The sequence below is a fragment of the Vipera ursinii genome (genome assembly GCF_947247035.1).
Source record: "Vipera ursinii genome assembly, chromosome: 2".
In the NCBI taxonomy this organism is placed as follows: domain Eukaryota; kingdom Metazoa; phylum Chordata; class Lepidosauria; order Squamata; family Viperidae; genus Vipera; species Vipera ursinii.
In genome coordinates this window covers 226,486,694-226,558,782 of record NC_139513.1, presented here as the reverse complement: position 1 = coordinate 226,558,782, position 72,089 = coordinate 226,486,694, and the positions used below count along the sequence as shown (strand labels likewise).

At 40.8% G+C, this 72,089-nt stretch overlaps 2 protein-coding genes across 4 annotated transcripts; one reads left to right on the top strand and one right to left on the bottom strand.

The window, feature by feature from the left end:
* Positions 1–19,616: 19,616 nt before the first annotated feature.
* On the bottom strand, positions 19,617–54,548 carry LOC310635572 (uncharacterized protein C9orf85). The gene is made up of 4 exons (XM_083354646.1): positions 54,314–54,548; positions 31,521–31,627; positions 26,539–26,652; positions 19,617–19,991 (listed from the first exon to the last, which is right to left on the bottom strand). Exons 1-4 carry the CDS (start codon positions 54,413–54,415, stop codon positions 19,847–19,849), a joined length of 468 nt encoding a protein of 155 aa, XP_083210772.1. The 5' UTR covers positions 54,416–54,548; the 3' UTR covers positions 19,617–19,846.
* Positions 54,549–54,723: 175 nt separating this feature from the next.
* Positions 54,724–69,824, top strand: ABHD17B (abhydrolase domain containing 17B, depalmitoylase). Of its 3 annotated transcripts, XM_083354640.1 has the most exons (5): positions 54,724–55,046; positions 55,841–55,989; positions 61,203–61,677; positions 64,596–64,775; positions 66,285–69,824. In XM_083354640.1, the coding sequence occupies exons 3-5, from the start codon at positions 61,211–61,213 to the stop codon at positions 66,502–66,504; spliced, it is 867 nt and encodes a 288-aa protein (XP_083210766.1). In that variant the 5' UTR covers positions 54,724–55,046; positions 55,841–55,989; positions 61,203–61,210; the 3' UTR covers positions 66,505–69,824. The 3 variants fall into 3 exon arrangements, with proteins under 3 accessions (XP_083210766.1, XP_083210765.1, XP_083210764.1); XM_083354639.1 differs by lacking the exon at positions 55,841–55,989 and having other exon boundaries at positions 54,725–55,046; XM_083354638.1 differs by lacking the exons at positions 54,724–55,046; positions 55,841–55,989 and adding an exon at positions 57,789–60,929.
* The last annotated feature ends 2,265 nt before the right edge of the window (positions 69,825–72,089 follow it).

The following is a 72,089-nucleotide window of genomic DNA, read 5'->3' as shown; positions in this document are numbered from 1 at the left end:
TGATATGCCTGGCCATATAACTATCTAAATGGTGCAGAACTTCCTAAAGTCTAGTAATTACGTTCCTCCACTTGTGCTCCCATACACAGGACATCTTCAAGCTATGGTCCAATATTTGAGATTCCAGAAAATGTAATCTCCATGAATGATTGGGCTATTCCAGGGGCTGTAAAGATTTCAAACTGAAGATGCTTTGCTTGGAATAGCCCACAATGGGTTATTTGCAGCAACAGTAGTTTGCTGCAGTAGCCTCAGTCACTTGCTGATACATCTGGATTTGACCAGGTTCTGCCCATTCCCCAAGAACAGCATTTGATGATTGCAGATTGGATATGGATTCTGATTAAGTACATTATTTACTGTACATTTATAACACAAAGCCTGCTCCTTTTTCATTAGTTTTTAATACTGGAACAATGGGTGTAGTAGCTCAATAAGTGTGTATAACAGGTCCATAGGTTCCTTATTCAATCAATTTTTCCACGTAAGGCAAAGGGTCTATTTGGGGCTATGAATAAAATTGGGGCAAAGGACATATCCAAATTGAATGACATTGGTTTTCTCTTATAATTTCTCAGAAAACTTATAGGAAATCTACTAATTATTTTCGTTACGGCCACCAGGTGATTGTGTGCACCCCTCAGATACTGAAGCATATTGGTAAGAACCAGTTCCTTCCTAAAATTATTTTTCTTTTCTTCTCTGGAATGATGAAAAGAAAATAAACCTCAGAATCACTCTCCCTCCCGTCACCTGAAACAAGGCTAGTTGGATGGCTATCCTCAGATGCAATAGCAATGGAGAAATACAACCATTTTGCCACCCTTAACAGCTACAAGAAAGGCCAGGGGGTAAATTTATCCCAACACTGAAGTTTTGGACAGTTATTAGCGGAGGTCTGGGGTTTACAATGAAGCATTCCAACATAGGCTTTTGTCTGTGACTGATGGGTGCTATAGCTCAAGAAAAGCCATTTACTTTGCTTGAGGGAAAGAGCATTAAATTTACTTTGGAAAGAGCCACACTGCACATGTACATTGCAGCTTCTAGCAAGATCAACCTTCTTTACATTGCAATCACAGAAAAATCACAATGGTCTCGACAGTTGGTAATCTAGTGCCAGAAAGCTATGTTGGTTTGGATAGGTAAATACCCTAAATTAATAAAAAATATTTTGTTTAACTGGCAACGTGGCCTGGTGATAACTAGAAAGCTGCTGGAATATCTGGTGGAATTCATGTGCAGAGGAACTTTCACCCAGTTTAAGCTTGTGCATGTTGTATCCCTATTTGAACCCTGAAGACATGCAATTATATTTCATATGCTCATCGCTACATGACTGTATTGTAATCCATTTCACATGGGACAGCCTTTGAAAAGTACCAGAATTCACAATAGATGAAAATTGTATCATCTAGACCAGCAGGTGCAAACAATTATTGCTAGCTTAAACACCTATTTTTCATGTTCTTCATTAGTTAGCGATAGGTTTCTAAATTCAGTTCAAAATGACCTGTAAATTTTTAATAGACAATCTGCGACCTACTGGATTAAACTTTCCTTGAGATATTTCCTTACAAAGCAAAGAAACAGAATGACCACTGGTGAGCAAAAAAGCAGTATGAGCAGGGGTGACTTCCAACTCTCTGCCTGTTTGGCCACATCTGATCACCCACTGGAGGGCTAAGGTGAGACTAATATATTGAACCTCAAGGCAGTGGTGTGGCAGCAAATTTCAATCCCACTGGAGTCATGGGTCCCAGATTTGGGGCACATTCTGTATGTTAGCCCATTTGAACTATGTTGGTTCAGAAACTGTTGCCCTATGATGCATTGTTTTGCCCTGTTAAAGATTACAGACAGAAAAGTTTCAGTAGAATATAGATATGGCTTCATTCCAAGTTCCTCAGCATTTGTAGATGGTATGCAAGATGGCCTTGAAGGAAGATCCGTTACCTAGGCAACAAAGAGATAAATGTGAATTAAGCTCATACCAAGATAGATATATAAAAAAACACCTAAGCAGGCACCCCCTTAATTCACATGAAGGCAAATGGAGGAGCAGCATATCCAGACTTGCAAGATTCTGTTAGTATTGGCCATTCCAGTAAAAGTAGTTTGAGGCTTACATGATATCTGTTTCTTGATCTGGTCTACCTTGTAAGTCTGTGAGTGGGGTTCCTATTAAACAGTCTTTAAACATTGTGTACCTGTAAAGGAAAGGCTTAGGATCAGGCCTGCATCAGATCAGGTGATATTAGACTGAAGGCCATCATTCTCTGTACTGGCCACCAATTTTGGAACCCCCTTTGGAACTATGCTTTGCAGTGACCTGCTAGTATTTCACAAGGCAGTAAGAATTATATTGTTTAATTGTAGATGATTTTAATGTAAATATACAATACTTATATCAATTGATGCATTTTCAGTTATATAAAATTTAACTTTATATCTTTACCAAATGCACAGAAACATACAATATAAGGTATAGGTAGTCCTTGACTTATGACCATAACTAAGCCTGGATTCCACTTGGGTATTGAGATGGGAGGCATATGCATTTACCAAACAAACAAATAAATAAAAATAATAGTTGTGATTCACTGCAGTTTTAAATCAAGGCATCATGTGACTAGACCCAATTATTCAGCACTTTTTGTGGATGTTAAGCAAATGTCATGGTCATTATGTGAACGGCACAGTTGCTAGGCAAATCCATTCTATCCAATGGGCAATTTTTTGTTGGAAACTGGAAGTAAATGCCGGAAACCAGGAAAAAAACATTGAAAATAATGGTAATATTTATCACAGGACATTGCAAGCAGCCCTAAAAATGAACCGATTGTTAAGCGATCATGTGACTGTGGGGGTGGGAGATGTGGTCATTGTAATTTCAAAATTGAGTCATAAGTAGCTTTTGGTGAGGTCCATCATAACTTCAAACAGTCACTACGCAATCAGTTGTAAGTCAAAGACACATGTAAGCTGTATGGAGTAGTGAGATAGATGATAGATAGATAGATAGATAGATAGATAGATAGATAGATAGATAGATAGATAGATAGATAGATAGATAGATAGACAGACAGACAGACAGACAGACAGACAGACAGACAGACAGACAGACAGATAGATAGATAGATAGATAGATAGATAGATAGATAATGCACACAATCTGTCCCACACATTACAATTAAGGCAAAATGAAATAAGAAAAACAAGTAAAAATATCTGAACAAATTTCAAGAATCCTCTTTGTCCTTTGCTGAAAAATATTAATTTATCTGATAAAAACAGTAAACACATTGTTGAAAATATTATGTATGTTTATGTCAACTCTGATGATTACATAGGAAAATGCTGTCCATCCCAATCTGTCTATAGTCTATAGTGATAATTAGTAATTATTTCAAGGACAATTCACTGATTGCATCAATCTTAAGCACCATGTTCTCTTTCCTTCTACTTCACTCAGTCTTGTCAACCATAGTCATTTTTAGTCCATCATTCATTTCCCAAAGTATATTAATTTTTGTCTACTGATTATCATCCTGAGAGATCATTTGGGACCAGATGGATTAATTGGTTTTTCTTGCATTTTTCTTGACGCTTATGGTAGTCTTAATAACTACCATCATTTGAAACATCGGTTTTATAACTTTACCTTACAACATTTTTATAGTTCCAGGTTCCTCCAGTTGTTTAACTTTTGTACTGGCAGTACTAATAATATAGTAGCATGAACTTGGTAGTTTGACATAGAATTGTTCAGTCTCTTCAGTATCTACTATAATACTGTAACGGCATTCATTTGTACAGTATTGAAGTATATGAGATATCCAGTAACTCTAATAAATGTGATCTGTCATTTACTGAATTATAGTCAAACACATAGTTAACCATGACCTTTTTTGTATCATTGCTACTCTATTTCTTTCTGTAGTTTCTTGCGTTGAATACTATATCACAATAATCCAGTTTAAAATGGCTTATTTCAATCCCCTAATTTTATTATTTCTAAAGCATCCAGCCCAGTATGCTTCATGTTCATTTTCATGGTTTCAGTTTTCCTTTATTCAGACTGTTTATATTCCATGTTTCAATAGTAAACATCCTTGTAAGAAAACAACCCTTGATTTAATGCTGGCACCATCAGACTTCCATGAGTAAGCATACTTCCCTGAAACATTGATCTGGCTATGTCATCATTTCCACATGTACCAATTAAACAGTTGAGACATTTCCTCAGGAAAAGTGGTGGGATTCAGAAGTGGTTGGCTGTTGCCTTCTTTTAAGTTCAATTTCAACTTTGGGGGGGGGGGGAGAGGATTAATTTCCCTTGTGACTTCCATGCCAAACCTGTGCTCAAATTGTGTATTACCTGTAGCTTCAGCCTTCTTCTTTTGATCTTATGACAGGTGCCCTATCAATCAATCTTTTATTTTGGTCATAAACCAGTCCCTATGAAGGAATTTGTGTTCCTGCAAGCACTGCCTACCTCAAAGGGTTGATGCAGGCTCATCAAGGGTGGATGATTCTAGAAAATGAATAGTTTGTATTTATAAGAAACTATTAGTCATGGGAAGGTACACCATGGCTCAGTGGGTTAGGACGCTGAGCTTGTCGATCAGAAGGTCGGCAGTTTGGCGGGTCAAATCCCAAGTGCCGCATAAGAGAGTGAGCGCCTGTTACTCGTCCCAGCTTCTGCCAACCTAGCAGTTCGAAAGCATGTAAAAATGCAAGTAGAAAAATAGGGACCGCTACGGTGGGAAGGTAACAGCGTTCTGTGCACCTTTGGTGTCTAGTCATGCCGGCCACATGACCACGGAGACGTCCTCGGACAAGCGCTGGCTCTTCAGCTTTGAAACGGAGATGAGCACCGGCCCCTAGAGTTGGAAATGACTAGCACGCATGTGTGGGGGAAACTTTACCTTTATTAGTCATGGAGTTTGTCTTCAGTAATCTCATGAGGTTTCCTTTTCCTGCTGTTGGATTTTTTGATCTGGAAACATTAATTCCTGTTCTTTGACCACAACCACTTCTGGTTTTCTCTTTCCTCTTTTGTAAAACTGCACATTAAATCTTACTTTAATAACTGTGTTCTTTTGTAAATTTGCCTTAATGAAACTGGATGGGACTCATGGCTATGCTGCATCCTAACTTAGTATCCTGGTCTAGGATTCATACTGGTCAAGGGAAGCTAGAAGATAAGACATAAAATAGACCTGGGCATTTTATGGCTGCCGGGCCACATCTGGCCCTATCCAGCCTATGTGAGGAAAATCAGAAATTAGAAATCAAATGTAAATAAGCATATGCCATGCACACAATACAACCACATTCCATTTTGAACACAATTGCTTTTTTTCCAGTTTATGTATGCATGCCTATGCACCTTCACAGCACTTTTGGTTCAACCCTCCACAATAGCCCTAGTTTCTCATGTGGTCCTGTGGGATAATTGCTAATCTCTGACAGGCATATTGTCCTATGTACACCTGTTGGACAAATAATCCAATATAGGTACTCCTTGACTTGTATCCACAACTGAGACCAGAATTTCCATTGCTAAGAAAGGCAATTGAGTCACCCCTACTTTTACAACATTTTTTCCTATGGTTTTTAAGCAAATTACTGCTTAAGTGAATCATTCAATTATTAAACAAATCTAGCTTCCCCCATTGACTTTGCTTGTCAGAAGCCAGATGGGAAAGTAGCAAATGGCAAGCACAAGACCTTGGGACCTACAACTCTCATAAATACATGCCAGTTGCTCAAATTTTGATCATGTGATTGTGGGAGTGCTGCAACAGTTAAGTGTGAGGATGTGCTGTCCCATTTGTACACATACACACAACAGTGATTTAGTGGGTTTATTAATATTCCTCAGCAATTCCCTTCACCAAAAATCCAGAACTGTCCCAATTAAGTACAGCCAAAAGCAGACCAATGCTAGACCACAAAGCAATGGCCAATGAGTCCACAAAGCACTTGAAAATTTCCCAAACAAGACAAATCCACTAGGCAAAATTACATCCACAACACAAAAGGATTCAAGAGGCAAGAAAATTCCAGAGTTCACAAGGCACGGTGTCAATGTAAAGCAGGGGTGCCAAACTACGGATCCATGGGCCAGATGCACCATGCCAAAACCACGCCCACCTCATTGCCGGCAATGGGAAAGAAGTCGCAATATGTCACAACACGTCACATGACGTGAGTTTGATACCCCTGATCTAAAGCAAGGCAGGAATCACAACAACCAGGAAACACACAGCTAGGAAATGAACATGTTCCCAGCATCGTCTCTATCTGTCTGCTTTGCTAAATAGCCAGCTTCTCTTGCAGCCCATCAAGAGGGACAGGCAGCCTGCTCATGACTAGTTGAGCTGACCTTCACTACTCCTGCCTTTTTCTGCTCTATGTGTTCTCGGATCAGGTGCAGAAGGCAGTTCCTCCTCCTCCTCACTAATCAGCTGCAGCGTGTGCTTTTCCACCTGAAGCCTCAGGGTTGTCCTGCTGCAGCTGTGCTTCAGTCAAATCACTCTCAGCTGGCTGCTTGGAGCCATTGATCAACTTCCATCCTGACATGCCTGGGACTGGTTCATCCTGCTTGGAAGTGACATCTGGAGAGGTAGCTGGGGAAGTGTCTGGGGGAGTCACTACAAAGGACCAGTCTCCCAGACATATATATGTAAGGGACACAACCATGTTCATTTCTGTTTGTGAATATGTCTATAATCAAAATATGAAGAATTTCTTTCAGCTTAGAATGACAAAATAAAACATATTGTGAAAAACAACAAGTCTGTTTCTTATATCTCGCTTATACCATTCATTTGTATGAAATAGGACGACTGTAAATAGGGGCATGTTTGTCAGATATTACATAGTCTATACATATTTGCTTACGGCGGGGGGGGGAGGGAGGTGAAGTATCCATGTTAGTGAGGACAAATATAGTGCTTCACCATTTAGGAATTATGCCAGTTTTTACAAAATAATACACAGTTCAAAGGAATTGTAACTATCCAAGAAAGTAACCAAAATCTTGAGATTAATGAATTTTTAAGTCTTCAGAATAAGCTTTCTTACCTTTGAGTGACATCTAGTGTCCTAAATGAAATTCTGCACAATATATACAGCATTGATTAAGAAAAAGATAGGGCGGGATAAAACATTAATTACATAGAGACAGCGGGACAGGAAACCGTGTAATGTGAATGTTGGATCAGGATAATGGGTAGATTAAACCTGTGAAAAACAAAAAAAGTTTTCTCTAGAAACTTTTTTATTTTAATATTAATAAATGTATATGCAGCCCATCTCATTTTGAAGTGACTCCAGACATTGTATAAAGAAATGGATATTTATACAGCAGTTAATCTTTTCACATTCAAGAAATACATGTCTAGTTTTCCCAATCCTTAATTATTTATCAGCTATGCATAAGGAAAAAGTACTTATTTTATATATGCTTTTACCAAACTTTTTTATTTTGCTCAGTAATAAATTGCTCATTTTCCACTTGAAGGAAGCAGTTTAGGGAACAAATGAGATGAGAGCCACAGAGGTCACAACCCAGTATCATTTGAACACCCACAATTAATTAGGGATTTATCAGAGGTTGATTAAACATCTCCCTCCAGCTCCAATTAGCATGGCCCAAATGAGGGCTCCTGGGCATTCTAGTTCAGAAACATTTGGAGGAGGATGCCTGGTTCATCCAGTGCAGATTAATCAAACTAGCCCTGGATTGGATTAGTTTGTGGCAAAAAGAGACTGAGTGGGCCAAGCCATGGTTTATTTGACTATTACTTAAATAATAATAATGAGTATGAGAAGGAGAATGAGTATCTAATATTGCATGTATTGACAGCAACGAGAATAGCATTTGCCCAATACTGGAAAAATGAAAACCTACCAACTGAGGAGATTTTAATCAAGAAAATTTTAGAGTGTGCAGAAATGGACAGATTAACCTTAGAGATTAAAGAGAAAGAGGATTCAATTCATTTTAAAACATGGGATAAATTTTACCAACGGTTAGGAAAACGAACTAGTGAGAAATGAATGTGATATGTTATTTTGAATATATATTAGTAAGGAGAATGATATGTATTGACTAATTGATACCGTATATGAGTATCATTTAGCATATATATTATAGCTATTTACTGTTATATTAATTAGCGTTAATTGAACATATGTACCCAGACGATAAGTCTGTTTGCTAAAGCTTGAAAATGTGATTGGGGGGACAACCCCAATGTTGTTCCCAACTCCGTTCCTACCCCAATCCCAATCCTAACTCCAGTGCTTTTTTTGTAAAAGAAAAAGTTGCCAGAACTCACATATGTCATACAACCTGCCTTGCCTACCCTACAAGGGTAGGGTAGAGCCTTGGTGGAGCAGTGGGCTAATGCCTCCTTAAGTAACACCAGCTGCCTGCAATTAGTGCAGGTTCATGTCCCACCAGGCTCAAGGTTGACTCAGCCTTCCATCCTTCCGAGGTAGGTAAAATGAGGACCCAGATTGTTGGGGGCAATAAGCTGACTTTGTAATAATGCTGCTGGGGGGGGGGGGCGAAAGCCCTAATAAGCAGGCATATACATAGTATGAAGGCTATTGCTAAGCACATTGATTTGTGCTTTAGATTGTAAGCCTCCCTGAGTCTTCGGAGAAGGGCAGGATATAAATGGGATTTTAAAAAAAAGTTCCATCCAAAAAAGGTGCCAAACTCCGTTCTGAGCGTTCCATGAGAAAAAAAGCCCTGCCTAACCCCATCCCAAATCCTGATCCTTACCCTGGTTATATCCTCTTCCTAACCCTATAAAATTCAATAAAAACTTTTATAAAAAAAACAATAAGAGAGATAAATAGACTTTCTTGATATGATGAGATAAAGATGGTTGCAGCAAGCAGCATTTCTTCAAAGGATGGTTTCTTTCTCAGTGCATGTCACAGGAACACAAGTTGCAAGGGAAAAATATATTTCCATCCATCTGCAATTTGTTTAAAGAGCAAAATAAAGGAAGACAATTGATGGAGAGAGGGTGACTGAATGAGACCCCATTTGTAGGATGCATCTAGCTAATTGATGAGCTGCTATTGCCTCTCTCCAAATTATTTGGCTTCTCCTAATACTGAGACTCTGAAAAATACTTTTTCTCTCTCTGGTGTAGAAACACACTTGCCTGATACAAAAAAAAATCAGACTCTGTGCAATAACCTACTTGCAGCATTTGCTATGTTATTCTTAACTTTGTCAGAGTAAGCACATACTAAAAGTAGCTGCTAGGGCTTATTATAACACTGTATAACCCATATAAATGCCATGCAAGAGATTGGTTACTGAGTGGAAACTCCTTAAAAACACGAGTTCAGTACTAAATGCTTGCTAGAACTGGCACAGCATGGAACCAAGCAAATTTGCTTGACTTCTGACAAGTTCAATTACAAATGCTTCAGCAATGAATATTACATTACTTATATGATATTCAATAGTACATCACCCATAATAAAATCACCCTGTCCTTTGCAGAGTACAGAAGCCAATATGATATAAAAAACGGGGCAAGGTAGAAAGAGAAAGCTGGCATAACACATCCCATTATATTATAAAGGAAGCAGATTTAGTGGAAATTCACAATATATTCCCCCTTCTCTAAACAGTACTAGAAGGAATGTAATTATTTAGCAACAATTGTCCAAGTGCATATATATACAAATATATAGCACATGTGCAGAAACATTAATAGTGCTAAGATTTATACATTTGTTCTTGTTTTTTCTAAAATGTAACTATTGGATAAAAATATTTTTCCTAAGAGATCAGGAAAAGTGATCAAGTGAGAAATAATTGAGGTTCAATATCTATTTTAAATAAAGGCATCAATAAATATCTCAAAGGTGCTTTTTTCTTCAAAATCCTTCCATCATCACTATCCTATCAGAACCTGTCAATTCCCTCCCCAACATCCAATCTCAACTGTCAGTACCCTATCCTTCCATCCCCCCACCATCAGAACTGATGAAGCTTCAGTTCACCAAATTATTCAAAATATCAGCAAAAAGAAGAAATGGTGATATCGATGCTATCAGTCAAGCCCCTTTAAACAATTTTGTACAATATTAATAATTTCCCAGAGCAGGAATTTCTATAAACTTGCCCTGTCAAAGAGAAACTGTTTACAATCTCTGTCCCCCCCTTAATTTCACAACAATGGGAAACTATAAGAAATCATCCTGGGAGCTAAATAGCTGACACATCAGAACTGGATGGAGCACATGGTCAGCCAAACCATGTAGGGCTTTAAGGGTGTTACCAATTGAAGTTGGTCAAAGACATTTCTGGCCATAGCCTCCACATCTATTCATCCAGCAGTCACTGTGAGTTCAGAAAGATCCTCAATTCATAAATTTGATTCTTCAGAGGAAGTGCTATCCTATCAAGAGAACCTATGGAGCCACGAGGAATGAACAAACAATTCTATCTTGTCGTGTTTCACCCTCAGCCTTTTCCATCTTATCACAGCCTCCAAATGCTGGGTCAAAATATTGACAGAATCACCTGAGCAGCCTAGGCTCAGTCAGGCCCTGGTCACCTCCAGAATAGATTACTGTAATGCCTACTATATTGGGCTGCCCTTGAAGAGCATCTAGAAGCTTCAGCTAATGCAGAATGTGATTGTGCAGACAGTTATGTGTGCCTCTAGAATGGTACATATTTTACCTCTTTTGGGGGGGGCTGTGGTTTGTTCTCCACTCGTTTTAATATAATCCCTGAACGTTTCATTACCGAACTAGATAACAACATCATCAGGATTTTCTTGTCCTACTCTCTTTAGCTCATAAGTGTCTTGTGTGCCAGTGTGATCAGTTGTTTGGAGCTATATTTGAATTCCAAGCAGGTGATTGGCAACAATCAGCTGCTCTGAATTCAAATACACCTCCAAACAACTGACCATACTGGCACAGAAGACGCTTATGAGCTAAAGAGAGTAGGACAAGAAAATCCTGATGATGATGTTACCTAGTTTGGTAACGAAACATTCAGGGATTATATTAAAACAAGCTTGGAGAACAAACCACAGCCAAAATCTAAAACCCAAGCTACAAATATTTCCTATTATTTCATTATACCTCTGTTCCACAAGCTACATTGGTTGCCAGTTTGCTACTGGGTGCAATTCAAAATGCTTGTTTTAATCTTTAAATCCCTTCATGACTTGGGACCAGGGTATTTGAGGGACCATCTATTCCTAGTTACATCTACCCATCCCATTAGATCCAGCAGAAGAAGTACAGCCTTCGTCTTGTCTATTAAGGAATTCCTTCTGGTGGGACCCAGCAGATGCACTGTTTTTGCTTAGCCCCCACCCTCTGGAACCCCAATCCCTTCACCCTTCCCTCCCCCCAAGTTAACTTAATCTCTCTTAGCCTTCTGGAAGTTTTTGAAAAAATAGTTCTTCCATCAACCTTGAGGGGTCCCTGGCAAGCTGCAGAGGGGTTAAGTGACGCTGAATGAAGGCCGTCCTCCTGCTGTCTTGGTTGGTTTTTTATGTTCTCATTCCTTTATGTTTTTATTTTTGTTAGTTACTGTATGTCTGGTGGCTTTTTAATATCATGATTTTGTTATTTTGCTTATAAGCAGCCCAAAGTGACTTTTTGTGAAATGGGCTGCTATATAAATTTGCCAAATAAATAAAAATAAATGCATAACATCAGTCTATGGTTAATATGCTAAATCAGCTTTTTCAATGTTTCAAGTAGATTTTAAAGATTATGGGAGAGAAGATCAAGTCTTGTGACACTTCACAAAGAAATGGCTGTTGGACAACCACTTATTTCCCACAATTTGCCAACTGAATAAAGCTGTCAACGCAATGTCTCTCACTCCCAATCCTTGCAGATGATTCATGGTTAACATGGGCAATGATAACATGGTTAAGGATATTAAGGCAGCTAAGAAGCCCAATACTATGTTCAATTATATTAGAACTAGTTTTTCCCCCACCTAAACCTGTATCCTAACCAGAAAAATTCCAAATAATCCACTTCCTCTAGATGCTCTGTACCTAATCTGAGACTAATTTCAATAGGGTTTCCCTGAAAAGAAGATTAGAGACAGGGCGATAGTTATATGTAGGTAGTATGCAATAGTCTCAGAATTAAAGGATTTTTTGTGGACCAAAATCTGACTAAGAGGCTTGAAGGTTGATTAAAAGACCTAAATGTAGGCATACTTGCCTTCTAGCTGTAAACACATACACAGGCAGAAACCATTAAGTAGAGAAGGAGGAGATTTATGAGCATTTCTAGAGTTGTTTTTGTACAGTGTGTATCAAGGAGCAGCCCAGAAGTGAAAGCTCAGAAAGAAGTTTCATGAGAAAGGGAATGAAACAGAAGAGACTGTGGGGGGAAAAACTTTCATTTAAAATTGTCTCTGTAATACTGAACATTTAGTTTGTTAAACTGAGGCTGTTGCATATAGTAGAGCAGGCGTGTGCAACCTTGGGAATTTCCAGTCTTGTGGACTTCAAATCCCAGAATTCTCCAGCCTTTATTTTTCACTTGTCCTACAGTTAAACTGAAAAAAAGAGAATTTCATCATCTCTTGGGTAGATATGAATGACAATTCTGTCATCCTGTATTTTCTAATCAAGCCACTTTTTATTTCAAATACAACTATCTGTTGCTGGCCACTGATAGCTGACACTCTTTATCCAAGACAGCTGTATTATGATCATTTATTTTAAATGGGACAATCTGATACTGAATTAATCAGTATTATTTTAACACTGCTGCTTATTATTAAGAGAAAACTCCTTAAGAAGGGCTCCTGCTGTATTCAAATCTCCAACAGCAGCTTCTTGTTCTTTTAAATCAGGGGTGTCAAGCTGCCAGCTCACGGGCCAGTTGCATCATACGGAGGCCACGCCCACCCCAGCTCCAGCAATGCGGAAAAGTAGCAATATGCCGTGACATGTCATGTGACACGGTGAGTTTGACACCTGTGTCTTAAATGATGTGTGCATCTATGTGATGAGGTTCAGCATCTCATAATTTATGAAATAATTATGTTCCACATATTGTGACTGGCCTTCCCATTGGAGATACAAAATATGAGGTTAAAAGTTACCTAAGGTCAATATAAACAGGTGGTTATGTTCAATTGTTTCTAAGTTGAGTTGTGTACCCATTTGCTGCTTAAAATGGATCTCAGAAAAGTTTTTGAAAAACTGGAAGGAAGAGCTGGAAACCATTCAGTTAAGGAGGAGCAACCTCTGCAAACAGAGCCACAACATGGTCTCCATCTCTGGGCATGATTATAGATAGTCCTCACTTACTGCCTGCCTTGTTTAATGACCAAAGTTACAACAGTTGAAAAAAAGAATAGCTTTGCAACCAATCCTTGCATTTATGACCACCTCAGGGTTTCTGTGGTCACATGATCAACATTCAGGCACTTTGCAACTGGAGGATATTTACAGTCATTATTGCATCCCATAGTCATGTGATCACCATTTGTGCATTTCACAACAAGCTTCTAACAAACAGAGTCAATGGAGAAATTGGCAGTAAAATTGCAAGTCGTAGTCTCAAGTTTCACTTAACATCTAAAGCAATTCACTTAATGACAGAAGCAAAATGTTGTAAGTCCAGTATGATCAGATGGTTTTCTTGCTTAGTCGCAGAGTTGACAGTCCCAGTTGTGGTTGGCAAGTGAGGACTAGCCATTTGAAGAAAGGTTAAGCACATCAATGTAAACATAAAAAATGGGGGCTATGATAATGCAGTTGGAATGAGCTGAATTGAACAATTTCCGCAGTTTCCCTCTTAATGACTGTAAACAAGGCTGCTTGAACAGTTTGAACTGGGCTTATGTTATGTCACATGAGGCTTCTACAGTCAGCAATGGTGGAAATAAGAAAGAACTTTTAATTGTAAGTTTGTGCCAGACATTGGTGATAACAAAAATGTCACACTGCAGGAAGACGTAAAATAGTTATTCTTTCCCTCCCAATTCCTGTTTTGTCCTGCTTGGTGTGCCATCTGCTTGCTCTGCTTTGCCATCTGAACTGTTAAGTTTAGTCACTCTTTTTGCAGCAAAAGCTGCCTTTTATTTCTCAGATATTGCTTGCTCTGTGACATATTTTTCTGACCTTGTCAGGATTTCCTTTCACCTTTAGTGTGTTAGACCATGTCTTTAGCCATTTTTTCCAGCAGTATGACTACTTGTTAGGAGGAAGTTCGTCAAATGTATACGAGCCTCCAGAGTAAACATCACTGCATAGAACAGTAGACTTTAATTTCTCAACTTCTTGTCAACATTTCTAGTTAGATGTGCTTGTTCTCTGTTAATACCTCCTATAAAGATGGTGAAGAGATATGTTTCCACCCTTGTTTTCAATGTCTACAGAAGCCCAAGGAAGATTTCTTTCAGAAATAGTTGACCTTATTCTTTAAGGGCAGTTTTCAGATATCCCCTTTTTATTTAACCAGATATTCAAGCAATAAACTGCTAGGATAGTATTATTTAAAAAAGTAATTCTGAAACAATTGAAAAAAGAAGTTTAACTGGATTATGCCACAGCTACTGTTACTCTCATTCAACATTGCTTTGCATTTTGGAATATTTTTAGCTGTAGCTCTAATTTTTGCGCAGTTGAACATTGGAATTAACAAATATTATAATTTCATGGATAGGGTCTGTATGATGCTTTGCAAGAGGCTGGTACAAAACTCTCCTTAGACCTTGAAGGCTAAAACTATTGCCATTAACACTCCTTTTAAGATGCTTGAGTAGGTGGGTGCTGCTTGAGTCTCGCCACTTCTGAAGGCTGACTGAAAATGATCCAGAAAAAGAATCAGGCTTCAGGCCAAGATTTGGCCCAGAAAATGTCTCAGTCAGTGTAATGGATATCCTAAGCCACGAGAAGAGGAGCAATTCTCTTGGTGGTATCTGGTACCAGCAGCTAAATTATATCCTGAGTAGGCTGGCAAGCTCAGAATGAGTGCACTTTGTAATGCTCCAAGGATTGTTGATTTCACAGCTCATTCTCTTTGGGGTGGGGAATGTCTGCTAGTTTCTGTTAGTTTCATAGCATTTATCTCATTCCCATGATGATAACATCCAGTTCTATTTTTCTCACATGAAAAAGAACTGGAGCACTGGAAATGCTTTACTCTTGCCTGCCATTAGTAATGAGCTAGGGACTAGATAAGTTTAATCAGCCAAACCTTAGTGAATCCAGGGAAGACAAAGACTGTTAAGAGATCCATATATATCTGTCTTATGTTGGTTAGGTTTGTTCTCTTTGGGGTAAAGGTGGTTAAAATCTAGCCTTGCCTCTGGAGATCCAAATCTGTATGTCTCTGTATTAAGTAGCTTATCCTGGTGTGCCAGCTGTAGCAATACCACAGAAATCCCAATAGCATACTCCCATACTAAGCTAGAAAAAGGACGCGGTGGCTCAGTGGGTTAGGACGCTGAGCTTGTCGATCAGAAGGTCGGCAGTTTGGCGGGTCGAATCCTGAGTGCCGCGTAACAGTGAGTGCCTGTTACTCGTCCCAGCTTCTGCCCACCTAGCGTTCGAAAGCACGTAAAAATGCAAGTAGAAAAATAGGAACCACTATGGTGGGAAGGTAACAGCGTTCCGTGCGCTTTTGGCGTCTAGTGATGCCAGCCACATGACCATGGAGACGTCCTCGGACAAGCGCTGGCTCTTCGGCGAGTCGGAAACGACTAGCATACATGTGCGGGGGAACCTTTACCTTTATACTAAGCTAGACAGATACATAAGGCTACAACTTAACATGGTTTAAACATTTAGGTTAGTTATAATATAGCCATGATTAAATTAAACATGATTAAGAAACAAAACTTGCCATTACAGTATTTTCTATTTACCTATTACTAATATTTCTATGCTGCTTCATCTTGCAGACTCTGAGTGGCATTCAGTCATTACAAAAAGGTTTTTACCCTCCTTTTAAAATTGCAACCACATAAACAGAAGCAAGCAATAACCACCATCTACCAGCAAACCAGATCTTAGCAAAAAAACAAAACAAAACCAAATATCTTGTCATAACCCTGCAAAAATGCAGCAAGAGATAACCAATGTTTGAGAGTTATTTCTGGTCCTTGGCTCATTTCCAAGTACAAATCAAGTAGTGCTGCTACTTATCTGTAAAAGCAGGGATAAGAAGCTAAAAGCCAGGTATAATCTGTCCCTTCAGTAAGGTTTCTATTTAAAAGTCTCCTAGGAAGCAAAGAGATAACTGGGATGGTCTAAACATGGAAAACAAAACACTAACATGTATCTGTGCAGATGCTAAAGTGCTACACCTATAAAATACACTCGTGTTAGAATGAGAAACAAACGTTCCTTCAAATAATCACCTCTGCATTAATATCTGGTTGATAAATCTGCATGAAGCCGAGAACTTTGCAAGACAGAAGACTGGCAGAAAAATTGCCCCTTAAGTGAACTTGATCTGGATCCCTGGGTTCCTTCTATCCCCAAGACTGATAACAAAGATTTCTTCCCCAATTTATTTCTTCTGTTTCTTCTTATATCCAGCAAAAGCTACAACTATGATGTGTTGGAATGTCTCCATATGCCCCTTGGTATGCTGGTTTTCTATTCCATGAGGCTTATAGCAAGTGCAGTTAATGTGATAGCAAGTTGCGTCCCAAAGACATAATTTCGCCTTGTCTCCTTTTGTGCGGGATTGCACAAAAATGAGGATTGCAAGGGAGAAAGATCTTTCATCCACAGGACAATCTCCCTCAATTACTGGTCTGGCTGAAAATTCCAATCATTCAGGAAGGTTTGAGATTATGAGACAATTTCCATTTGCCTGGCTTCTGGCTCCAAGTTATATCGAGCCATTACCAAAATCAATTCCTTTGGCTCTGTAATGCTGGCTATGGAGTATAGAAGCAGCTGTATGCTGCTGCTTAAGGTTGTGTTTTATTTTTTATTTTTAAGAATTCCAAGCTACCCTGGAAATTATTTTAAGAGTAGAATATAAATATTTAATATATTGAGATCATGCAGCAGCAAAATGCAATTGATTTTGCTGCTGCATTTTAATAGTTGTGTCTCCAAAATGACTCAGGAGAAAGGAAGAAAAAAGGACTTTAGTTCCGACATGAACACAAGGAATGATACTCTACTAATTAGGACTTGGATAATATTTGTAAGAGTTAAGAAATGTTCACCCTTTCTCACTTTGGAAGGAGACAATCTGATAGAAAGATATAAGAATGCATGAGTCAAATCTTGACACATTCTATGGAGTGTGCTGCTCAGGTGGAAAAAGGTGATCATTTGTCAGTTCTTCTTTCTCCTCACAACTCTCAGGGGAAGAAAGTGTTTCTTCAGACATTTTATAGGATTTATTAATTTTTATTTATTCAATTTCTATAGCCACCCAATTCAACCAAGTGACTCTTCAGCTGAAAAATAGAGATCACAAAATAATCATAAACCTGGAAGGCACTTTGAAGGTCTTTTAGTCCAATCCTCTGCAGGAATTCAAATACCATCCTGAGCCGATGGCTGTCCTATCTTTTCTTGAAAACCTCCAGTGATGGGGTTTCCATTAGGGGGCAGGCTCTTTCAATGTTAAGATAACTCTCTCCGTTAGGAAATCCCTCCCTAGTTCATCTTTGGATCATCCTCTATATAGCTTTCATCTGTCATTTCTTATCTTAACCCTGAATGCTGTAAAAAAATACATCCGTAATCTTCCCTGTGACTGACATATCTTCATGGGAAGACTACAATCACGACTTTCCTCCTATAGTAGAACTCTAGACATAGAGACTCAAGGTTGACTCAGCCTTCCATCCTTCCGAGGTAGGTAAAATGAGGACCCAGATTGTTGGGGGCAATAAGCTGACTTTGTAAAAATGCCGCTTGGGGGGGGGGGAAAGCCCTAATAAGCAGGCATATACATAGAATGAAGGCTATTGCTAAGCACATTGGTTTGTGCTTAAATTGTAAGCCGCCCTGAGTCTTCGGAGAAGGGCGGGATATAAATGGGATTAAAATAAAATAAATAAATGCTTGGTATCCCAGCATAAAATTCATTCCCCGCTTCTTTTGTCAAATTAGGTTCGAGTGGAGATTGGCAGCAATCATGGTTCAATGGAAGGAATACACATTTTGGTCACGTGATTTTTTTTTTATATCCCAAAAGTTTTGTGAAGTTCTTGTTTACAGACACACTAAAACCTGAGAAAGCAAATGAAGAAACTGATTCACAAGCTGATCTGTAAATGCATTTGCATACCTATAAGAATGTTTTGTTTCAGGGAATCGCCCTGATCATCTTCAAGGCCATGTTCATTTATTAGAACAAGTATATAAATAAGCAGTATCAAAATATGAGTCTATCTTCCAGTTGTCTACTGTGGTGATGGGCAAGCAAGACACAAAACTGTCATCGTACATATTATATTTACATGCTAGGCAGTTATCATCATTGCTACTTTTAAACTCACATCACAATAATTACAATCTAAACTGCTCTTATAATACTATAATTTCTTTAATTTTCTCCAAAATTAGGAATGATAAAAAACATATTTCTCTGAGTAATGTTTTCTACCTTTATCAGTATGGCCACTATGTCTTAGTGGTTTACAAAGTTGGCATATAGCCCCCAATAATCTGGGGTCCTTATTTTAACTACCTAGAAGGCTAAAAGAATAGAAGGCTGAGTCTGTAGGCAGAGTTTGCCTGCATCACTACAGTCTAACGACTGTGGCACAAGGGCTCCTGGTGCACTTGCCACCGTGCAAAGGTTTTGCAGTAAAAAGGCTGGATTCTTTCACGTTCTGGATACAGGATTCACAGAATGGATCTGACTGGCCTCTGTTTATTGTATGTTTTATTCCATGGGTGTGTGTGTGTGTGTGTGTTACAGAATGCTCTCAAAACACTTTACAGCAGGGGTCCCCAACCCCCGGTCTGTGGACCAGTACCGGGCCACGGCATGCCACCAACCGATCTGCATAAACAAGCAAAACCCCATCCGCGAGATGCAGGCAGCACACAAAACCACACACCCTCTGGTCCAAAGAAAAACCTCTCTCCCCAGAACCGATCCCTGATGCCCAAAAGGTTGGGGACCTCTGCTTTACAGGACCAGTGGTATTAAAGCAAGGCTAAGGGAGAAACAATTTAAAGGCAGAACAGACAAGAAGAAAAGCAGACATAAAAAGAAGCTCCTCCAATGTTCAATTATGATTTCTTATAACAACTCAAGAGGAGAAACAATAGTACGGGTGGCCACTGAAAATGGTGAGGCCATTTTTCCCTTAGCCAAGGAGATGGACCAGCTCTGCTTTTCCTCTGTGAGAGGGGTTCTGGGCCATATCGATAGTGATTTTGTGATATCGTTACATATTTAAAGACAATAACTTGGCAGAGGAAGTACTGCACAGGCTGAAATATAAAAGGTGAAGCAACAATTGTTGAAGAAATAAAAATTGAAGTAGGGAGTTACTTGCCATATAAACAAAGGAATAAGGTAGCTGAAAGCACAGGAGTCGGGGAAAGAATGAGAAACAATGAATATATTCAAGTCAGATATAGAATACCATGCTTATTGCTATTTATTAAATGGAAAAAAAGTCATCCTACAAACAGAACGTTTAAGCAAATTTGATTCTTGAAGAAAATAAAACCATAAGTTTTGTGAAAACTGTTTCCAGATGCCATGAACTCCACACATAGCAAAAATAGCCAATAAATTATTTAAGAAGAAATGAAATGAAGCCTAAAAGCATTGTTCTGAAGAAATCATTTAGATCCCCATAGTTTCAGTTTAAGTTTTTAATCTGTATTGTGAGTAAATCCAGATCTTCATCTTCCAAGCCACTTAAGTTTGTTTCATCATCTTTCTCAAATACATCCTTTCTGTTCTGCTGCCTTTGATGCTCAGTATGCTGTAGATTGGTCTGAATTCTGTGAAAAAAAAAGAATCACAGTAATATTTGTCAGGCTTTATTACTCGTAGGAAAGAAAAAGGAACTTTATTCCCCCATGTGGCATAAATTTAATGTAATCTGTAATCTGGAGCATGGTGAGGCAGAGCAAAGCAATGTCTCATGTTGGCTAAGGAGACAAGCTGGTACAGGCATAACATTTTTTCTACCTATTGTGTTCATGTCCAATGCAACACTTCACCAATGACACAAGAGATACCATCTGCTTCTATCATGACACACTGCACACTGCCAAAATCTAAAATTGTTTAGTGTTCCACATTGCCAAAACCGTCCATAATTTTAGCTGTAGGCTATGGGTAGAAATACACCATGTATTTCCATGAATACCGTATTTTCCGGCATATAAGACGACTGGGCTTATAAGACGACCCCCTACATTTCCTGTTAAATTATAGGGTTTGGGCTATACTCACCGTATAAGACTACCCCTCTTCCAACGCACACCAAATAAAAATTTAAAAACATCAGATTTGATTTTAATATGGTAATTTTAATTCAAATGCTTATGACATGCAGGTGCTTAGTAGGAAAACTGTCACTTATAAACATAAGGCTGTTTGTCATCAAACATGTAAACATAAAACAGTGCAAGTGGATTAAACTATAATAATAATAATAATAATAATAATAACAATAACAACAACAATAATAATAATAATAATAATAATTTGGAGGGGACCTTGGAGGTCATCTAGTCCAACCCCCTGCTAAGGCAGGAAACCCTATACCAGGGGTCGGCAACCTCTGCTCTTTTATGACTCGTGGACTTCAACTCCCAGAATTCCTGAGCCAGCTATGCTGGCTCAGGAATTCTGGGAGTTGAAGTCCACGAGTCATAAAAGAGCCGAGGTTGCCGACCCCTGCCCTATACCATTTCAGACAAATGGCTGTCCAGTCTCTTCTTAAAAACTTCAAGTGTTGGAGCATTCACCACTTCTGGAGGCAGGTTGTTCCACTGGTTAATTGTTCTAACTGTCAGGAAGTTTCTCCTTAGTTCTAGGTTGCTTCTGTCCTTGACTAGTTTCCATCCATTGCTTCTTGTCCTGCTTTCAGGTGCTTTGGAGAATAGCTTGGCTCCCTCTGCTTTGTGGCAGCCCCTGAGATATTGGATCACTGCTATCATGTCACCCCTCACCCTTCTCTTCGTTAAACTACACATACCCAATTCCAGCAACCGTTCCCTATTTTCCTAATTCACTTTTTCACTTTTCCTAATTCACTCTAAAGCTTTCCCTGCGCAGAGCCTTAAGTAACACCAGCTGCCTGCAATTAGTGCAGGTTTGCATCCCACCAGGTTCAAGGTTGACTCAGCTTTCCATCCTTCCAAGGTAGGTAAAATGAGGACCCAGATTGTTGGGGGCAATAAGCTGACTTTGTAATAATGCTGCTTGGGGGGGGGAAAGCCCTAATAAACAGGCATATACACAGAATGAAGGCTATTGCTAAGCACATTGATTTGTGCTTTAAATTGTAAGCCACCCTGAGTCTTTGGAGAAGGGCAGGATATAAATGGGATTTTTTTTTAAAAAAAGACCAAATGGGAGATCCGCTCCAGGTTTTCCAGCCAGCCCACCCAGTTCCTGAGTCAAATGTGTCCTTAGAGCTAAGCCGCTGCTCTGGCTGCTGCCTTCCCTACCTGCCTTTCAAGTTGGGATATACTACAGCTGCTCTTCAACTTTAGAAGGAAAGACGCCCAGACCCCAGCCTGTAAAAAATCACAGACTGCAGCTTCTTCTCCAATTGGTCCCGCTTTCCCTGCGCAGACTAAATGGGAGATCCGCTCCAGGTTTTCCAGCCAGCCCTGTCCCTAAATTTTCAGCACCGGCGTATAAGACAACCCCTGACTTTTGAGAAGATTTTCATGGGTTAAAAAGTAGTCTTATACGCCGGAAACTACAGTATGTGTGTATCTCACCAACAGGACAGAAAATATTATTATTAAATACTATTTTAAGTGTTTAAATTCTAAATGATAAAATGCTGATTATTTAACTGTTTATAGAAACAACACTTAACAATTCTCATCCCAAACTGGAATGCGAACGATTTCAAGAATTATAGAGACACTGAAAGGGAGCTACAACAGATCTGGACAAGGAACCCCAGGAAAAGGAAAATCTCACAGGCCTGGGGGATAAAAAAAAAAGGGGGGGGACCCTGTTTGTACTCAGCTACTGACCTTTCTATTTGTTCCTCTTGAACATACAGTCTAGTTCATTAAAGTTGTTCTTAAATTAAGCTATCTAGAACTGGATACACTATTCCAAATTTGACCTAATGCTGAATGAATGGAATTATTACTCTTTTTTGTATAGATTTTATTAGTTTTTATAGGGTTAGGAATAAGGTGGGTTTGGGGTTGGGATTTGGGTTAGGATTATGGTTGGGGTTGGGGTTTTCCAAATAACATTCTCAATATTTAGCAAACTGCATAATGTCTGGGTTCATGTGTTTAACAAACAATAATAGATAATAGTTAATTATCATAAACAATATGTTAATTAATCACTCAATAGCCTTTTGGGATTGTTACTTTTGATAACCCATCAAACTTCCTTTGATTTTCTTTGTTGTTGTTGCTTTTTAGTAACTGTTGTTTCACAACGAGTTTACGGTCAATTAAGATACCCTGATCTTTTTCTACCATACCATTCCCAAGCCAGATCTCCTAATCTGATACTTAGGTCTATTTTTTCCTAACCTGAACACAAAACTTTAATTTACATACACACCTCTCTTCTTATTAATTTCAGTACAATATCCTAGCCTCTTAGAATTCTTTTGAATATTGATTCTGCCTCTGAATGAACCTTTATTGTCAAAGTACAACCATGTATACATTGAGATTGGCTGAGCCTCCCTTCGTGCCCCCTCCCCCAACTCACAGTGACAACAAACCCTCCATCTTCTTACACCATGTGAGTTAATTGCACAACACACCTTCCTCGCAAGTCAATCATACATAAAGTTTATAAAATTATTTCCCGTTCAGGAGCCTGACAGCCCATGGATAGAAGCTGTTCTTCAGCCTGTTGGTATGGCTGGCTATACTCCTACCCAATGGTAGGAGAGTAAAGAGATACCAACCAGGGTGTGAGTCGTCCCTGAGAATTTTCCTCACTCTTCCAAGGCAGCGAGCCCTGGCGATGTCATCCAGTGGTGTCAGGGGACAGCCCACAATGTCTTGTGCTGTGCTCACCACCCTCTGTAATACTTTCCTATCCGCAGCTGTCAGACCAGCATACCAAACCACAATACAGTACGAGAGGACGCTCTCTATAGTAGACTGGTAAAAGAGGGTCATTAGCCGTTGCTCTACCCTGTTCTTCCACAAGACCCTGAGGAAGTAGAGTCTCTGTTGGGCCTTTCTGGCCACCTGGGTTGTGTTAGCTTTCCAGGTAAGATCTTCACAGATAGATTCCCAGAAATTTAAAAAGGAAACTCTCTCCACACAGCCCCCCCCCCGATGTAAAGTGGGACAGGTTCCTCTTTTTTCCTCTGGAAGTCTAGCACCATCTCTTTCGTCTTGCCGATGTTCAGGTGCAAGTTGTTGTTGAAACACCATATGGATAGTTTTTATTTATTTTATTTATTTATTTAGTTACATTTATATACCGCCCTTTCCCTGAGGACTCAGGGCGGTTTACAGGGAATTAAAATCCAACATACAAAAGTTAAAACCGAATTAAAAAATATTAAATTGACCCTGTACACAATTAAAACCCCAATTAAAAATTTCTCCTCAGCCTGGGCCCGAGAGCTCAAAGAGCCAGGTCTTCAGGCCCCTGCGGAATGATCGGAGGTTGGGGGCAGTTCTCAGCTCCACCGGCAGCTGGTTCCAGAGGGCAGGCGCTCCCACTGAGAAGGCCCTATCCCTGGGTGTCACCCGCTGGCAATCTCTCACCGGCGGAACCCTGAGCAGACCCCCCCTGTGGGAGCGCACCCTCCTTCAAAGAAGCATTTGATGCCGGCAGCAGGTGTTCCCTCAAATAACCCGGACCCAGGCCATATAGGGCTTTATAGGTAATAACCAGCACCTTGAATTTCACCCGGAGGGCAACCGGAAGCCAATGCAGCTCGCGGAGTAGAGGTGTTACATGGGAGTATCGGGAGACCCCCATTACAACTCGCGCGGCCGCATTCTGCACCAGTTGAAGCCTCCGTGTGGTCTTCAAGGGCAGCCCCATGTAGAGAGCGTTACAGTAGTCCAAGCGGGAGGTCACAAGCGCATGAGTAACTGTGCATAGGGCGTCTCGGTCCAGATAGGGACGCAACTGGCGCACCAGGCGAACCTGTGCAAAAGCCCCCCTGGTCACGGCTCCTATATGGTCTTCAAAATTGAGCCGTGCATCCAGGAGGACGCCCAGGTTGCGAGCCCTATCAACGGGGGGTAACACCTCACCCCCCATCATTAAAGGTGGAATAACTTGGTTAACCCGAGATGCCGATATGCACAGCCACTCAGTCTTGGCGGGATTTAGACGAAGCCTGTTTCTCCCCATCCAGACCTGAACCGCCTCCAGGCACCGGGACATCACGGAGAGGGCATCACTGGGTTGGTTTGGGGTGGAAAGAAAAAGTTGGGTATCATCAGCGTACTGGTGATACCCCACCCCAAAACCACGAATGATCTCGCCCAGCGGCTTCATATAGATGTTGAACAGGAGGGGCGAGAGAACCGACCCCTGAGGAACTCCACAAATGAGAGACCTCGGGGCGGATCTCTGCCCTCCTGTCTACACCGACTGCGAGCGGCCCCGGAGGTAGGAGGAGAACCACCGTAGAACGGTGCCTCCCACTCCCAACCCCCTGAGACGCCGCAGCAGGATACCATGGTCGATGGTATTGAAAGCCGCTGAGAGATCTAAAAGGACCAGGACAGAGGAGCAACCCCTGTCCCTAGCCCTCCAGAGATCATTCACCAGTGCGACCAATGCCGTCTCCGTGCTGTGTCCGGGCCTGAAGCCCGATTGGTACGGGTCCAGATAATCAGTTTCCTCCAGGAACAGAGGGAGCTGGTGCGCCACCACACTCTCAACAACCTTCGCCAGAAAGCGAAGGTTGGAGACTGGACGATAGTTGTTTAAAACAGCCGGGTCCAAAGCAGGCTTCTTGAGAAGGGGTCTCACCACCGCCTCCTTCAAGGCGGCAGGAAAGACACCCTCCTTCAAAGAAGCAGTTATTACTGCATGGAACCAGCCTCGTGTTCCCTCCCGAGCCGCATAAGCTAGCCAGGAGGGGCACGGATCCAACAAACAGGTGGTGGTGCTCAGTCTCCCCATGATCCTGTCCACATCATCAGGGGAAACAGGGTCGAACTCAGTCCAGATAACATGCTCAAGACCGCCTGATTCCTCCACCTCAGACTCTGCCCAGTCAGAGTCCAAGCCGGTCCGGATCCGAGCAATTTTGTCCGCCAGATGATGACTAAACTCCTCGGCTCGTCCCTGCAAGGGATCCTCCCTCACCTCCTGGTTAAGGAGGGAGCGAGTCACCCTAAACAGGGCGGCCGGGCGATTATCTGCGGACGCGATAAGGGCGGCAAAGTAGTTAGACTTCGCCGTCCTTATCGCCGCAAGATAAGGCGATACCCACCCACCCCGTATGCTGTCTCATCCCCATTCTCTGGTATCAACTACCATTCTGAGCTTTGAGTTTTATGGAATCTCTTTATATTCACAGCTAGATCATATAGAATTGTGAGCATTATCTTGTAGATATAACATAACACAATATGCTGAACATCAGAAAGCGGAAGTAAAGGTTTCATGGCATTCTATGTTAAGCCTACTCCCATATGTTTATGTACAGCCATTCATGATTATATATGCTTAAAGTAGCATCCAAACAATATTTAGCCATCTTGTTTATAAGTCCATCATGTTTTCAGCATCAAATGTAAAACTGGTTGACATATTTTTTATGTATGTATGTACGGTATGCATGTATACAATATATTTTACCAAAATCCTAATTACAAATTTCAAATCAAAATATCATACACTCAACTTTCTCTCCTTTTGCACTTGCCTCTACTTCCACTCCAAGCAGAAGGGAAAATCCCAGGTGTAGGAATATATACCCAGTTTACAAAGGGTTTCTCTCCTTAGCTTGAACAAAAAAGGTATGCAACCCAGATCAAATGACTGTGGCAGTGTACAAAATTGTCACAACACAAATCCTTGCTTAACTGTAATAATTGGGACCAACATTTCCATGTGGTGATGTCATGTGATCAAATTGCTTAGCAATAGCAATCCCAGAAGTCCCTGTTTCCATAGCTGAGTGAGAATCATGGGTCATTAAGCAATGACCTTGTATGATGACTTGTGACTTCCTGCCACAGATGAAATGTCCTGGCTTCTAACCTAATGTCCCCTCTCACCTTGTCTGGTGACAAGATCTTGAATAGGCCATCTCTTAATGACCTTATAGGATAGACAGAATTATTATGTATCGTAAGGTGGAATTAAATAATTTTATGGAGTTACAGGAAATCTTACGGAATTGTGATGTCTTCCCTCTTTCCACACTTAGCACACAGCTCTAGTTCGCAGGCACATGACTTGCAGATAATATGGTAAGAATCCTTTACTGTCTTTTGCAGACATTTTATGCTATTAAGAGAAAAAGAATTAAAGTTGAATTAAAATATTTCATATGGCTACTTGACATAAACCATTATAAATTAGCAACCTGTGAAGTCATAAATAGATTTTAGAAATTTTGAAACGCAGGTAATGGAAGGCTAGGTTCTCTTAAGAAAATGAAGTTTGTAGTGCCTAATTTGTTATCAAGGGTAGCACCTGATCATACTTTATCATATACATGATGTTTGAAGTAGCCAGCAATAATCTTTAATCATATATTCAAACTGTTCATAAAAATATCTATCTACAATTAATCTTTATTAATTCTAAGTTTTTTTAAAAAAAATCACTAACAATTTGATATTAAAACACAGATACAAACAAAAGCAATGGCTAGGCCAGGGGTAGGCAACCTTGGCTCTTTTATGACTCGTGGTCTCAGGAGTTCTGGGAGTTGAAGTCCACGATTCATAAAAGAGCCAAGGTTGCCTACCCCTGGGCTAGGCCTTCAAATGAACTTATATCTATACATACATACAAAGGTTTCATTCAATCTTTTTTTTAAGTAGCCTTCATCATACACTGCAAAGTAATCCCTTAGAGCAGACATGTCAAACACAAGGCCCGCGGGCCACAAACGGCCCGCCATATGATTGAATCCGGCCCGCACAACTCTCCCAGAAATTACAAAGGTCCGGCCCCCACCACCTTGGCGCCGGCCCGGCTGAGCACCTGCTCAGTAGGAGGCAAGTGCTGGTGGAGCCCAGCAACATTTGCAGCTCATTAGCCCCTCAACAGCTCATTGGCCAGAGCCCAGGCAGCCTCCTCCCAGTTCCAAAAAAAAAGTGGGACTAAAAAAATTCAATCGATCAATTCAAACTGCTCACAAAAAAAAAAACAACTCTCAAAGTTCGAATTGATTGAATGAACTTCTTTGGTTTGTGGGACTGCCTACAAACTTCTTTGCTTCTTTGGACTGCACGTGGAGTCAACGGAGGAAGAAACAGGAGGAGTGGAAAGGTGAGTGGGACCTTTTTCTACTTGCTGTGTGGGTGGGGGCGGACTTGAGGAGGCCAGAGAAAGAGCCGCTCTGTTACCTCTGCTGGCATGCTTTGGCGTTTCATCTCCTCGTTTGGGCGCTGCGGAGGGTGAGCCGAGGCGCCCGGCCAGATCCTGCAGTGCCCCAGCCCAGACGCGCCCGCGGGAGCTGAGCCGCTTGTCTCCTCGTTCGGTCGCTGCAGAGGGCGAGCCGAGGCGCCCGGCCCGATCCTGCAGTGCACCAGCCCAGAGGCGCCCGCGGGAGCTGAGCCATTAATCTCCTCGTTCGGACGCTGCGGAGGGCGAGCCGAGGCGCCCGGCCCGATCCTGCAGCGCCCCGGCCCAGATGCGCCCGCGGGAGCTGAGCCGTTAATCTCCTCGTTCGGGCGCTGCGGAGGGCGAGCCGAGGCGCCCGGCCCGATCCTGCAGCGCCCCGGCCCAGATGCGCCCGCGGGAGCTGAGCCGTTAATCTCCTCGTTCGGGCGCTGCGGAGGGCGAGCCGAGGCGCCCGGCCCGATCCTGCAGCACCCCAGCCCAAAAGCGCCCGCGGGAGCTGAGCCGTTAATCTCCTCGTTCGGGCGCTGCGGAGGGCGAGCCGAGGCGCCCGGCCCTATCCTGCAGCGCCCCGGCCCAGACGCGCCCGCGGGAGCTGAGCCGTTAATCTCCTCGTTCGGGCGCTGCGGAGGGCGAGGAGCGGCTCCGCTGCTGGGGGCGCATCTCGGCCAGGCCTTGCAGGATCCAGGCCGGGCGCCTCGGCTCGCCCTCCGCAGCGCCCGAACGAGGAGACAAGCGGCTCAGCTCCCGCGGGCGCGTCTGGGCTGGGGCGCTGCAGGATCGGGCCGGGCGCCTCGGCTCGCCCTCCACAGCACCCGAACGAGATTAACGGCTCAGCTCCCACGGGCGCGTCTGGGCTGGGGCGCTGCAGGATCGGGCCGGGCGCCTCGGCTCGCCCTCTGCAGCACCCGAACGAGATTAACGGCTCAGCTCCCGCGGGCGCGTCTGGGCTGGGGCGCTGCAGGATCGGGCCGGGCACCTCGGCTCGCCCTCCGCAGCGCCCGAACGAGGAGACAAGCGGCTCAGCTCCCGCGGGCGCATCTGGGTTGGGGCGCTGCAGGATCAGGCCGGGTGCCTCGGCTCGCCCTCCGCAGTGCCCGAACGAGGAGATTAACGGCTCAGCTCTCGTGGGGGCATCTGGGCTGGGGCGCTGCAGGATCGGCCCGGGCGCCTTGGCTCGCCCTCCACAGCGCCCGAACGAGGAGACAAGCGGCTCAGCTCCCGCGGGCGCATCTGTGCTGAAGCTCCTCTGCCGGGCTTCTTTCGCATGCAATTCTGGGCCAGGTGCTTCTGAGGGCAAGCAGAGGTGCCTGGCCCGGATCCTGCAAGGCCCCGGCCGAGACACGTCCCCAGCAGCCTCAGGCAAAGTAGCTCGCATGCAAAACAAGCCCGGCAGAGGAGCTGGAGCAGCTCCGCTGCTGGGGACGCGTCTCGGCCGGGCCTTGCAGGATCCAGGCCGGGCGTCTTTGCTCGCTGCTCCGGCTCCTCTGCCAGGCTTGTTTCGCGTGCGAGCTTCTTTGCCGGCCGCTGCTGAGGGAAGATCTCTGGAGAGGAGCATAAGTTGGCAGGGAAGCTGCATGAGGGAAGGCTGCTCCAACCAGCCAGCATCCTTTCCACGCATGAGTGGAAATGGGGTTTCCCTTTCAAGAAGGGCCAGCCTCCCTCATGCAGGACTGGGAAGTGCTGCTCCCTGCCTCCTCTTGCTCTCCAGAGATCTGTCAAGGCAGAAGAAGGAACACACACACACACACACACACACACACACTCTCTCTCCAAGCTTGGAGACTAGGAGGCTATCTACATTTGAGCTAACAAACTACCAATCATGCCTGGGCTTGGGAAGAAGGCCCTTTCCATCCTCTGCACATGCTTGGCTGCAGATGTTTGGGGAGGTGAAGAGCTTGTGGGGCAATGAGATGTCCCCACATCAAATTAGCTGGTGCAACGTGTTCTCTCCTGACCTAGGCATTTCGAGTAAGCTGCGCTGAGTGAGCAGCATTGAGCTGGCCACGCCCACCCGGCCACGCCCACTTGGTCACGCCCACCTGGCCACGCCCACCCGGCCCCCTGAAGGCAACCATAACGCTGATGTGGCCCTCAGTGAAATTGAGTTTGACACCCCTGCCTTAGAGAGTAAATCCAACTCAAGAAAAAAAATGGAAATTTTTCAAATTCCACATTTGGAAGTAATTTCCAATTTTTTTGTTCTTGAGTTGGATTTACTCTCTAAGGGATTACTTTGCAGTGTATGATGAAGCTTACTTATGGATGTGAACTTCACAATACCAGGGCTTATTTATTTATATTCTAGTGCATCTTTCAGTAAACTTTTTGTCCATTTCTCTGGCCATATTTACTATTTGATAGAAAAATAATTTTTCAAGTATCTATGAAACTGAAACTGTAAACTGAGATTTAAATATTTAGTAGCAGTTGCCAACTAGTCTCTACAGTTTTTTAGCAACAACTATATTAGGTATATTCATAAACTGCCACAGCTGATCATAGAGCTTTTCTTTTTCTGGCCAGCAGATAATCCTATTCATAAGTGATTCTGTGTCTTGACTGAAAAAACCCGAAGGTAACCGAGGAGTCAGAGGAATGTGAGGCCAATCTGTTTAAAGGCCTTGCCAACCATGTTGCAGGAGCAACATGTGTAGCAATACAGGTAGCCCGTGTCCTGAGAGATTTTTTTTTTAGCTGCCAAAAACCATTAACGCAACTCCGAGTAACTTTCACACTACTTTTGTTAGTAGTATTAAAAAATATATATCCCCAACGAAGTACAGAAGCTTTGTTCTATGCACAGGATTGAATTAACGTTTGTTTTGAACACATCCTTTCCACTGGATAATCCAGACCTGAATAATACTGATAAGACACATTTTAAACAGAGTTAAGCTCAAAGGTTATTTACAATTCTTTTGCATGAATCACCTGGTGATGCACTTAAACAGAAATGCTTATTTACAATGCCTAGCTATGTGGGTTTCCTTAAATAAAAAACACCTCCAAAAGTCTTAGAATAGACAAGGGTCACAGAAAAACTATCCTTAAACTATCTTGCGCAAAATTGCTTCCTTTATTATCATGGAAAGGACTGATCACCTCCCACTGATTTTGTGGTTAAAAACATAGCCTCCTGAGGCTGCTTCTCAATTGCTCCTAAAAAATAGAAGAACCACTGAGGGCTTTATGTTAATCTTTCCTTAGTGTACCTTGTTATTTACTAATGAAGCTTCATAAGTATACAGCAGTGCATATTTCTAGTATAGGTGACTCTTAAATTATTTTTGCTCCCTTTAAAGAAGGAGTCACCAACCTGTGGACCACAGCCCACAGCTCATTGCCACCAAGCCATGTTGAGTGGATGGCCGGTGCGTGCATGTGCATACAGTGTGTGCAAGTGTCGCCAACATTCGTCACCTCACTCACGTGTTGCCAGGGACCCATTCACACAAGAGGTCGCCGTGTCACGGGCAATTGCAGCCCCACTCGCACGAGCATTGTGGGCGTTCCCGGCCCCACTCACGCAAGCGTCACAGATGTTTGTGGCCCACTTGCATGAGTGCTTGCAGCCCCACTTGTGTAAGCAACGGGTGTTCGTGCACGCACATGCATTCTCCTCCTCACAAAACCATCCCTTCTTTTCCCCCTCCCTGAAAGGTTGGGGAACTCTGCTTTAAAGGATGGGAGGTTCTACACAGTCTGATCTCCTCTCTCTTTGGCCACAATTGATTAGGTTTCCATATCTGCTGGAGTAACCGTAGGGCTTCTAGTATATTAAATAACAATTTACTCACCATTTTTTAGCTTGTGTTAATGGCTTATATTTGTTGAATTTTACCCGCCATTCCAGGACCTCCTTACAGTGTTGACAGAGCCCTTCATGGAGTTTTGCATTGATTTTCTATGAGAAAAAGTTGAAAAATCAGATTTAATGATAAGCACTCGTACTTCAAATCAGTAACAATTCAATTTTAGTTTGGCTGGTTTTTTTTAAATACTTACTAAAAGTTTTCTACCACTAGACATAAATTACAAATCATATATTTCCTATATCACATTTTTTTTTGTTACAGCATATCAGCAGCCTGTCATTCCTGTGGAGCCTTCTTGTTAAGCATTAACTCATGGAAAGGACAGGCATGAGGAATCATGTTTAAATTCAGAGTTTGATTTGATGGTTTGTTTTGAGGAAAGCTACTAGTAAGATTTTAGGGCAAAAATTAATTTATTATTTGTTTTTATCATTTTAAGGCCAACTCATCATAAGATACAAATTCAGTTTTATGAGACTGTTAACAAAATAAACTTACTAAGAAATTGAAAGTAAATCCCTCCCCCCACTGGAATTTATATAGTTTCTTCCCAAAGTAAGCCTACATATAATTGCTAGATATACCTCAAGTAATTATGTGGATTACAGCCAAACAACTTGGTATTTCTGAGTCAGATTTCTGACTTTCAGTCAGATTTCTGAATTTAAACTTATATGCTTATCTCATCCATCTTACAATCCATTTCTGAAAATACTCTCAGACTGAATTTAAAGAAAGTCATATGGCATGGGAATTTATCCTTCAAAGAGCTTGAACATTCAGGTTTGCCTTGAAAGCACAATATTAGATCTAATTTTTTGCATAGTATATAGAACTGTAATGATAACTAGTTTATCTGGTGCTTTACCATTTATAATCAGCCCAATTCTACCACATTCTGGGAGGAGGCTTCGTGGTATCCGCAGCAGAACATCCAGATTCAGCCGTAGTTTCATTCCATACAGCATTAACCTTGTGAACTCTCAAGCTTCTTCCTTCCGTTATATATTCAAGATGGACAGTATTTAATATTTTATTGTTATGTATATGTAGGGGTGTGGGTCTATACATATGTTGTATGTAGTATGTTTTAGGTATGTGTCATGTATGTGTTTCACCCTGAGAGCAGGCAACTAAATTTCATTTTTGATGTGTGCCATTGTGCCCTCAGTAAAAAATGACAATAAAGATTATCTTATTATCAAAAAAGTGAGAGATTTGAATAATTCAGAACCTAATAGCTATTCTAATCCTTAAATCAAGGGCTTCATACAAAAGCGTAAGCTTTCCTTGCCCAAAATCATCTTCAGTCAAGATTAACAGGTAACATTGTAGATGCTGAATTTGTTAGTAACCACCATGTATTAATTCAATAGCAATATATTTACTGCAACATTTCAAGAAATCATAAATAACAAGCTGCCCTTCATGAGCTAAGCCATCTCAAGTGGAACAAGCCACACAGAATAATACTCTTCCTATTGTACTATCTAATCAAACTTCTGAAACTATATCAAAAGCATTCTTTTCAGATCATTACAGCTTTCATTAGTATTTCACTTTCATTTTTCCCCTTTCACCATAGTTGTTCAAAAGATTTTTTTCCCTTGTGATCAAGAATGTGCAATACAAAAATAACCTTTGAACTCAACCTGATTTAGATATGTTAGACTGACAGCATATTGTCTCCAAAGAAAGGCAGAACTTTGCCCATCTTGGAGTCCAAGTGTCACACTACGATCACTATGATTACTGAAACTTACAGCAATTAAGAATCTTCTAAGGCAGTGTTTCCCAACCTTGGTCACTTGAAGATGTGTGGACTTCAACTCCCAGAATACCCTAGTCAGCTATGCTGAGTGGGGAATTCTGGGAGTTGAAGTCCACACATCTTCAAGTGGCCAAGGTTGGGAAACACTGTTCTAAGGACTGAAGCTCATTATATTTCAGATAAAGAAATACACTTCTTCAATGGAAAAGTGGTGGGTTGTGTTAAAATGTCCTCTTATGATTTTTGTAGGCAATCAAACTTACGTAAGTCTAATGCTGTATTTGTTGCAAATGATAAAATCTTATTATCCAGTAGACAGCAGCCCTTTTTCAGATACTAAAGAACTTTGGAGTCATTGACTCTCCCTTAATACCAACAAACCCAACCCACCTAATCATTGTGCGTGTGACTGTGCATGACACAATAAAAAACTACTCAGATTCTTGGAACTGTAATTCCCAGCACGCCTAGTCAGTATGGCTGAGGAAGCTGCCTGAGACCACTCTCCCTTCTCTCTTGGCTCTGAATGTTACCCTCTTGTTTTGCAGGAAGATATCCGCATCATCACTGTGGATTTACATCAGGGAAGGACAATCAGTAGCTATTAAGCATCTAGTGCATTCAGCTTAATTTAATGCAGTCCTTGGCCTAATTTCAAAAGCTTTCTGTAAGACATCAGCCAGCTCTCTTCCATTGAAGCGTGAAGAAAGCAATGAAAAGAAACAAGTGTAGAAAAATATATTACCTTGTCCCTACCCTCCACGTAGGTCCAACAGATTATCTGAAGAGAAACTGTGTCTTAATGGGATATCTCTTCCTGCTTTAACTTAAGAAGAAAGTGAAGGCAGAGGCAGAAGTGACAAAAACATTCCTTACATTAACCATTAAATTATATAAATTGGAAATCCATTGGTAATCCTATTGGTAATTTGTTGGCAGACATTTTACTCAAGCCTGGAGTAGGATTTACTCTACTCCACTGCTTGTACTGAGAGCCAAAGAGAAAAGCAAGGAGAAATACTTTCCAGTTGTAGGGATTTCACGGATCATCATAAATCTTACTGTACTGGGGAGTATGATATTTCCTATTTAGTGGTGGCTCTCAGGTTATTCTGGCAAATTTTAAGCACTACTGTTCTTGGTTGATACAAAAAGCACAGAACAAATGCAAAGGATATTAACTTGGTTTCAAGTTATATGCTTATTTTATTGCATTACATTTATGATAGCTCTGGGAAGCACACACCATCGCTCTGTTCTTAAGATAAAAAGGGCAAATTAAACTGCAAAACCGAAGAGGCCATCCTGTTGTTCTGCATCTCAATTGTCTGCTCTCCTTACAACCACCCATCCTACCTTATCAATCTGTCCACCATGAAGTCAGGTAAGCACTCCTTGTGAACTGAAACAAAAACACTATCTCTTTTTTCATAATCTTTAAACTTTTCTCTACTCTGGGCCCAATGGCTCATTGCTGGGCCATAGATTACTTTATACGGCAGAAATAATTGCTTAATGCCATAGTTAGGAATAGAACTTCTGCACTGATGCTTATGCAAAAGAAAACTAAAGATGAAATTTATTTAGGAAACAGCACGATCACAGAAAAGCAGCCAATCTGCTTTGATGGTTAGGAAACCAGGAAACAATGAGTTCTAGTCACATCTTAGCCGCAAAACCAGCTGGGTGATCTTAAGCCAGTCCCTCTCTCTCAGCCCTAGGAAGCAAGCAATGGCAAGCCACTTGTGAAATCAGCCTAAGAAAACTGCAGGGCCAGTTTGTCCAGGCAGGAGGGAGGAAACCCTGAGTTCCTGAATTCTATCTACCGTATATACTTGAATATAAGCCGACTCGAATATAAGCCGAGACCCCTAATTTTACCCCCCAAAAATGGAAAAAGTTGGTGACTCGAGTATAAGCCGAGGCTGGGAAATGCAGCAGCTCACCTTATGCTCCTCTCCAGAGATCTTCCCTCAGCAGCGGCCGGCAAAGTAGCTCGCATGCGAAACAAGCCCGGCAGAGGAGCCGGAGCGGCGAGCAGAGGCGCCCGGCCCAGATCCTGCAAGGCCCGGCCGAGACGCGCCCCCAGCAGCGGAGCTGCTCCGGCTCCTCTGCCGGGCTTGTTTTGCATGTGAGCTACTTTGCCTGATGCTGAGAAGACCCGCTTGGGCACTCGGGTTGTTGTCAGTCTCCGCAGGCCCTTCTCGTTTCCAGGAACGTCAAGCGCGCTTGGCTCTCCACCCCCACGGCAGGGCAGGGCAGGGCAGAGACTTGCTCGCCCTTCTGACGGCCCTGAAGAGAAACGAAGGGCTTGCAAACTCCCCGCGAGAAGCTGGGCGAAGCGCGCGGCTGGGCGAGTGTGTGCCTGCGCGCGTATTTACGAAAGAAACGCTCCAAGAGTTCTTCTTTCTCCGCCCCCTTGGGGGGAACCCTAGCGACTGCTGTAGCCGCGCTTCTCTTCTCGGCTCCGAAAATAGGGATTTCTACTCTCTCTCTCTCTCTCTCTCCCCTCCCCACCCCGCATTCTCCTGCCTCTTCGATTGCGACAATAAAAGGGCGAAGGGTGCGCTGGTTTCTTCCTCCTTCCTCCCCCCTCCCCTCCCCTCCCCGATTGTCAGGTGAGGCAGCTGGAGGTCTGGCCGGGAGATTGTAGCCGTTTTGAAACGCCGCGTCTTGAAACGCCCGATCAGCTGATTTTCGGGTGGAAGAGCCGCGGCTTGAATCTGTTTGCATCTGCCTGAATTAGACCGAAACGGCCTGAATTTGACCAGAGTTGCTTTGTAATGGCTGGAGGAACTGCAGAGGAGGTCTTGCCGGGAGATTGTGGCCGTTTTGAAACGCCACGGCTTGAAACGCCCGATCAGCTGATTTTCGGGGCGGAAAGAGCCACGGCTTGAATCTGCTTGTATTTGTTTGAACTTAACCAGAAATGGCTCGTAATGGCTGGAGGAACTGCGGAGGGAGTGAATGCTCCAGCCTGGAATATTTGGAAAGGCTGGGGGAACCGGATGAACTGCAGCTTAAGCGACTGTTGCCGGAGGAGCCATGGCTTGAAACGCCCCAGTTTTGGGGCAGCGTTTGCTTGTTCCCTCCCTCCCTCCCTCCCTCCCCTTTCCCTCCTCTCTAAATCCTTCCTTCCTTCCTCCCTCCCTCCCTCCCTCCCCTTTCCCTCCTCTCTAAATCCTTCCTTCCTTCCTTCCTTCCTTCCTTCCTTCCTTCCTTCCTTCCTTCCTTCCTTCCTTCCTTCCCCAGCCCTAATCCGGAAAGTGGAAGGAAAGAAGAGTAAAGGCTGGGCGGAGGAGGAGGGGAAGTTTAAAAAGGGGGCGGTGTTCCCTTTAAAAAGCCGCCCGCCACGCCGTGCTCCCTCGCAGCACTCGCGGCGGCTGGCTTCTTGGCTCCCGGTCTCCCCCAGGCTTCCCGGCTGTGATTGGCGAGCGAGCCTCCCGAGCTCCGGCGGCCGTGACATCAGCAGAAGCGGAGCAAGCAAAAGCGAAGGGGGAAGGAAGTTCACCAGCAGCACCTCGAGCCCGCTCCGAGCGCTGGCGGACGCGGAGCCGAAAGAGAAGCAGCATCTCTGCGCGCCCGGGCTGCTGGGGTGAAGTTGCAGCCGCTGCACCAACCAGCCGAGGAGACTCTCGCTTCCCCCCACCCCCCACCCTCCCTACATCCCGAGCCTTCCAGATCTTCGCCTGCCTACTTGCGAGCAGGCATGTTTTCCAGCCAATCCGGGCCTGGGAGCAGGGCGCCGGCGGCACGTCCACTTTCCCCGCACTCTCCGTTCAGACGGCGCCCTTTGAGCCTGGAGTGATGCGGACGTCGGAAAAGGGCGCCGGGCGAAAGCAGCGAAGCGGGATCGCCGCGTGCCCCCCACTCCTCCTCCTCCTCCTCCTCTTCTTCTTCTTCCTCCTCCTGGTCGGCTTGACACCCCCATTTCGGCTGCTTCGCAAACTGCTTCCTCCACCCCACCCCACCCCACCTCACCCCTCCCCGCAAAAGATGCCGGGGTCGACAGCGTTTTTTCTACCCGGAACAAGCAAACACGCAGGCAACCCTGCACTATTCAGCTCAGTGAAGTCACGCTTGAAACGGCTTGAAACGCCCGATCAGCTGATTTTCGGGGCGGAAAGCGTGCGGTGTTGTTGTGTTTTTTTTCCTCCCCCCGAAAGTGAACGGCAGCTTTCCGTACTAGTGTATTGGCATGTCAAGACACCAGCACAAAGACCAAGGTACAAGCAGCTCTCCTTCAGTCATTATTGAAACATTTGATCAGCCCAACTTCTTCTTCTTCTTATTATTATTATTAAATCTGTTTTTTAACCAAGCGTGACTTCACTGAGCTGAATAGTGCAGGGTTGCCTGCGTGTTTGCTTGTTCCGGGTAGAAAAAACGCTGTCGACCCCGGCATCTTTTGCGGGGAGGGGTGAGGTGGGGTGGGGTGGGGTGGAGAAAGCAGTTTGCGAAGCAGCCAAAATGGGGGTATATAGAGGATGGGAGGTTCCCACCGAGAGAGCCAGCAGAGTTGTTGTCGAAGCGTGTCACACGCCTTTCCAACCACCAGAGAAGGGAGGAATAAGAAAGAAACACACACACACACACACCAGGAAATCGAGGAAGCTTGCGTAAGATCTGAAGGAGACACGATCGTGGGAAAGGCACCGAGCGTGCCGTGGAAAAAAAAGAAAGGGTGGACTTGGGCTCGGCTGGTTTCGCAACGGGAAATGGGAAATCCCCGCAAAAGATGCCGGGGTCGACAGCGTTTTTTCTACCCGGAACAAGCAAACACGCAGGCAACCCTGCACTATTCAGCTCAGTGAAGTCACGCTTGGTTAAAAAACAGATTTAATAATAATAATAATAAGAAGAAGAAGTTGGGCTGATCAAATGTTTCAATAATGACTGAAGGAGAGCTGCTTGTACCTTGGTCTTTGTGCTGGTGTCTTGACATGCCAATACACTAGTACGGAAAGCTGCCGTTCACTTTCAGGGGGAGGAAAAAAAACACAACAACACCGCACGCTTTCCGCCCCGAAAATCAGCTGATCGGGCGTTTCAAGCCGTTTCAAGCGTGACTTCACTGAGCTGAATAGTGCAGGGTTGCCTGCGTGTTTGCTTGTTCCGGGTAGAAAAAACGCTGTCGACCCCGGCATCTTTTGCGGGGAGGGGTGAGGTGGGGTGGGGTGGGGTGGAGGAAGCAGTTTGCGAAGCAGCCGAAATGGGGGTGTCAAGCCGACCAGGAGGAGGAAGAAGAAGAAGAGGAGGAGGAGGAGGAGGAGTGGGGGGCACGCGGCGATCCTGCTTCGCTGCTTTCGCCCGGCGCCCTTTTCCGACGTCCGCATCACTCCAGGCTCAAAGGGCGCCGTCTGAACGGAGAGTGCGGGGAAAGTGGACGTGCCGCCGGCGCCCTGCTCCCAGGCCCGGATTGGCTGGAAAACATGCCTGCTCGCAAGTAGGCAGGCGAAGATCTGGAAGGCTCGGGATGTAGGGAGGGTGGGGGGTGGGGGGTGGGGGGAAGCGAGAGTCTCCTCGGCTGGTTGGTGCGGCGGCTGCAACTTCACCCCAGCAGCCCGGGCGCGCAGAGATGCTGCTTCTCTTTCGGCTCCGCGTCCGCCAGCCAGCGCTCGGAGCGGGCTCGAGGTGCTGCTGGTGAACTTCCTTCCCCCTTCGCTTTTGCTTGCTCCGCTTCTGCTGATGTCACGGCCGCCGGAGCTCGGGAGGCTCGCTCGCCAATCACAGCCGGGAAGCCTGGGGGAGACCGGGAGCCAAGAAGCCAGCCGCCGCGAGTGCTGCGAGGGAGCACGGCGTGGCGGGCGGCTTTTTAAAGGGAACACCGCCCCCTTTTTAAACTTCCCCTCCTCCTCCGCCCAGCCTTTACTCTTCTTTCCTTCCACTTTCCGGATTAGGGCTGGGGAAGGAAGGAAGGAAGGAAGGAAGGAAGGAAGGAAGGAAGGAAGGAAGGAAGGAAGGAAGGAAGGAAGGATTTAGAGAGGAGGGAAAGGGGAGGGAGGGAGGGAGGGAGGGAGGAAGGAAGGAAGGAAGGATTTAGAGAGGAGGGAAAGGGGAGGGAGGGAGGGAGGGAGGGAGGGAACAAGCAAACGCTGCCCCAAATCTGGGGCGTTTCAAGCCATGGCTCCTCCGGCAACAGTCGCTTAAGCTGCAGTTCATCCGTTTCCCCCAGCCTTTCCAAATATTCCAGGCTGGAGCATTCACTCCCTCCGCAGTTCCTCCAGCCATTACGAGCCATTTCTGGTTAAGTTCAAACAAATACAAGCAGATTCAAGCCGTGGCTCTTTCCGCCCCGAAAATCAGCTGATCGGGAGTTTCAAGCCGCGGCGTTTCAAAACGGCCACAATCTCCCGGCAAGACCTCCTCTGCAGTTCCTCCAGCCATTACAAAGCAACTCTGGTCAAATTCAGGCCGTTTCGGTCTAATTCAGGCAGATGCAAACAGATTCAAGCCGCGGCTCTTCCACCCGAAAATCAGCTGATCGGGCGTTTCAAGACGCGGCGTTTCAAAACGGCTACAATCTCCCGGCCAGACCTCCAGCTGCCTCACCTGACAATCGGGGAGGGGAGGGGAGGGGGGAGGAAGGAGGAAGAAACCAGCGCACCCTTCGCCCTTTTATTGTCGCAATCGAAGAGGCAGGAGAATGCGGGGTGGGGAGGGGAGAGAGAGAGAGAGAGAGAGAGTAGAAATCCCTATTTTCGGAGCCGAGAAGAGAAGCGCGGCTACAGCAGTCGCTAGAGTTCCCCCCAAGGGGGCGGAGAAAGAAGAACTCTCGGAGCGTTTCTTTCGTAAATACGCGCGCAGGCACACACTCGCCCAGCCGCGCGCTTCGCCCAGCTTCTCGCGGGGAGTTTGCAAGCCCTTCGTTTCTCTTCAGGGCCGTCAGAAGGGCGAGCAAGTCTCTGCCCTGCCCTGCCCTGCCGTGGGGGTGGAGAGCCAAGCGCGCTTGACGTTCCTGGAAACGAGAAGGGCCTGCGGAGACTGACAACAACCCGAGTGCCCAAGCGGGTCTTCTCAGCATCAGGCAAAGTAGCTCACATGCAAAACAAGCCCGGCAGAGGAGCTGGAGCAGCTCCGCTGCTGGGGGCGCGTCTCGGCCGGGCCTTGCAGGATCTGGGCCGGGCGCCTCTGCTCGCCGCTCCGGCTCCTCTGCCGGGCTTGTTTCGCATGTGATTCCGGGCCAGGTGCTGCTGAGGGCGAGCAGAGGCACCCGGGCGACCCCAGCAGCTTCAGGCAAAGTAGCTCGGCCACGCGCAAGTCCTCGGTAAGTTTTTTTTTTTGTTGACTGGAGTATAAGCCGAAGTGGATTTTTTCAGCCCAAAAAGTGGGCTGAAAAATTCGGCTTATACTCAAGTATATACGGTACATCTAAAGGCCTATGGTGTGCTGTCCTCCCATTACGGAGGGAGAGTGAAACCTAGGAATACCTGAACTGCGTAAGTCTGAATTAGAAGAGAAAGAAGACCGAACTGAGTGAAGAAGGAAATTATGAAACTCCTGAGAACGAGTAGGAGGCATATTCCATAGGGATATGCAACATAGGCAAGGAAAGCAGATAAAAATGCTTTAACAGTCCTTCTGTTAGCTATCTCTACATCTACTGCTTATAATGCTCAATAGCTTTATGTGTGCAGAAAATCAGTGCATGAAAGTCAGTAAATAACAGGTAGAAATATGAGCTGCTAAAAAAACCATGACATTTGAACATTTGTGGTCTGAATTCCACATTTGTTTCATCCGTTATTATGAACCATAAGCTATGGCTGTGCAAATCATTCAAAACACATGCTTTGCAAAGTGTATTAGCATAGCAAAAACATGTTTATTCGAACCATAAAAGCAGCCATGTCCTGTAGAAAGCTCATGTAGCTGCTTTGGAAATTCTCATTTGTCTATGTACATATGTATACATTTCTGTTACAGAAGAGGATGTGTGTATACATAGAAATGTGAACACAGCCAGATGTCCTTCAAGCCTTGTATTACTGCAGTAAACTCTCTTTCAGAAGACTAATTCAAAACTGCAATTAACATAAAACGCATCAGTCTACCTGCTGATAGGTACAGGATGATTCAACAGTAATACCGTGTTTCCCCCAAAATAATACTGGGCCTTATTTATTTTTTGCCTCCAAATGAGGCACCAGGTCTTATTTTCAGGGGGTGCCTTTTATACTAAACTCTGGTATTGACAGCCCTGCCTAGGTGGCCCACTTCTTCTGACCGAAGCAGCAGCTTCATTTTGCAGCTGCATTCCGGTCTGCATTTTGCAGTCAGGCCTTTCTGGAAGGCATATGCAGCCGAGTACTGAGCTATGAATTCAATCCATAGGTCGGTTATTAGCTGCAATGGCCTTCCAGAAAGGCCTGTGACTGAGAAATGCAGGCCTGGCTGCAGAAGACGCCACAGGAGAAGTGGGCTGGCAAGGAGAGACCTAGCTGCAAGGTGAGTGGGTGCGGGATGCATGGGGCAGCTCCACCCCCCTATCCCCACCCTAGTTTGATTTTTAGGTGTGCGCCTCGCCCCAAAACTACGACTTATTTTGGGGGTAGGGATTATATTAGGCCCATCCCCAAAAATCAAGCTAGAGCTTATATTCTGGGTAGGCCTTACTTTTGGGGAAACACGGTATTTTGAGGGTGCTGCCCTGACTTCCTGTAAGTTTCTAAGTTCAGTTCAAAGGACTGATTTCAACCTACTGAGCTTTATAAAGTCCAAAGCTTTCTATTTTAGAGATAATTTTTATTATTCTGTATAGCTGTTACATCTTCATAGGCCACAGATTGGCCCTGTGTATATAGCCAGAATAGTTTCAGTTGCGAAACTGTGTTTTCCATAAACATGCACCAGCTACCACCTCGTGACATGTATCTTTCCACGGTTGTGACCTTTGTTTCACAAACAGTCTATGTTCATAAATGGCAACATTCTAAAAAATATTGTAATAGCTCGTGTTATAACTTTAAGTAGGATGTAGGGTTAAATAATAAACAGTCTGATTTGCATTCATAAGTAAAACATGCCTTTTTTTTACAGGCCTCTAGAGCAGCGTTTCCCAACCTTAGGAACTTGAAGATGCGTGGACTTCAACTCCTAGAATTTCCCAGCCAGCATAGCTGGCTGGGGAATTCTGGGAGTTGAAGTCCACGCATCTTCAAGTTCCTAAGGTGCTCTAGAGACTAACAATTACATTTTGTTTCTGGTCTGATTGGTAGTGGGGTACTTTAATTATTATTTGAGGCTTATGTTTATGGTTTTTATTACTTGATATGTGTATAATCAAGGACTTCCAAGGAGGAACTATGTAGCAGGATCGGGCTATTCTTTCCTTAAGCAGTGTAACCTGAATACAAGAATACCAAACATGACCCAGAGGGTTACCAGATTCAAGAACATATGCTTAGTTCCAGTTCCGGAATTTCGGTGCTCCCAGACGTGCAAGGGATTCGCTCCTTGTGTCGCCTGGATTTCTTCATCGGGGGGGGGGGGGGGCGCGGCTGTAAAGGGGTTGAAAGTTGCCCTGGAGGGGCGATGAGCAGGGGAGAGGTCTCTCCAGTCAGTGGTAGAAGGGCGGCGGCCCTCCCATCGGCTTCAAGCTACTCTCCAAATCAAAGAAGGATCGGCCACTCCCATGGCCCATCATTTAGCTGTTTCTTGCCGAAGCCAAAAGCACAACAAAGCACTTGAAAGCACTTGAAAACTGGGTGAGAATTGCCTTCTTGTTTTCTTAATTGTCTACTTTCCCTGTCAAAAGCTTCTTGAATTTGCTTCCCCCTGCGAGGAGAGAGCGAAGGCATTTTTTTCCCCACCCTCCTTAAGAGCGGCCTTTGTCTACACTGGGAGAGAAAAGAAACAGCCTTCTACTAAGTTATACTGATTTATTGGACCTACTGCCTTTCTACTTTTGGCCCAAAGTTCCTATATTTACAGAAATGGACTATTTTAACTATTAGTCTAAAAAAGGGGACAAAAAGAAGAAATAAATAACAAGATACTGTCTTTTGAAGTACTCTGAGGATATCTAGTGATTGGCAAACAAGCTTGCTTACATTTTGGACTGACCTTGGCATTAAGATAAAAACCTGAAACAGCTGGAGATGAATTTGGCTTAGACTTGTGGAGGTGGACTCTTACTGATTTTTGTTTGAAAAATAGCCTCCACCAAGGACTATTTATAATTATTACAAAATGGAGAAGGAGCAGCCACAAACCTTGCTTGATTATAACCTCATACTTGAAACAATCTACAGAGTCACTGAGATGTCTATCTCCAGATCTAATAATTTACATGCCAACCTTAAGTCACGAATTGAAACCCAGACTGCAACTAAAGAATTTATACTTCAGAATATAATAAAATTGGAAGATAATACTATTGAGACAGAGGAATACAAGCAACAACTATCCAAAGAACCGACAACTTTAAAAGTACAAGGAACTATCACTATGGCAAATAACCTTAAGGACCAACAACATACTATGGGAAAACTTAATGTGCGAGATAGTGATGTTAACATAGAGGACATGGAAGATAAACAAAGACAGTCTCCTGAAAGCCTGGATAGCCAAGCATTAATTACAAAATTGGATAAGACTCTCTATTTAAAGCAGATGAACCCAGATGGAAGAGGAATCCAGACCGAACTGAAGATAAAGTTTTTAGAGCAAATACAGAGACTAGAACTAACAAGGCAACAACATAATGATTACAAATGGTTCGGTTTTTGTGGACCACTGATGGCTAGATGGCCTCCTTCGATTCAAATAATGTGTATTGGAGTGAAGGGAGACCTATCTGGCAATTCAAAGGCCTTGGTCTGGAAACCTGATTGGCAAAAAAAGAAACCCAGAATTAGATTGTAAAAGTGAGTTCTTAGAGAACCATTAAAGGTTATCCTTTTAGTAATCAGTGATCTATCAGGATCTAAAATAGAAAATGTTTATGAGATAGAACTAGAATGTGTTTATGTATTTATTAGGCTTATTTTAGACATTATAATTTGTGCACTGACATAATGGAAATTTGGTTTATAGATCCCACTTTTGATGTTAAAAGACGTTTGATTATTCTATTCAAGAATTAAGAATTAGCTAAAATTTAAAACAGAATCTGGTTGTGTATAAATAGTTCTAGATTGATAAACATAGGCTGTGGTCCTGTCAATAACATGTGATGTATTAGGATGTGAAACAGATGATATTTATTAGGTACAACATAGCTACTCAGCCACTGTGTACATCAGGGGTCTTCAAACTTGGCCCTTTGATGACTTGTGGACTTCAACTCCCAGAATTCCTCAGCCAGCGTGCCTGGCTGTGGAATTCTGGGAGTTGAAGTCCACAAGTCATCAAAGGGCCAAGTTTGAAGACCCCTGGTGTACATGTTAGATGCTATAGTTTTTGCTGTAATGAAATAAGGGAAATTTGGGTTGTGAATATTATTTGGGATGTTAAAGGCTAAATTTGAATAATATAATTAAAATTAAAATTAGGTAAACTTTAATAACAGGACATAGATATATCTCAATGAAATTGAATTGACAAATTTTTCAACTGACCATGCTACTTCTAGAAATTTATTAGTTTAAAATGATTGTATGAAATGTTAAGGGAAATTGAGAAGGATGTTTTAATAATGTAACCTGAATTATGTACTGAAAACTCTGTTACTGAATCTCTGATTACCCAGTCATCGTGATGCTTCCTAAATATGTAGATTTTAATTGAAAAACCAATAAAACTTGTTTTTTTAAAAAAAAAGAACATATGTTTACAAAACTTAATGTATTTGTCTTATTATTGTATGATTTTGGTCTTCTTTTGTCAAAATAATGCCCATTTATCAGAGTAACTAAGAAGAGTGGCCTCATGTGAATTTAACAGTCAATTAAGAATTTCAACTCAGTCCAAACCCAACATCTTATTCAAGACTATTAACTGTGGTAAGAGAAACAGAAGACAAAACTAAGAAATGCACACAATTTTTCTCTCTCATATTCTGTATTATGATGATTAAGTTAATGGATATATGCACAGCTTAAGAAAACAACATTTGATTTGAAAGGCAAAGTTCTAATATTTGGATGAGAGCACTTTTATCCAAAATGTGAACTGCACATGTAAGTTACAGGGGCCACGTAAATGGTTCAAGCCGTTGTCTCTCAGAGTTGACAATACTGAAATAAATTAAACACTGATATCTTCCTATGTTATTTCAAACACATAATAAGTATTCATAGTTTAATTCTTTTTTGTGGGGGGAGGGGAAAACCAGTAAAATTTTAGTGATAATAAAATCTAAAGTTATCTATAGGACCCTGAAACCATGATATCTGTCAAACTTTTAAACAGCCTACATTAATTTGATGGCTGTCCTAGCAAATTAAGGATAATTTATAAAATCAAATACAACAAGATTATTCAAGAATGCTAGATGGCCCTAACCACAAGTTCCAGTCATAACTACTACTCATTCAGTACTGTTGAAAGTTTGAATGGACACTGAACAAGTAGTCCTTAAATGAGGACCATCTATAAGAGTAGGTAAAGGATGGAGCAGTACAAAACTCATGTAGATGTGAAAAAGATTTAGGGTTTTTAACAAACTTCAGATACAAATAACAATATTTATTCTCCACAAAGATATATTTTTATTTTCATTGAGTATATATATAAAAAGTTAAGAAATCAGCTCACATCCAGTCATATATCACATCCTGTCAAAATTATGTATTTTGTTATTTTTAAAAAACTAACCAAGAAAATGCACATTCATTTTGACATCTAATTCCAAAATATATTTATATATGTACATATATTTTGATACAATAAATACTTTGGGATACTCATCATCAGACTCTGTAAATCATGTGCCAGTTTGTACCTATCATATTCTGTTGGGTGGAACACACCACTTTGCTTGAAATGAAGAACTGGCACCAGAGAGGCCCAGACTCAAGTTCACCCTCAACCATGCAATCTCACTAGGTGTCTTTGAGTCAGTCTTTCCCTCTTGGCTCCACCTACCACATCTGGTTGACGAGGAGGGGAAAATGGGAGAAGGGAAGAGCCCTATCTACACCATCCTGAACAAAGATAGCTATACAAATTTATTAAACTAATAAATCAAATCTGTGAATGATTTCACTGATTTCCCCACTAAAGATTTCAGGATGAAGTCATCTACCCCTAATTTATTTAAAGAAGGCTGCTAGGAAAGAGATGTGTAGGCAAGCCTATCACCCTTCTTTCTCTAAAAAGTGTTTTATATTAATTTTTGTACATAAAAAATAACATAATATTTTATATATTCCTGGGAGCACATCAGCATTATTGACAATTTTTGGGAGACAAACAGCAAGCTTCAAAAAACAGTTCAGGGCCAAATATGAAAGAAATCTATGATGCTCAGCAATGATCTTTGGGAGAATAAAAACAGACTGATCTTTCCTTTACTATTTTATTAATGGACTATAAGATCACAATTGAAAAGGGAAATGTTTCTTGCTAAATAATGAGAGTTTAACCTATAATGTCTGAATGTATGGAATGCAAAAAGGCATACCCAGGAAGGTTTCAATGTGTGCAGTTCTAAACCGATTGCATACTTTTTCCAACAGCTACTTAAATATCAGTCATGTAGCTTGTCAAACCAGAATCTATAGAAAGGCCAAAGTGCATTATTTTAATCGCAACATGAAATATTGCAATTATAGAACAAAACCATGACTCTGACTGTAGATTTTCACGGCTGCTATTTATAAGATTTCCAGGCAATACCATGTAAGACAATGAATAAAAGCTGATGTTGCACTAGCTGTGACTCATTTCCTGATTGACATTTATTTCCAGTTTTGTTTTACCTGTATCTGGAAGCTAACTTTGGCACAGGTAGTTCTTGACTTACACAATCATTCATTTAGTGACTGCTTGAAGTTAAAACAGCACTGGAAAAAGTGACTTATTACCAGTTTTCACACTTACAACCATTGCAGTATCCCTATGTTCATCTGATCAAAGTATGGGCGCTTGGCAACTGGCATTTATTTATGACAATTGCACTGTCCCAGAGCCATGTGATCACCATTTTCAACCTTCCCAGCTTTTTTCTGACAAGCAGTCAATGAGGGAAGCCAGATTCGTTTAAAGACCATGATTTACTTAACAGCTGCAGTGATTTGATTAACAACCATAGCAAAAGGTTGTAAAATTGGGTGTAACTCACTTAACAACCATCTTGCATAGCAATGGAAATTTTGGACTCAATTATGATCATACATTGAGGCTCCAGGCATTCAACTGGTTTTACACATACAAACTTGATTTTTACACTCAAATGAAAATCAATATTGCATGTGTTGACTTCATCCTACCATCAGTGTGTCTATTCTCCTTTCTAAAATGTCCACATTTTAATGTTCAGAGAGATGGAGAATGATAACTAACTGTTCCCATTCTAATGGCAGAAGCTACGGGATAAATTTATTTGGTTTCACCTCATCCCTCAAATTTTAAAAGCTAAGAAATTTGATGAAAATATACGGATATTAGGGTCATACTACCAAGATGAGCAAAGATAGATAGTGTTACATAATGCTACAATAATATACCATGCACAATGCTGCACGACATTGTAAAGATCAGAGTAAGATAAAGGCAATTTTTTAAAAAATAAAACTCTGTACCAGCCTTTATTACTCGTTTTGACCTCGAAACCTCCCATACAGGTCAACAAAGAAGTAAGAAGATGGATAAAAGAGTTGCTGTATATCCTCCAAATTTTGAGTTGTCTGTGAGATCCTCGGTGCCCTCTGAGCTTGGTGACATCAGCACTAATACTGATGTTACCTAGTTTGTAATGGAAAGAAACAATCAAGCTCAGAGAGCACCAAGGACCCCACAGTTCATTCCTGAGCTACAGGTTTTCTCTTTTAAAGTTCTCTATCATGCTCACAATACAAAATAAGATCAGCTCCCCCCACCTCCCCTCTCCTCAAAAAAATATGTCTTCAGACCTGTTCAAAACTTGGGTAAGATTGAGAAAGGAAGAAAAATACAGGCTTTAATAAAGTACCTTTAATACCGGCATTTGAGCCTTCATTTACAGAGGATTCATAAAGTGAATCTCTTTGAAGGATCAGAAACATTTTTTCCCAAGTCTCTAACCACTTAGGCCGAGCTACTAGTTGCAAGATATGCTACTAATGGATCTGTTTAAGAATGCTTTTACAGCCTCTCCTCAATCACTCACCTGTATTCATCCTGACAAAAGAATTAAGGTTGTTCTATTAATTACAACATCTTTATGTTGCCTTTTGAAAAATAACCCTTTGCCTGTATATGTGCTTATCCCTGCCTGGGATATGTACATAAGAATACAAATAAAATAGGATAGGAAGGAAGATCTCAGGTAGACACATATGCAAAAGAGATTCCATGATTTGACTGATGCCCCCAAAAGAAAAACATCTATATCAGAAATTATTATGATTCTCTATGAAGTCAAAAGCCAAATTCCTATTTTTTTCTAAAAAACAAGAATAGTGTAAGCAGAAGTTAACATCTGCATCAGATTATTTTCAAAACATCTGACTATCACATGAGCATTCAATAGAAATCATACTCCAGTTCCTTAGCAGGACAGAAAGGATAATATCCACGTCATGCTTCTATTTATGAAAGTAATTTCTCCAAGGGAATTTGAAGAAGCAAGCATTTCTTTCTCCAAGTAGCTTCCTATTCATTCCCAAAATATATTCTGAAGTGTCTCAAAAGCCACGTCTCAAAAGCAGACCTACAGGGATGCAGAAATAAGGGAAATGAAGACTCACTATGAAACGAAATCAATTTGTATGACTCCAGGTTTCACCCCAAGTCCAGTTTAAGATACGTGAGACAGAAATTCAAAGTTATATACTAGACCAGTGATGGCGAACCTTTTAGAGACCGAGTGCCCCAAAACAGGCCCTGCCCCTACCCTGCCTGCTCTGCCCCCACCTCATCCCCAGCCCAGCCCATCCTGTTCCCCGCCTGCCCGCAGGACCACCCACCACCTCCACAGCCCGCCACAGATCGCCCAGGCAGCCCAGCAGCGGCATGGCAGCCATGCCCTCTGCCTGCACTCTGCAGAATCAATTGTATGAGGGCGGAGTCTTGTCCCCGCTGCCCAGCTGCCATGTTCTTGGCTCCGCTGCTCTGCATGGGCCGCACTCAGGGGCCACTCTCCTCCGGGGGGTCTGCTGGTGAGGTGGGGTGAAGCGGGACTGGGGTGATGGCGCATGTGCCCACAGAGAGGGCTCTGAGTGCCGCCTCTGGCACGCGTGCCATAGGTTCGCCACCATTATACTAGACTATATATATTACAGTCTAGTAATTATTTGTATTGTTACCAGTTTGGTCTGGTCTAGTTGGTCTGGAAACACTAAGCAGACATGAAAATTATTTCTACACAAATGCATCCATAGTATCAGAACAATATATTATTATTCTCCTGCTCTGTTCCCTGTGCAGTGGACCTTAAGAGTGAAAGTGTCACAAATTTGGACTGAGGTGAAATTGTTTAATCACTAAAATATGCAGACATGTGAAGAACAGACTAATTAAGGACTTAAATAGTCACATATCAGTTTGTTTTTCTAACACTGTATAATTTAGTACAGAGCAGTTTTGATCGACAGATGGCCAGGACATTTTAAAAGATAGCCATAATTCTTGGTAAGCCATACACTTCTTGAATTATCATTTACCACAGACATGTCAAACTCGCAACGTCACGTGACATCACGCAACATATCGGAGCTTTTTCACCATTGCTGGCAATGGGGTGGGTGTGGCTTCCCGATGACGCATCCAGCCTGTGGGCCAGCAGTTTGACACCCCTGATTTACAACTATTTGCTACAGGAAAAAACTCACTGCAAATACACGAGGAAAAATATATGACTTCTACCATTAGAAAAATGCAAGAACAGAAATTTAAAAAGCAAGCATTACAGCAGGGCATAGTTGTGCCATATTACTGACTCATAGGAGGAAACTGAAATTTAAATAGGCCAACTGTAGCATATAAAGTATATTTCACAATTGCCCTCCTCTTTATCTTTTAAAATGTTTGTTTCGTATCAATGATTATGTTTTCTTTGAGATATATATGTGTTTCACTACATTTCTATAATTATAGAAAGTAAACAACACAAGAATTTCCTTTAAATGCTTCCAGTGCAAAAATCAATTGTTTTTTAAGGACTGAAAATCCAGTGCAACAAAGGCAAATAAGGAATTATTTATACATTAGCCTACAGCTATCTTTGAATAATGCTTAGGTATACATTTGTTCTGTAATTAAACTACCTATTTAATTTGCCATAGGTTACAACACTCCACCTTTGTTACTTGTTAAACACAAAGCTAAAACTGGCTCTTCCAGTATTAATATTGTTTAGGAGCATGACCAAAATTGGGATATTGTTTCTGGTGCACTAATATTTGCCATCATGCCATCTGTATGCAGTACTGGATAATGATTGATTAATAAACAGAAAAAACACAACATTGTTGGCTACATTATTGCTCAAATAAATATTTTTGGAAAAAAGGGAACGAAAATCTTTTAATAGGCTTTAACATACATTCAGATCAGCAAATTACATACAAGTGGGCATCAATAACATAATACTTATATTTTTATCATTTGCAGAATGTGATGCAGCTTTATATATTATACAAAATGAAGATACAATAACATATTTTTGCTATTGTAGTATAATAGCAAAATATCTCTAGAATCATCCATGGAAACTGAACAATGTCAGAAGTAGGATAAACACATACTTCTGAAATCACATAAGTGAAGCTGCCTATCATAAAATGCAGCAGCTTTAAAATGATTAGACTGACTCACCAAAGTTTACAGAAAGAATATATACTGCTTTCTAAGAGATTCAAGGTGCTGGTGATGACCTATAAAGCCCTAAATGGCATGGGCCCGGATTATCTAAGGGAACACCTGCTGCCAGCATCAATTTCCCATCGTCCTGTGCACTCCCACAGGGAGGGCCTCCTCAGGGTACCGCCGGTCAAGGATTGCCGATGGGCGATCCACAGGGGAAGGGCGTTCTCTGTGGGCGCGACTGCCCTATGGAATCAACTGCCAACGGAACTCCGGACTGTCCCCGACCTTCGTTCATTTCGCCGGGACCTAAAAACCTGGCTCTTTGAGCTATCTGGTCTGGACTGAGGGGTTTAATGTTTTTAAATTGTGATTTAATTTTTGCGGCTAGACTTAATTTAATTTTATTTTAATTTTATATTGGATTGTTTTTAAATTTTGCCTTGTAAACCGCCCTGAGTCCTTTGGGAATAGGGCGGTATATAAACTGAATAAATAAATAAATAATAAATAAATAAAAATCATATTCTAGTTATTATGGATCAGCAGCAGATGATTATTCAACTCATAACTTGTTTTCAGACTTCCTATAGGCATCTAGTCTATGGGAAATGGAAAGCAGAATTTGGTAATAGGTAGCTGTTTGCCCTTATGGAACAAGGCAGTTAATTTGTAACAACAAAGCCATTTTTCATCTAGTAGCTATATATTGCACAATATTTTAAGGGAAGGTGTGACAGATTCCTGATATAGCAGTTGTACACATCCTAAGTATGCACACCCTCATTCATCTACCTCAGTTAACCACTGTCATTCTAAATACAGAACAGTTCAACACAATTAGGCTTTAAAAAGTCCTCTGTTAAGGACAGCAGGATGGGAAAGCAAACAAATGAACTTTATTTCTACTTGGAGCAAAAGCAATTATACATGTTCATATACTGATATGGAACACACATGCATTTATGGTACCTATATTCTAATTCTCCTGACTGCAGCTTGTTTCTTTTAACAGTTTTTTATATACTGTCAAGAGTGCTTGTTAATGTAACAACAAATATGAAGGTTGGGTTCACAATTGCATTAAGCCATGCTTCTTTGTGTAACCATCTTGAAGGTGACTTTTCTATCTAATCTAACTCACATTACATTTCTAGCCTCTTATCATACAACAGGTAGTGATGTTCTTGAGTTGAGCCCGACTCCTGGTAGTTCTACAAGAACAAATACAAACAGCTGCCTTGCAACAGTACAGAAGCAATTTGACTTTTCTTCTAGGATACTCCTTCTACCTCCCACTCTAGCCTAGAGCTCACATATTTCCCGTCATCTCTTATACAAGTAATAAACAAATAAGGTCATCCAAATGTTGCTACCTGCTATTTTATGGTCATTTTTTTTATTCTTCCATTTCTACTGAAAACCAGTAAGATTTAGATAAATATTAACACAATCTCCTTATTTCTGATTAAAATTATGTATGTCTAAGAATTGCATCAATTCACAAGACTGTCAATAATAGATAAATTTCTCAGGCCTAATTCACAAAGTAAAAATATCTTTTCCTATTAAATTAAAAATTGCCTAGAATTAGATGCTAATAAGAAATATACACTACAGTAAGTAGTCATTGCCTTTGAGAGATTTAATTTGAAAATAGCTAACACTTGCAAATGAACTTAGCTATTTGGGGGGGGAGATTAATGGTTTACATTTGTACAGATTCTATAGTCATATTTGTGTTTTCTTCACAAATATTATTCATTACTTAGAAAAATAACATTTTATGCCTGAAATTTTTAGGCACTTAAGGTTAGCAAGATTATGGTCAAGAGCTTGTTTTTGAAAACATTCTTCTACTATCCCGGAAATATCTCTAGGATTTGAAGAGAATTTTTTTTAACATGATATTCTTCCTAATATAAACTTTCTTACTGTCCCAGGCCATTCAATTTTAAACTTATAGTATTTACTGTATTTGTACTGTTCTGGCATTGCGTTTTAATATTGGATCAGATTCAGATTATATCCACTGAACCCACCTCCTTTCAAATATACCAGGAATTAAACCTCGAGTGCACTTTTGATTTTAATATTGCTTAAATCTGACTAATCTGTTTTGACTCTGACATTTTTATCCTTTTATTATTATAGTAGGATACTCTGATTTGTTAAACAAAAACATAAATTGTGATTTTGCAAAAGTGGTTATTTCATTGATATGAACTAATTTAGCATGTTTTGATTCCTTTCTAAAGGATGGCCAATTAGTGGCTTAAGTAAGTGCATAATTCAATTTTTAAGTGAAACAACTTCTTCCTATTTTCTGCATACTATAAATTAGGGTCATCATTCTACCAACCACACCTAACTTCCACCTTAAGCTTGATTAATGCAGCATCTTTCTTTAACTCTAGCATATTAAGTGGGTGGTTACAATGATGAGTATTTAAAGTGTATTCAAAAAACGCTGCTTTCTCAGCCTTACCCATTTAGCCAGGCCATTTTAATGAGGGTTAATGAGGGTTCGTGCGTGTGTGTTCTAAAAGAGACAAACAGAAAATGACCAGGTGCAATCAAAAATTTCCAGGCTCTGTTCAAGGCATCTCAAGGCACACGCATCTTCTGACTCTTTAAAATAACTGCACGAAAACTCCCTCGTTATTTTCAAAAATAAGCTAAGCTTGTAAGCCGCCCTGAGTCTTCGGAGAAGGGCGGGATATAAATAGAATTAAAATAAAATAAAATAAAATAAAATAAAATAAAATAAAATAAAAAGGGCAGAAACTCCCAATTTCCTTTGCAGGCCGTCCTCCTAGAGAGGAGAAACACCCCTACTGTTTACACTAGTTTGGACAGTGGTGGGCAATTATGACAACTTTACAACCTGGGGACATGCCGGCTCAGGAATTCTGGGAATTGAAGTCCACAGGTGGTAAAGTTGCCACAGGTGCCCATCCCTGAGTTCAGGGGTTGCGCATCTAAATTAAAAAAATACGAGTCTGGGTCCAAGAGATTTGATCGACCCACGAAGAGCTCTGCCGCCACCATCATTTCCAACACGCTGAGACAGAATGGAAGGGGGGGGGAAACCTCCTGCAACCCGGCCTCATACCTTGCGTTGGGCGCTGGAGTCGTACTTATCATTCCGGAAGGCTTGAGCGTTCTGGTGCCGTTGAGCTCGCGTCCGGGACACGTTGCCTCTCTGCGAGCTCATCTCCCCCGCCACTCACCTCGCCCGGAAGCAAACCGGATCCTCACATCCGGCGAAGAGCGCCTCAGGTTACCTCGAGCAGCAGAGCGGCTGCGATTGGCTTCAGTGAGGAAGACCCCGCCTTCCTGCCTGGAAACCTGACAAGAGCACACAGCTGGGAGATGTGATTTTATTGGTCGGCTCCCCGAGGGCTACCGGTCCGAGAGGCTTAAATCCCGCCCCTCGCCGCGCTTGGCCGGGGTCTATACCTCGGCTTCTCTCTGTGGCTTATTCTGGTTAGTTCCCCGTGAGGTGGGCTGGCTTTTTTTTTTTCCTCCCACGGAACGCGCACCGGAGCTTCTGCCGCGCTCTAGCTTCGTTTTGTGTGGTGTTTTTTTTCCCCCTGAGCTTGGGCGCCGCTGAGGAGAGGAAGGGTGGAACTGGAGCCGGCGTTTTAGGCCGGCGTCGGAGCCTCGGCGGTTGCTCGGCTTAATTGAATCCTTTGGCTTTCGAACGGCGGCGCCCCGAGAGCTTTGGCAGGAGGAGCTGGGCCGAGCGCTGTGGGCGAACCGGGAGCCAGCGCCGAAGCGCGCCCGCCACTCTGCTAGGCAGTTTGGACGCGGCCCTGCGCTCTCTGCGGAGCGCGAGTCCGGAGGTGAGCGCCCTCTTTGTCGCTTCAGTTTGAGGGAGGGAGGGAGAAAGGGGGGGGGTCGCTGAAGATAGCGGCCTCGCGTGTCTCTCCAAGAGTCCTGGCCGAAGTAAGTGGGGCAGAGGAAATCCTTGTCTGAGGTATAATTAAGGCCGCCTGCGGTTCTGCGGACTGTCGGGAGGATCGGGACGAGGACGCCGGGAGAGCTCTGGGAACGGGAGCCGCTCTGCTGGGTCCCCGAAATCTGTCCCGCATGGAGTGGGTAGCGCCCTCCTCAGTATGTGAGCGCAATTGCCCGCCATTTCTCCCTCCCTCCCCCCCCCACTGTGCTTTCCCTCCCTCGCCCCCCCCCCTTCTCTCCTCTGCAATACACCGGCCTTCCGCTGCGGCGCCAGGACGCGGGTCCTTGATTTCGCCTTCTTCGTCTGCCCGCCAGGTTCCGGCGTACCGTGGGAAGAGCTTCGTCTCGTCTCCCGCTGTGAGCAGCGACACGGCCTAGATAGCCGGGCGGTTGAGTCGGGGGCACGGGGGGTGGGTGGGAGGTGGGGAAGGCGCTCGTCTGGCGGTTCAGCAGGCCGAGAAATCGAGGCGAGCGCTGGGATCGAACGTGCGTGTTCTGCAGAGGGGGAAAACTCTCGGCTCCTGGTGGAGAGAATGACCTACGCTGTGCTCGTCCTTCTTTTGTATGCGAGGCAGCCTTTGGGAGAGAGAGGGAGGATGAAAGGCACACTGTTCTAGGGGATAGAAAAGCGCCAAGTAGTGCTGGCCGTGTTTCTGAACAAAGCTTTTCTTCCCGCTAGCCTCGCCCGGCTCCTCTCCTGTTTGGATTTTCGTAAGATCTCAAGGCGGCTTTGGATGAGAATTTCTTTGAAGGACTATACTGTTACTGTGGTCTTTTAAAGGCTTTCGTTGGAGGCTTGTATTACTGGCTTAAAACTAATATAAACAAGTGGGTTTCTGATTCTTACTGAGATCCTGAAGATTTCCTAACCCCTTAGCCTTTTGAAGGGTGTAAAGGGACCAAGTTGGAATGACTAACATACCTAACAAGACGGGGTTTCTGTTGTTATGATGGGGTAGATTGTGTTTCTGTTTGTAACAGTGCTGTCGTGTGTTTCTTTTGTATGTGCTAAAATTTAAATGTTTAGTTGAAACTTTTAAAGAGTTATTTTACTGTTTAAATTCTTTTGGGGGAGGGTCTATTGTTTTAAAATTTATTTCAAGAAAATAAAGCATATACGTAGCTTCACATTTTGTCAGGGTAAGAGTAATATAGTCTAGTTTCTTATTTCTTCTGATAGTTTATCCCATGTGTTCTTTGATAACATAATCATCCATTCATGCATCCTATTCTTGCTCAGATAAATTTGTATGTTACCAACTCCAAACTTGGAACAAATTCATATTTTACTTCCAGTTTTGAATGCATATTCTTGGCAATCTGTATGCCATGACCCTAACATTCCATTTTGATGACTACTTGTTCATTGCATCCTAAGGAAGAATGGCTAAAAGGAAATAGCACAAAATATTCAAGTTGGTTATGCTAGCTTTATTATTTATTAAAGGACTTTTCAACATGCCCAGGTTTCTGGTACATTATTTGTTTGTAGAAAGATATTTGTGGGGAAAAATATATCAAGATATTTCTCTTCCACAAAATACCATGCTAAAATATTTCTTTTCCACAAATAAGGTTTTCAAAAAAAATATGGTCCTGACTAAAAATAGTTTCATGAGAGTTCGCTGAAGCTTAACTAAGAAGAGCATGTACAATTCAAAATGTTATCTATAACAGACCTGGACATTTTACAGCCTTGGGCCAATCTTTTGGCTGCCCCTATCTGGCCCATGTGAGGTTAATTGGAAATTAGAAATCAAATGTAAATAAGTGCATGCCATGCATGCAATACAACTGTTATTTTGAAGGAGATTGCCTTTTTTTCAATTTATGTATGTGCGTGTATGCGTGCCTATGCACCTTCACAGTTCTATTGGTTCAGTCCTCCACAACAGTCCCATTGGTTCAGTCCTCCACAACAGTCCCAGCTTCTTATGTGACCCCTAATCTACACAATGTTATCTGGGTCTGGCTGGCTATGGAATTGCTTTTCTCCAAATGCCCTTCCCCATCTAATAAGATCTGACCATGTAGGTATGGTTCAGATCCTTTCAGTAAAACAATGACATCTTATGGGATCTAGTAGTGTACCTTCTCTGTTGTTGCTCATAAATATTTGGCACAAATCTGGCTCTAAAATGTGGAAAAAAGTGACTTTGAGCAGACTATGGAATGAAATGTTTGTGATCATGCTATAAGGTGATCGAAACTTTTTAATGTATTTCCCAATAGTGTTAATTTTTTAAATACCTTTTGCATTCTGGTTGTTTTTATTGAGTAAGCCACTTTCCAGTTTTGCAGACATATAAGTGTAATAAATGTTTACTGTGCAAAAGCTTTCATTAAATGTGAAATGCTCATTAAATAGTTTAATTAAATGTATGTTTCACATGCTAAATAGAATAGTATATTTCTGAATTTGATACTACCAGGAGAGAAGAGCCAGTTGCACTCTTACTGGCATTAGTTCTTCCTTGATTTTCAAAATTAATAAATGGAAAAAGGCACCCTATTTCTTCCTATATAGGAAGATAGGAGGGCAGAAATAACTATACGTAAAATAGTATGACTAGTTAGATATTGTAGAATAATCTAACTGGAGTTGATTGGCTACTAGACAGAGTTATTTTCGAGTGGGACTGTGAAAAAGTGATAAGCCACAAAACTGCAATTCAGCATCCTTCATTATTGCAATGGACATTGCAGTGAGGAATAGTGGAGCTGCTGCACTTGAAGATACAGATATATGCTGCTTTTGTTTCAAAATATTGTTAAAATGGAATTGTGTGGCTGGCTATACAGTACCCTCGTTCTTTGCAAATAAAATAGAGGTCTTTCCTGTTTCTTGTTGAAAGACCGGTAAAATATTGATGTTAAAATTAGATACATTTAGTCCTCATTCAAAGTTACAATAGCACTGAAAAAAATGACGTGACTGGATTCACAATCATTGTAATGTCACCTGGTCAAAATTTGGGTGCTTGGCAACTGACATGTATTTATGACAGTTGCACAGTCTGGGGTAATGTGATCACTATTTATTTGTAACCTTTCCAGCTGGCTTCCAACAAGCCAGATTCACTGATGACCATATGATCACTTAACAACTTCAGTGATTCACTTAACTGTGGCAAAAAGGTTGTAAAATGGAGCAAAAACTCACTTAACAAATGCCTTGCTTAGCAATGGAAATTTTGGGCTCAATTGTGGTCATAAGTTGTTGAGGACTACCTGCCCTTTTTGTTTTGTGCCACTTTTATATTGATAGGCTTTATGATGACTTGGCTGTTTCACTCGCAGACTGAAGCCATATCATATGACCCAGGGAAAAGGTTGGGGTTGTCAGCGTGTGATATAGGGTCAGGGGCCTTTGTGTATACTCATTGCTCATTCTCTCTGATTCATAGCATGGATCAGTTTGGAAGCTTAGGAATAAAATTTAAGCAAACTTTTTGTAATTTCAAAGCAACAACTGGTCTTTAACTACTATGGCTAGAATATCAGAGAACGTTATTTCAATATCTGCTGGTTTGAAGACTGAAAAAACTAGAATGAGTTTTCATCTTTTTTAAATGCACCTTAAAAGTCATGAAAGATCCATCTGCTTTCTTCTTGTACACACGTTGGCGTTAACCCTGTTGAACTAAAGAATGTGATTTTGAGTTGGGTTGATTTTGGGTTGCAAGATTAATCCATAACCCCTATTTACTATTTGCTCAGGTTCTATCAAACATTCAAACAGAAGTCTTATAAATGGATGGGGATGTGAGAAAAGATATATTTAATGAAATAGTCTTTTTTCACCTAATCTGTAGGACAGAAATGTCCCTGAATTTTATATTGTAAATATTAGGCTTCCATTTTTAAGCATGTACATTGCTGAACTAACTGCATAGTGAGAATGTGCTACAGTACTTTACAGCTTCCTTTAATATTTCTTAGTCACACTTCTAAAGGAAGTAGTATTAGCATCATGGGTGCTGCTATCAAATTGCTTGTTATGCAAAGGTGTTACACCAGCTCATATTTAATACAGCATATTGCACATGTGTTAAATTTGTAAGTTCAATAAGAGAAAACACATTTATTTAGCAATATAACAGAGAAAGAATTGCTAGAATACAACTGTACCAAGCAGCAACTTCCATGGGATTTATTGTTCAAAATAATTATGGAACATAGTATACATTTAGAAAGTACAATTTTTATCAGTACAACGTAATTTGTAAAACATAATAAAAACATAATTTGAATTATTTTAACTAAAATTCATTTGTCTAAAACTAAATGAATTCCTTTTCCAAAAATGAAAGTTTCTGTTTCTATTTAAATTTCTGCTTAATCCGTAAACTTGTCTTGGAGACTTGTGATTTATTTTGTATGATATTTGCTATTGTGCAGTACTGTTGCTAGTACTGTAATCAAATGTACTTAGACTTCTGAGAAAGTGTTTATAGATTTATTGTGCATCTAATTTTCTTTTTAAAGAAACCAGACACAAGAATTGCAGACTCCTTAGCTATGTTCAGTTTTGTTTACTTCCTGAGCCTCTTGTTTTTCAAGGAGGGGGAATAAATGCACAGCATAATTTTAAAACAATGCTTAATCAAAAACTTTATTATTAAGGAAGATCATAGCATTCTTGGTACAGTAATGTGTTCTGGGTAGAATAGGGCGTTCAATGCGGTGATGTTTTTAAGATACCAATGCTATTAATAAGATTTTTAAATTTATTACAAGAACAACAAAAATACAACAGAAGTTACAAGCCCGTAGTTGAAACAGAATCAAACTAAAGCCAGTTAAACGCCAAACAAAACCACTCTGGTCCCTAAAGTTATGTGTGAAGCCAGACATTTTGAAAACAATAAGTAGTCAGTATTTAGATATAAAACAGACAAAAGTGTTTGGATTCAGCATAGCAACCCTCATGGATTCCTGTCTGTAACTGTTCCTTTTGCTAGTGTCTCATGATTGCTGCATGGGTTTAAGAAAATTGGATATTAGAAAGTATGGTTCAAGCATGATAACTATGATTAAAGTTACAATTTAGTTTGTTTATATTAAAAAGTATGGTTCAAGCATGGTAACTATGTTAACACTGTGATTTAAAGTTATAGTTTGTTTAAAATGTTCACATGATGTACTGGTAAAAAGTAAGCAAACAAATGTGGTGTGCTGTTGGAATTATATAAAATGCTTGATTTTGGCAAATTCTTTTTCACCTGGTATATCTCAGCAACTCTTGTATTATTTAGTCAAACAGCACTTCCTTAGATGGAAGTCAGGCACTGTTTTGAAATAATTCATTATTCCCTGTTTGAACTTCTTAAAGAATTAACAACATAAAGACTTTAATTAACAACATAAAAATAAAATCAATCTCATTGAGGCAATGAAAATATTTTTTTCTCCTAAGTCAAAAGGCCTTTTCAAATCATTATTTCAGCTTGTGTACTATTCTGTGCATAAGGCACCTTTTACCAGAATTGCTTTATTATTTGCTGTCTTTATTTTATAATTTTTTTTCTAAGTTTTGCAATATATTGGCAGTTCCTGAAAAAAATACACTCAAAATTTCAGTTGATTATGAATGTTACATCTGTTGTATTAATCATTGCTTTGTCATACTTAAGTTGGTTAAAACTGACAGGTGGTTTCTAAATAACTCAGTGTTGTGGTGTTGATCTATAACTGAGCTATTACAAGTAGAAAACTGAATAACATTCCTAATGGTGTTATTAGATGTTCCACTTCAGGAAGAAAAGGTAATGAGTTTACCATTAAACCAGTTTTTTTTCTTAGAACACTAATTCCTTCTTAATCAAAATTTTGATTTGAAGGCCCTGTGCTGGCTGTTTTAGCAATAATTGTGTGGCATTGGTATTATATGTAAAAGTTCAATGTTTTACTGAAAATAATACGTAATGAATTTGATCTATTCCTTTTTAATTTTTCTAAAATTCCTGGCACATTAGTATTTGATGATGATGATGATGGAATTCCTACTGGAAGGTAACATCCTTTCCCTCTTGTTTCAGATTGGAGGATGAACAATCTTTCATTTAGTGAACTCTGCTGCCTATTCTGTTGTCCACCATGTCCGGGAAAAATAGCTTCCAAACTGGCATTTTTGCCCCCAGACCCCACCTATACACTCATGTGTGATGAAAGTGGGAGTCGTTGGACTCTACATCTTTCTGATCGAGCAGACTGGCAATACTCTTCTAGAGAAAAAGATGCTATTGAATGTTTCATGACTAGAACCAGCAAAGGTAACAGGATTGCCTGTATGTTTGTGCGTTGTTCCCCTAACGCCAAGTATACTTTACTTTTCTCGCATGGGAATGCTGTTGATTTAGGTCAGATGAGCAGCTTTTACATAGGACTTGGTTCACGGATTAATTGCAACATATTTTCATATGATTATTCTGGATATGGAGCAAGTTCTGGAAAACCAACAGAGAAGAACTTGTATGCTGACATCGATGCTGCTTGGGTAGCTCTTAGAACAAGGTAAATAAAATTATGTTGTTTTACAAATTTAGTAGAATTTTTGTTTATTCTCACAGTGAATTTGACTGTGTGCATAACAAGCCTAGCAGAAGCCCTCCTGAAAAAGTTTATCCGAGCATCGGGAAAAGTCTGCAGAAAGGATCAATTGTGGCATGGGGACTGGGGAAAGGTAGAGTGAATGGCTGTGTGCCACAGTGACTGTAACTGTGCTCACATTTTTTTTCCTGCCAGTCCCCTAGCCAAAGCCTATGTTATTTAGATTCTTTCAATCATCAGGAAAGCTTTATTAGAGACTTGTAAAAAATAAGATGTGAGGAAATTGGACTCTACTTGCCCTTGTATGCTCAGCCCTTTGAGAGGTTTTACATTAAAAATCTGTTCATATTGTCTTTTTTAATTCACTAAGGGTAAAGGATACGTTACTAATTTGTGATAATACTTTTGTTTACATTGTGGCAATGGAGTTCAGTTCAATAGATTAGTAAAATATTAATATTGATATATTTTTCTTTGGTAAGGAAAATCAGGTGCTATGTTAAATCAGTGCTTCAGATTAATTCATATCTTCAGAAAATAAATGATTGGAATCAAGCTAATTTAGTGTGGTAGGGATTCTACATTGAATGCTTTTTTATATTAAAGCATCATGGTGCAAGTTTCCATCATTCTAAGCCATGGGTGTCAAACACGTCTCGTGACGTGTCGCGATGTATTGTGACTTTTTTTGCATTGCCAGAGCTGGGGTGGGTGTGGTCTCTGCATGTTGCAATCGGCCTGCGGGCCAGCAGTTTGAAACCCCAGTTCTAAGCCATCATGTAGTTTATTTAGGTGTAACACTGTATTACAGAAATCCAAACATTTTGATTTGTAAACCATGCTATATGGCTTGTTATATATGAACTATATCACTAGAGCAACAATTAATTTAAAATAATGGCATAATATTAACCTAGCTATTGTGGCTCTTCTGTGGCTTGAATATTGAGAATGAAAGTTTTACGCCAGGGGTGTCAAACTGCCGGCCCACGGGCCGGATGCATCATCCGGAAGCTGCGCCCACCCCATTGCCGGCAATGGCAAAACTCCCAATACGTTGCACGACGTCACATGACGTCGCGAGTTTGACATGTCTGTTTTAGACAGTCATTCTAATATGCATATTTTTTGACGCATATTTTTTAAATAAAAATCTGGCTACCTTACAGATAGCTAAGACTTCCTATCTTTTTGCTCTGTTCATTCTTATGTTGATAAGATACATTCTAAATTTTTATTAATTCCTTTGCTTTCCTACATCCTTCCCAACAGCACCTGTGCCATCCTTTCCTCACTGATTATAGTAGAAGCAGCAGCTGTTGCTGTTTTTAACTCAATGTGTGTACTACTTACCTGAATATTTCTGGTTAAACCACACATGCAGTTTCAGCAATATCATAGTGGATGGTTGCCCTGTATTTTTCATTTTTGTGGGTGGAGAGGAAGAATATCTGTGAACAAGCTGTTGTCATGCTTCTGTTTATCCAGAGCAGTTACTGTTTGCTCCAGTTGGTAGTGGATTATCTTTTCTTGTTGTTACTATGCATGATGGGTTGTTTTTTTACAATTTCTTAGTCTTTTTTTTAAAAATGTAATCTAATTAAGACTGATGTTTCCAACACATTATTTCTGTCTTCAACATTCCTACATTTTTCAAAAATATTTCTGCACTGTAAGGTCACTCTTCATGTTTTAATTATTTGGAAATGCATATAGAAAACGGGATTTGTTTATTTGTCCTTAAAAACTTGCATATGTTGACTAAATAACCCCTTTGATTTTATTGACTGTGTATATGATTGTAAGTCTTAAGCCTAGTAATAATTAAGTAATTATTGGGACCTCTAGTTTGAAACAAGATAAACCAGATCCTTGCCTAAATACTTATAAATTAGTAGGTCAGTGTCTGTTGTGATTTTATGGTGGAGTAGGGATAAATAATAATTTAAATCGCTTTAAAGTTTGAACATACTTGTATACTTACTTGTTTTTAAAGCAGTAGATGTTAGTAACATAGCAAATTCATTTTAAATGGCTTTTTAGTCAGGTGACATTGAAGCTGAGAATTGTATATCTCTATGACTTTTTATAGTTTTGAGTAGTTCCTTGATCAGAATACTTCATGATATTTCTTAATTAGAAATTGTACCAGTACACTTTTTGCACATGTTCTAAGATGGGGTGGGGTGAGGGTTATTGATGCTCTAAATCTGTGCCTGAATTGAACTGAAATTTTCAGGTATGTAGACTTCACATCACAGAATTCCTTAAGCTGGTGACAGCTGATGAGAATTATTAGTTGCTCCACACACCTAGAAGTTGCCAACTTAGGGAAACACTGCTCTAAATATTGAAATACTGCTTGCCTCATTGCTTGTTTGGCTTCCTGGCTGGCATTCTAGTTGGCATAAAACGGAAGTTGTCATTCAGCAAAAAAGGAGCATCATACATTCCTTTCACCAGAAAGAATGAGGTGTGATTCTGGTTATGTAAAACCAGTTTAGAAAAATCTAATTGGATTAATAAGCTGTATGCGCTCTTAAGTTTTCAGAAAGCAATTTAGACATTGAGGACAGATATTTGTCAAATGTTGAATGCCATTTTTATAAGTTCTTTTTTATAATCTTTATTTAAAAATATACTAATGACTATATTTTTTAGTCTTAAAAGTATAACATTCTTAGTATATTTCACTTAAAAGTGAAAGTATTTGCTTGAATATAATTGTACTTGTGAAACTTTTTACCCTTCATGAACGGGATAAAATGATTTATTTTTTACATTCTGTAAGATAGATAATTTTACTGTTTTATGTTCACTTGTATATTTACTTTATTCATAGCATATTTCATCACTGAAATTACATAAAACTACTTTTCCAGATATGGAATTCGCCCAGAAAATGTGATTATATATGGCCAAAGCATAGGAACTGTGCCATCTGTGGATCTTGCTGCTCGTTATGAAAGTGCTGCTGTAATTCTTCATTCTCCACTGACCTCAGGAATGCGAGTAGCTTTTCCTGATATAAAGAAAACGTACTGCTTTGATGCATTCCCCAAGTAAGTTGCTGTGCTTTTTTTAAAAAAATGTAGTTGGAAATTAGTTGTCTCATACATATGCTCTTTTGCTTGAATGTCAAAAGAAAAGTCATTAAATTAGAAACCTGTTTTGGGTAACTGGACTTTTTTCACTACTATAAATCAGACAGTTAAAATATATTAAATAAAATCTGTGGGTTGCAATAAGGCCTGCCCATCTGAATACAGGTAGTCCTTGACTTACGGCCATTTTGTTTAGTGATTGTTTGAATGACATAGATATAAGTGATTATGACTGGTCCTCAGACTTACAAGCATTGCAGCATCCCCATGGTCACAAGAACAAAATTCAGGTGCTTGACAACTGGTACCGTGAGTCCCTGAAAGTAAGACCTACCCCGAAAATAAGCCCTAACTTGGGTGGGTGGGTGGAGCTTACCATTGCAGCCAGGCCTCCCATAGAATGACACGTGCCTCACTAGCCCAGTTCTTCTGCAGCCGAAGGAGCAACCTCATTCTGCAGCTGAGAATGGAACTCCAGCCTGCATTTTGCAGTCAGAGGCCTTTCCGGAAGGTCTCTGCAGCCAAGAACCAAGCTATGGATTCAATCCGTAGAATGGAGCTCCGTCCTGCATTTCACAGAGGACAAATAATAATAATAATAATTATAAGAATTATTTTCAGGCAAACACAGTAGGTATTTCCAATGGTTGCAGCATTCCAGAGTCATGGGATCACCATTTGGGACATTCCCAGCTGGCTTCTGACAATCAGTTTGTGGGGAAAGCTGTATTCACTTAATGACCACATGATTCACTTAACATTTGCAGTCAGTTGCTTAACAACCATGACAAAAAAGATTATCAAGTTGGGTGTGACTCACTTAACAACGGCCTTGGCAGTTAGCAATAGAAACTCTGATTCCATTTATGGTTGTATGTTGAAGACTACCTGTATTCAAGTTTTTACCTTTTGCAGAAAGAACTGGGCTACATGAAAGAAAGATAGGCCAGCAACTTTCTCCAGTGCTACCATCCTCCTCTAGTCTTCAGCATCATTAATATATTGCTGCAAAATGTCTTCTTATTCTTTGAAACATGAAGGTGGTGTTGGGAGCCTAAGGGGAAGTTAGGAAAAAACCTCACCTTATACTGTTTCTCACTACCAGGAGAATTCTGCTATATATACGGCAGGATGTCAGTCTTGTATTTTTTTTCCAAAAGTTTAATTTCTACATGAATTTGTGTGTCCTGGTTTTGAATATCTCCACCAAATAAACTCTAATGCAGGGATCTTCAAACTCAGCCCTTTTATGACTCATGGACCTCAACTCCCAAAATTCCTCAGCCAGCGTGCCTGGCTGAGAAATTCTGGGAGTTGAAGTCCATGAGTCATAAAGGGCCAAGTATGAAGACCTCTGCTCTAATGGCACACTGTCAATAAAGCATAGTAAATATTTGTTTTAACCATATGCACATGTACGATATTGTTTCTGTTATGTGTGTGGTTTTTTTTTCTGTGTTCATGTAGTATTGACAAGATATCTAAAATAACTTCTCCAGTGTTAATAATCCATGGGACTGAAGATGAAGTGATTGACTTTTCACATGGCCTAGCATTATTTGAGCGTTGCCAAAGACCTGTGGAACCATTGTGGCTTGAAGGGGCAGGACATAATGATGTGGAACTTTACGTACAGTATCTTGAAAGATTAAAACAGTTTGTATCACAGGAACTGGTGAATTTGTAAACTGCTTTGTTTAGTTACTTGTTGAATTTCATTGCTGAACTCCAGATCTTAATAGCCACCACATAAAACCTGATGGTTTTGTTTTCAAATCGGGTCAGTTGCCTTCATAAATGTACAGGTAAAATGATTTGTAAACATAATTAATGAAGGTTTTAGTGCCAGTATTAACTGGAATTGTAGATGATGGAACAAAACTGGTGTGGTTTATATATTTTGTGCAAGTTTTCTTCTATAAAGTCAATTTGCAAGTCTTTTTAAGATGTACAAAAATCTTAGAAGGAAGTAAAATTTTAATTATGTAAACTCTGATGCTGTAAAAGCGTTGCCAAATGCTTTAGCATATCCCAAACAAGTTTATATACAATATTTTTAAAACATCTCAAAATGTACTGTGATATACTCTGTTGCACAGGTGTAATTGAAGCAGTTATAAAATACAAACATCCATTGCATTTGAAGGAATAAAAAAGAATGAAGACAACCACTTGAATTTTACAGGCCTTATATAAGGAGCAAATCAAAATAAGTATTTTATTACCTTGTCGTCTTCTCAGTGTTTTTTTCCCCTCTTTTCCTGACTGATTAATGGCCAAAAATTCTGTTTTCAAAGCACTGCTCTACTAACAAGGCCAATAGAAACTCAACAAAATATGGAACCAATATCTCCATGATATCGGCAAGTAATCTAAGGAACTTTATATACAACTATTTTAAAATAATCATGTAAAAATCTTCCAAAAAAATCTAATGTTGATTTGATTTTTTTTATATAGACAAACATGCAAAGTTACAGACTTAGTTGACACTTGATTTGAATGTTTTACAATATAGAATTGTTTCAATTATGAAGTTTACTAATGTACTTCTATATAGTAAAACAAATGTTGACAACTCATCATAAAATAAGCTGCCTTTCCCTAGAATACATTTTTGCTTGAATAAAATTAAAATATAGCCTGTCCTGTAAGCAAAATAATATTCAAATACACACTGTGTTTCTATTTTAAAGCCTTACTTAGTTAACCTGTTCTGCTTATTCTTGTGATTGTCTGAGAATATTGTATGATGTATTGTAAATGCTTAGATTCTGATGTGTTTAACTCTTAAGAAAAATTCTACAATTCTGAAGTGTTTGTGCGAAACATAAACTGTTCCTGATTAGTTCTTTCTCTGTGATACAGTAAGAGAGCACAATTTCTGATGTGACATCTTGCTAAAATCTAGTGATTCCTAAAATCCAGATTTATTTCTTGTTGCCAGTTTTCCTACTTATATCATCCACTTTTTAGGGGATAGAAGACATTTGACAAATGTATGCTCCCATTTTGAGCAAGCCTTTCTGGCTTCTAATTAAATTGCTTTTTTGATTTCATAAATGAAGGACTTAATATATTAAATATATAAGGCAAACTATGAGTTGTCACAATAGCTAGCAAATGTTTGTCAGTTACAGTGTTAGATCTAGGAAATGTAGTTTCAATCCATACTATTTAAAATAATATTTCAATTAGTTTTAATATGTTTAATATGCTTAAGCCAACCTCAGCCTCCATAAACTGTTTCACATGGCAAATTGGTCACACAGAGATTGAATTCAAGAAAATTAGCAACAGTTCTTTGCTTGAGATGCTGTTTTACCAGTATAGATTAAAGGAAATCTTTTATTAGTACATTTAAAAATACATACCTTCTCCAATTAGAGTGATGCACTAGCGATTGGATTCAGTTTTAGTTGTTAGTCCCATAGACTTAATGACTTCAGTGGATGTATTTCAAAATCAATAAAATCTCAAATGCTTGAAGCTTGAACATTGATCCTAAAAATAGTTTTAATTTGAATGAAATACTGAGAAAATTCATTACATTTTGGTAGTTTAACTTCTTGACTTTCAGATTAAAAATACTACATCTTTTCTCTACAATCCTTAATAATTCAAATTAAAAGTTGCTCCAGGAAATTCAGTTTAATCTCAGTATTGTTTCATGTATCCTTTCTTAGAACAGTGAATAGCGACATAAGTGACTATACCAGCCAAAGATGTAGATTGCAGTTGATGAATATATGGATTACTGTTGTGTGCTGGTGCGACCAACTTGCTATTTTACAAAAAGGTGTTTGCAACTGTATATATCAGTAGCAAGCTGATTCATATTATGATTATATTGCCCTACATTTCAGACTGTATTTATAAAGAATGTAGAATTTGCCACTCTATATGATTTGGTTGTTAGGCAATGAGTTCTCCCCTAGTTGCTATAATTTACAACTAGCTGCTCTGTCTTACAATCAACTGCGTACATACTGTATAGGAGAAGTACGGTATATGGGTAAAGTTGCACATTTATTTACTAGCAGTAAAGAGGTAAGTATTGCCTCAAGATGTAGCAACTTAATATAAAAGATGTAAACACTATACTTCCGTCCATTCCATCCATATTGAATAAGCATGATATATTTTACCTTACCAAAACAAATTAGTGATGACTTTTAAGTAATCTGAATTATGTATTTTTGATGCACACTGGCTCTTATGGAGTGGAAGAAATATGATTCCTTTGAATAGGACACAAGCATACTGTTAAGAAATAAATACTTCAATTTTACTTAGTAGTAAAATTGTACTCCTAAAAATACTTTGTACAGTAATTTTTAGAAGATGAGGTAAAGGGTGGCGAAATGCCTCCCCCCCCCCCAAGAAATTTTAAGAATTTGGCAAGCATTTAAGCAAATACTGACAATTCCAGATCAAATTTGTTTCTGGTTCTTCATTATTACTAACTCAGTCATGGTAATTTCTGCAGAACCTTACATGAGATAAAAGCCATTAGTGAAAAAAAGACTTGCCATCTTTATTATGGAATTGGTGATTTTTTTAAAAAACTACACTAATAAATATTCATTTTTGTGCTGCGTAACTATAATGATCACTGATACACTGCGCAATTGGGTTGCTATAGTTTGCAAGTAAATGGATGTAATTGTCTGGTTTAATACTGCACACTACCTCAAACTGACCTTATTACTCTTTGGTAGTTGAGCCTCCACATCTGGAAATGTGGATACAAGGTAATTACAGATATATACATTATTCCAGAAAATAAAACAATTTAAAGAAGTCTTGTAAATGGAAATTATTTAGATGAAGTTAAATCTTGAATGTTAATCTTTACTACGTTTGCTTGTGTTTGTCCTTTTGTTTAACATTGGATTAATTCAGGGTGAAGGCTAGCTCTAAGCTTTACTCTGGAGTTATTTCTGTTTTAAAAATCCTGCTAATCATTGTACATTCAGACAGTTCAAATAAAAACCTAGCTTTTGATTACAGTGTTTCAATTTTTTATAAATGGTAATGGAATCCTATTTTCAGCAGTATTGTTTTATAATTTTCACCATCATGTAATTTTGGTCTTTCAGAAGATAGCTGGAACATATCAGTATGGCCTAAATTTATGAGATATTGCTTATGGAACCTCTGTTGAGTTTTTTTTTGGGGGGGGGCAGTGCAATTGAAATTGTTGAAGTGGGAATAATTAAATTTCTTGAATGCTTGCTGGTGTTGGCTGGTTGGCTATTAGCAGTATAAAAAAAACTTAATCAGTGGGAGCAGTCTTTCCTATAAACTGTAAAATTGAACCTAATCACGGGAACTACTATACTGGTAGTAAGGTTGACTCAGCCTTCCATCCTTCCGAGGTAGGTAAAATGAGGACCCAGATTGTTGGGGGCAATAAGCTGACTTTGTAATAATGCCGCTTGGGGTGTGTGTGAAAGCCCTAACAAGCAGGCATATACATAGAATGAAGGCTACTGCTAAGCTTGTAAGCCGCCCTGAGTCTTCGGAGAAGGGCGGGATATAAATGTAATAAAAATAAAATAAAATAAAATATAGTAAACTGCTGCCAGTGTGCTAGGACAAGGGGAAAAAACCAATTAAACGTATTAATATTCTCACATATTTAATGTCTCCTTTTTATTCCATTAAAATCAGTTTGGTGATATTTTGTAGGTTATTATGTAGGTTTGCCATTGGAGAGGATGTAGTAAAATAAAACATTTTCCACTGTTAAAAATTTGGCAGAGGAATCATAACTCCAACTCTTCCCTTCATTATTCATCTACTTCATGCTACCAAACCTGAGTTTTATACTCTCAGTATCAGAATGCATGTATGAGAAGAACTTTCAGGACTGAGTATTGCAATAGATAGTGTGTACTGAAAAATAAAATCCCATTAAAATATGTAATTTAATTAAGGCTTTCAGTTTAGTTTCTAAGTGAGCCCTTAATCTCATGGATATCTCTGCTAAGAGAAACTTAGATATATTTGTTGAGGATTCATCCATCCTGGTTCATATTTATACTTGCATACAAAAATTTAGGTGCCCCAGGTAAATTTGTATGTTTCACTGAATTTCCAACCAACAGAAGATAGCACAACCTTTACATGGTACAAAGTTAAACATCTTTTTCTGCAAATCAAAATAAGCATACTCGCTATTTATTTGCAGATTCAAAATATAAATTTGAAAAGGAGTGCCTAAATTTTTTGCATGAAACTATATGATCAGCAAGGGTTCTGTGAAAGTGCTAAACAGTATTCATTTAGCAAAGAGATATTCAAAAGGCAGGATGGGCCATTAACAATGAAGAAAAATTAAAATTCATCACCAAAAAAGATCCGGTACAGAATATTTTTTTATACATAGGTATGCATTGTTAGAGAAAATGTCCTAATGGAATTTTAAAAGGGAAATACTGTTCATCTCAGAGTGTAAAAAATATGAATTATCAAAAGCCTGATAATAGGCATCTTTTTCTTATACTTCGAGAACTAAAGTTTGAATTGAACAAATATTACTGAAAGGCATAATTGGATTAACACCTTGAAAATGTATATTATGATAAGGCATCAGTATTTAAGCTAATTCACCTTTACAGTTTTTGCCATAACACACCAATTTTCTTTATTCATACCATTTTTAGGGGTATATAAAGAAAGCATATCCATTTTGTGTTTTGTGCAACAGAAACAAAAAAATGTCTTAATCTTTTGCTTATTTTTCACAAAAGCTAGTTTGGTGAGAAAAGCTGAAATGAGACAGTAGACCACAATACGGCTTTGCTTCAACTCAAAACTAGCAAAATGAAATTCTTTGCAAAGCTTGAACACCTGTGGCAAGGTGTTAAAATAAGACTGCATAAACTTCCTCCCCAACATTTCACTTTTTAGAGAAAGATAATTTGTCTTATTCATGGCTTTGCTGTCTGAATGAGACAGATTAGTAAGAACTAGATTTTTATACTGTACCAGGCTTTATTAGAATATTTGAGTAGTAGTTCTTAATGTGTGTGTGCCCTCTACTGACATAAACTTGTATTGCTTAGCTGGTTGGTATTTACCAGTATTTAATGTGTTGCTTTACAAAATAAATTTTAAAAAGCTAGCTCAAAGTCTGATTAATGATGCTTATACGTTTAAAATAACTCATTCTGGAATATTATAAACTACATTATATTTCAATACTAGAAGTATCCTAATTGGTTTTGCTTGAGTTTGTCTCATATTGTCATGGTTTTTAAAACA

Coding starts and splice junctions, on each gene's coding strand:
- LOC310635572 (XM_083354646.1), bottom strand. CDS start 54,415: ATGAGCTCGCAGAGAGGCAACGTGTCCCGGACGCGAGCTCAACGGCAC. Junction 26,653..31,520: donor TTAACACAAGCTAAAAAATG/GTGAGTAAATTG, acceptor TTCTCTTAATAG/CATAAAATGTCTGCAAAAGA. Junction 19,992..26,538: donor AGGGAAGACATCACAATTCC/GTAAGATTTCCT, acceptor TTTTTTTCACAG/AATTCAGACCAATCTACAGC.
- ABHD17B (XM_083354640.1), top strand. CDS start 61,211: ATGAACAATCTTTCATTTAGTGAACTCTGCTGCCTATTCTGTTGTCCA. Junction 61,678..64,595: donor TGGGTAGCTCTTAGAACAAG/GTAAATAAAATT, acceptor CTACTTTTCCAG/ATATGGAATTCGCCCAGAAA. Junction 64,776..66,284: donor TGCTTTGATGCATTCCCCAA/GTAAGTTGCTGT, acceptor GTGTTCATGTAG/TATTGACAAGATATCTAAAA.